At 63.7% G+C, this 51,171-nt stretch overlaps 1 protein-coding gene across 8 annotated transcripts; it reads left to right on the top strand.

Moving 5' to 3' along the window:
• The first annotated feature begins 7,395 nt into the window (after positions 1-7,395).
• MICALL2 (MICAL like 2) lies at positions 7,396-33,110 on the top strand. Of its 8 annotated transcripts, XM_074345509.1 has the most exons (21): positions 7,573-7,712; positions 8,368-8,493; positions 10,448-10,572; positions 10,661-10,815; positions 15,311-15,359; positions 18,227-18,368; positions 19,210-19,397; positions 20,085-20,200; positions 20,458-21,228; positions 21,752-21,805; positions 22,849-23,117; positions 24,023-24,116; positions 25,036-25,193; positions 25,645-25,800; positions 26,362-26,426; positions 26,515-26,638; positions 26,882-26,972; positions 27,083-27,156; positions 27,842-27,956; positions 28,772-28,818; positions 29,123-33,110. In XM_074345509.1, exons 6-21 carry the CDS (start codon positions 18,284-18,286, stop codon positions 29,215-29,217), a joined length of 2,502 nt encoding a protein of 833 aa, XP_074201610.1. In that variant the 5' UTR covers positions 7,573-7,712; positions 8,368-8,493; positions 10,448-10,572; positions 10,661-10,815; positions 15,311-15,359; positions 18,227-18,283; the 3' UTR covers positions 29,218-33,110. The 8 variants fall into 8 exon arrangements, with proteins under 8 accessions (XP_074201606.1, XP_074201607.1, XP_074201610.1 ...); XM_074345508.1 differs by lacking the exons at positions 7,573-7,712; positions 8,368-8,493; positions 10,448-10,572; positions 10,661-10,815 and adding exons at positions 8,995-9,046; positions 9,160-9,242; positions 9,444-9,539; XM_074345510.1 differs by lacking the exons at positions 7,573-7,712; positions 8,368-8,493 and adding an exon at positions 10,026-10,152.
• Positions 33,111-51,171: the final 18,061 nt, after the last annotated feature.

Genomic DNA, 51,171 nt, shown 5'->3' with positions numbered 1-51,171 from the left:
GCCCTGCAGCGTTACCTGGCCAGGGGTGCCAGCGGGACCCTCGGGTCGGCACGGGGGAGGGGGAGGGGTTTGGGGAGGTGGGCAGGGCAGTGCTCCTCTACGGTCCTGTCACTGTCAGCGCTGCCCGGCCGTCTCTGTGTTCCACACGAGGAACTGAGGCCTGAGGAGGGGGCTCCGGGCTCTGGGTGACCAGCTGGGATGGGAGCCTGGGGGCGCTGAGCAGGAGTCTGTGCCCCACCTCGTGTGGGGAGATGGGCTTGCGCCCAGCCCAAGGCCACGGGGAAAAGGGCCCGAGGTCCAGCTGATGCCGGGCGGGGGCGCGGCCTTGCGTGAGTGCGGGGTGAGTGTGAGGGCGTGTGCAGGCCGAGGGAGGACCCCCAGGGTCCCGATGCCTCACCTGGGTCTCACCCGGCCTGCTCCCGTCTACACGGTGTGAGCCGGGAGCCTGAGTCCCTGCTCTGCACCCTGTGCCCCAGCTCCAGACCCCAGTGGCTGCCTGCCTCTCAGGCCTGAACGCCCGACAGGGCGGGACGAGCCCCTGCTATCGAGAGGTAGAGGTCCGCAAGTACCACGCGCACGGCCAGTCAGAACCTCAGGGCCCCCACGCTTCTGCTCCAGCTCAGGTCCCTAGTTGTGTCCCTGCTGAAGCCCAGGCTTGCCACCTCCCCTCCCACCACGAGGCCTTTGCCCAGGTCTCTCTTCCTCTCACTGTCCACTGTGCCGGCTCCCACTCCATCCTCAGCTCTCAGCTCCTGTGGCACCTCCTCCGAGAAGCCTTCCCGCACACGGGGTCAGGTGCCTTCTTCCCCAGGGTCTGTATGTTCTGTTTGTCGCTCCAGCCAGGATGTGTAGCCTGGGGTGTGCAGAGCAGGTGAGGGGGTAAATGAAGTCCAGTCTCCTCCGAGAGCCCGAAGTCCCAGACCTGGGGCGGGAGCCAGGGCCGGGGAGGGCTGCGGCAAAGACTTGACGCCTGTGTGTCCCACCCAAGCCCCTAGCCCCGGGCTCTCGCCTGGCTCAGAGCAGCCCACAGCCCACCAAGTCCTGGGAGATTGACCACTCACGGGCCGGGTTTGGGGAACGGGGTCCTTGAGTGTCAGGAAGGTGGTGAGGTACACGGGGTGGGGCAGGGACCACTTGGGCTTCAGTCCTTGACACGTGACCCTGGGCTGCTGGACTGCCCTTGGGCCTCAGTTTACCTCCCATTAGGAGGGGCTGCCCTCACCCACCCGACAAGACAAGGGAGGTTATCGGAGCTGAGGTGTCCCACGGGAGTCCTGCCGAGCCCCTCAGTGCCCGGGGAGGGGCCTGCAGTGCCAGGTCTAGGCAAGATCAAAGGGCACCCAGGCCTCAGGCTTCCTTCACCAGGTGGGGCGGGGTGGGGCCAGGTGAGGTGTTCCCATGGTGACGAGCTCACCTGGCTCCCTATGGCCTCAGAACAAACGCCTCCTGGTTTCATTTTCAGTCCTGGGAAGGGGTAGACCTTGACCTTCAAACAGGCCAGACAGCCAGCGGCTGGCAGGGGACCAGAGAGGCGTGGGCAGCCGGGGCCCCAGGGCCCCTGAGTCCTCCCCACAAAGGCTGCGCAGAGCCAGTGCCCAGCGCTCAGCCTGGGAGGGCTGCCCAGGAGTCCTGGGCCAGGACCCCCCTCCGCTGGTTTCCTCCCTCAGAGCAACTTAAAACTGCCTTAGCAGGGCCGGGGCAGGCAGAGGTGGGGTCATTTCGGGTGTCTTGGCAGGGAAGAGCATGGGTGACACCCCCAGGACCTGCCGCACCATCCCTCCCTGGGGAAGTGGCGTGCTCAGAAGGCTCTAGGGAGGACAGGTGACAGTTCTCACCCAGGGTCCCCTCCCCGGTCCAGACCCCTGGCCCAGCGCCAGACCCAGGTGGGGCCCCAGGGGACCTGAGCTTAGATTCCCTGCGGGAGTTGGGAAGGGCTGTTCGGGGCAGGTGAGGTGTCAACTGGGTCTTGAAAGGGCGAGGAGGAGCGTTCCAGGTGTGGACTCGCAGCTCGGCAGTCTGCAGTCGGGCACAGGCTCGCATGTGGGTGGTGATCCCGCAGCCTGGTCTCCTGTTGGTGCCCTCCCCGCATAGAGTTAGGCCTGCAGGGGACTGTGGGGCTCGGTGGGGAGGGAACAAGGGGTGGGCCTGGCATGTAGTGGGGCTCAGCAGGCCTTTGTCCAGTGAGCGGTCACCGGCCATGCACAGGGGAACAGTAGGATTGGGGCTGGACTTCTGGCTGCAGTGCCCTGGGCCCCCCGCCCCTCCGAAGGAGGATCAGCTGCTGACCGTGGTGCCCTGCACACCTGGACAGCTGCCACCGCCCTCAGCCTCCAGGGGTCCTCCTGAGATGCTGAGTTGCAGTTGGGGTGCTGGGGTGGGCCGGCTGGGTCCCAAAGACCCCTCGGACACTTTCATCCCTGGTCAGCCTCACAGGAGCACCCAGGCAGAGTTCCAGCCAGGAGAGCCTTTGCGGTGGCAAAGCACAGGGCCCCCAGCCCCAGGCCAGCCACCCTAGGTCCCCCCGCCCCAGGCTGCCTCGCCCTGAACCTTCATCTGCCTTCCACCCACTGGAGGCCCCCAGCCCCGCTCCCCTGAAGGCGAGGGACAGCCTTGAATGACCTTTCACCTCGACCTGGGACAGCACGGAGAGATAGCCCAGGGCTGTAACGCCAGCCCAGCCGTCCCTGGCTGTGGCCTCGGGCAAGTCCTCCCCCTCTGAGGGCCTGTTTCCGCGTCTACAAAATGGGCATGAAAACAGCGCCTGAGTCTCAGGGTGCGGTGAGCACCGGCCGGCACAGAGGAAGTGCCCAGGGAAGGGTGTCTGTCACTGTGAGCTGCTTGATGAAGAGAGGTGCTGCGACATGGCCAAGGACACACAGCCATTGGAGGCAGGGCTGGGCTTCCGTCCACCCTGGCCCTGCTGCCTGGTGCCCCGCCAGCCCCTGCAAGGTGTTAACAGGGACGCGAGGGCCAGGCCCCATTACAAGGGGTTCCTATAAATGGCGTGAGGAGGATTAATAATGTATTTATAACACATCGTCACGGTAGCCGAAAATGATCTATAAATGTGCGGTAAATGTTTTATAATGTTTTTGTAACCCGTTATAAATGATAAATGGCAGACTATAGATGCCGGATCAAATATTTATAACGCATTGTGTGCGACGCTGGGCTGCTACAGTTCAGGAAAGCCATTAATAATAAAGTGGATGGAAATGTAAAAGTTACCGACGTGCCCAGCAAAGCCATTTGTAATGAAACGTGAAGTTCGGCTGTTGGAGGCAGCCCATGAGCCCTGCCGAAGCACCGGCCAGCCTCCCCAGGAGCCTGGGGAGGGAGCGGCTCGTGAATTATTTGCGAGGACTTCCGACGAGGATGTATACTATCCATAGCAGGCCGTATAAATATGCTATTAATATACCCCAGGCAGCATGCATTATTCACTGGGCCTAATTAATTAATGGTAGCCCCTTAAAATGGGGTGTCACAGCTTCCAGCTCTCTCCTGCCTGGGGCCTTGGCATCCTCAGCTGCCCGAGTGAGCAGTCGGCTGACCTGACCATGGCCTTGGGAGCGTGGGAAGGAGGGGACACCCCTTGGACAGTCTGCTGTGACGCCAGCATGACCCCCAACGTCATTCATCTGTGGTCGGTGAGGGGCTGGCGTCCATCCGGGGGGCTCTGCTCACTCCCCGCCCCCCTGAGCATCCATCTCCCACGATGGCCAGCACGGGCTGGGCACTTCCACAGGTCAGCCCTGGTGCAACTGGGACCAGGGCACCCATCTTACCATAAAGACGAGGAGGCTTGGAAGTTCGGAGCCTTGGACAGAGTGACAGGGCAAAGCCGAGCTGAGTGAGGATTCCAGCAGGGCTCCCAGATCTGTTCTGTGCGACACTCGCTTGGTAAGACCCTCCAGTAGCAGGGGTTCCGTGGGTACGTCACTTTGGGAACCCCTGTGGCAGCTCCCTTGGGAGGCAGGGTGCACGGCAGGGGATGAAGGCCCTGAGAAGTCCCGCGGGAAGGGCCGCATGGGCGGGTACTGCCCGGTCTTTTCTCTCACCTCCCCCCACCGCCACACACACACCACACACACTTTCCCTCTGCTGCGAGGGCTCAGGGCACCGCCAGCTCGGCTGTGTTTGAACAGGCGCCCCTGCTTCCGTTCCAGCTCAGTCCATCAGCACCGGTCAGATCTGTTGCTTGGGGTTAAAACCACCAGTTGAAGGGTCTACAGACCCCACCCCACCACTCCAAGATGTGATGCCGGATGCTCGCCACCATGAACCCTGGAGGGGTCCAGTCACCATCGCATCCTCCCAGGGCTGGCTTTGGGGGTGCATATTAGTGATGCCTCTGGCCGGGTCCTCCATGGTCCCCACCACTGTCCCTGCTGGCCTCCCAGGGAAGGGGCCCCCATCGTCACTGAGAGGGTCTGAACACACGCTGGAAGGAGGACCCTCCCCCATGCCAGGACCGGGGCTCCTCAGTCCCAGTTCTGCCTGGCAGATCTGGGTGCTTCCTTCTCCTCTGGGAACCTCATTTTCTTGAGCTGCAGAGTAGGTAGGGTCAGCCCTCTTTTAAAGGGTGGCTGTAAGTTTTCTGTGAGAAAACGGCTGTGAAGATGACAGAAGAGGCAGAGCAGGGGAGCCTGCCGGGCACTCCCCAACCCGCTCCCCAGCTGCGCCTGGCTCCCCTGCCCTGCGCCTTCACTCCTCGGATGCTTGTCTGTGACTTCCTTCCACTTCGGCGCCTTTGCATGTGCTCTCCTCCTGCCTGGGACATTCTCCCCTTTCCTCTGCGACAAGTCAATTCCCACTTATCCTCTAGGTCTCAGGCCGCAGTGTTCCCTCACCAGGGAAGCCATCTCTGGCCTTCTGGACCAAGACAGAGGCCCCTCTTTCACCATAACGGCACTGTGCGTCCCCTTGGAGCTCTGTCATGGGGCAATCTGGGGTTCATCTGGGTATGTGTATCAGTCAGGGTAAAAGCGTGGTAACAAACAGGTCCCAAAGTTTCAGCAACTGAACCCAGCCCACATTTATTTCTCAGTCACCCAGAGGCCAACACGGACGTCCCTGGTCAGCGGTGGCCTTCTGCCTGATGCTGCAGTGTCCCAGCTCCTCTATCTGGTGCCCGTCATTTGCATCCAGCCAGCAGGTCGGGGAAGATAGTGAGTCTAGAGGAGCACATATCACCTCCATTGGCCAGAACTTAGCCACACATCCCCACGTACCTGCAAGGGAGGCTGGAAACGTTGGGCCAGGCAGAGAAAATAGCGAGTGCAAAGGTCCTGGGGAAAGAACATGAGTACATCCAAGGGGCAGTTGTAGGAGGGGAGGTGGGAGAGGTAACGACTGGGGAAAGGTTGGATGGCCCATTTTAAGGACAGTACTTTCCTTGTGAGTGAGGTGGGGAGGGGCTGGAGGAGGGGTTTGAGAAGTGGGGGGAGGTTCTGGCTCCTGCCATCAAAGATTTTGAGTTGAGAATAGACTGTAGGTGGCAAAGCAGACACAGAGGCACAGTTAGAAGATTCCTGTAGAAATTTAGGCTCACACCAACTGGTGCCTGTGGAGGTGGTGACAGTGGTCAGCTTCTTGCTGGACTGGACGTGGGCAGTGAGAGGACAGCCAGCAAGGAGCCTGCCCAGGTTTGTGGCCCAGCAACTGGCAGGACCATGTGGGCCGGCTGTGGGTGGGGCTGGCTGAGGGGCTGAGAGGACCAGGAGTGGCTGAGGGCAGGGGACCAGCGGGCAGAGGCTCTGAGGCCGGAAGGAGCAGAGCAGGTGTGGGAGGGTGGGGCCGAGGAGCAGCAGATGTGCCAAGGGGCCCAGATTTCATTCAGAGTGCTGCAGAGGCCAAGCAGGGGAGGGCTTATCTGACTGGCTTTTAGAAAAATCCCTTGGCTGCTGGGCAAGGGTGGAGTATGGTGGCCAGAGGGCAGGAGGAAGCTGAGGGAAACTGGCCAGTGGTCAGGGGAGAATGACAATGGCCTGGATGGGAGGGGCAGCAGCGGGGCGAAGTGGCAGATGGGGGGTGTGCTGCTTTGGGGGCCCTGAAGAGGAGCAGGGCCGACAGAAGGACAAGCTGTGTGTGAATTGCTGATGGGAGGACCACCACAAATACAGCCTCCAAAGTCACTGTCCCCAGAGGTGGCCATGTGGACCAGTGGGGACAAGAGTGCAGCTTAAAAGAATCAGAGCTCCGACCACCTCCGCCTGTTCCTTCTGCAGGAAGTGGGTCCCCAGCCTCCTGCACCCCCACCCAGCCCTGCGACTTCCCCCCCGCCCCACCCTCTTGGCCATGGCCTTCCCCTACCTCACCAGCCTTTCCAGCGCTCGTAAACACTGCCTTGGGGGTCAGGAAAACCGGCTTGTTTCCTGGTTCTGGGACTAGCCACCAGCCCAACCGAACTGGCCATTTGTCCTCTTGCTGGGAAACCCCAGCAGGTCAGGGCAGCAGCCACAGCCAGCAAACAGTCCCAGGCCCCCAGGGCTCCCTGTCTAGCACCGGCTTGCCCCGGTGATGCGGAGCTCACCACCGCAGCGCCAGCTGCCAGAAAGAGCCGGAATGCCATGAGCTGGCTGTAGGCTAGAACACCCTTTCTGCTCCTTCAGGTGGGCCCAGAGAAGCCGCCCTGTCTCCCTGCCAGGGCCCTCTCTTCGAAACACTTTCCTTCCTGCCTGCAGCCGTGTCTGGACAAGCCCTGGGCCCCAGGGTTCGGGGGGGCGGGGTCACCTCTCGTTTCTGGAGCCCGTGTGTGTTTCTGGCTGGTTGTCCACATGCCCACGGACAGGGTTTTGCGAGAAGAACGTGGAAGGCAGCAGCCCCCTATCTGACATCCCCCAAGAGGTCCTTTTCCTTAATTACTTGTGTCACAGATGCTCAAAGTGGAAAACTGGGAAACAGACCAGGACTCCCCCCCAGGGGTCTCAGGCCCCAGGAGCAGCCCGGGAGCCTCCCGGTGGGCCTTGCCCCACCGGCCAGGCCACCGCGGCCACCACGCCCCTTCCCCGGCCTCCGCCGCCCCTTCCGTGAATCCGGGAGATTCACTCGCCCGCCTGCCAGAGAGCCGGGCTGGGAAAGCACCCTGACAGTCCGCGCTCGGGGTGGGGTGGGGGCTCCACCTCGGGCAGGCCGCCGCTCCCCCCTACCCCTCGTCTGCGAAGTAGCCAGGACCGCACTTCTCCGGGAGGGCGGCGGCGGCTGTTGAGAAGAAAGACCATCTGGAAGCCTCCCCGGGAGGCCGGGGAGGCAGGCGGGCGCCAGGGGGCGTGTCCACAGGGGGCGGGGCCTGTCCGCGGCCAGAGCCCGGCCCGGGCATGACGGGGCGTGGCCTCGTGGGGCGGGCGGGGTCTAGGGGGCGTGGTCTTGCCGGGGGCAGGGCTTGGCGGGCGGACTCCGGCCGCGCTCCCACCGGCTCCTCGTCCTGCCCGGGCTCCTCGGCCGCGGCAACTCGGCTTCCCGGCGCTCGGGGTCGGGCTCCTCGTCCTCCCCGGCTCCGGCCGGGCCGCGGCCCCCGGGAAGCGCTGTCGGAGCCCCGGCGCCGGCCGGGCGGACGCCGCTGCCCGCATGGCGGCCATCAAGGCGCTTCAGCAGTGGTGCCGGCAGCAGTGCGAGGGCTACCGGGACGTGAGCATCACCAACATGACCACGTCGTTCCGCGACGGCCTGGCCTTCTGCGCCATCCTGCACCGCCACCGGCCCGACCTCATGTGAGTGTCCCCCGCTGCCCGCGGGCACCGGCCTCCGACGGGGAAACTGAGGCCGGGCCGCTCCTGCCAGGGGCCGGGGGAGTGGGCCGCGGTCAGAAGTCCAGGCCTGCGGGCGCTGGCGGGACCCTCCGGGGCCAGCAAAGCCGGGTCCTGCAGGCCTGCCCGCCCGGTGGCCTCAGTTTGCCCAGCACCCAGTGGAGCTGGCCTGGAGCCAGGTCGTCCCACCGCCCCCGCTAGCTTAGTCAGTCATGACTCAGGCCAGCGTCCTGGGCTCTGGCTCCTGGTCAGTCTCCCTGGGAAAGGGTCGGCAGAGCTGTCCTTCTGGGCCCTCTGAGACCCCCACTGCCCTGGGACCTGCCCACCAGGTCAGGGGTGTGGGAGGTCACTCGGAGTGCCTGTGTGGTACTGCCCCTCCCCCAGCCTGTTCAGGCACCTTTAGGAATGCAGCCAGCCAGGGTCACTGTGAGGGAGGGGCCAACACAGAACAGGAAGCTTAGGAACCAACCCCCCCAACAAAGGTCCCATTGGCCAGGCCTCCATACCCTAGGGTGACAGAGCATGACATCGGAGCCTTGGGAGGTGGGCAGCGGAGGGGGTAGGTCGTCTCCCCCTAGAAGGGCCTTGGAGTTATGGCTAGGCCTTGCCTTGTTGCCAGATCTTGTCCCCTCCCTGGACCCGCTCCATCCGTTATTCATTCATCAAACGCCCTTTGGCTGTGACAGTGACCCGGCTTGCTGGGACAGAGCTCTGTGCGTCCAGGCCCTGGCCCCACCCTTGCTCGGTGAGATTCACAATGAGTAAAACTGCCGGGGAGGGTGCCTGGGCTGGGTGGATGAAGCTCAGGAAGGGTGTCCTCAGGAGGCACCTTCTGGAAAAAGCGTGCTGTTTAAAAGCGTTCTCCTGAGAAGTGGTGGCTGGAGCCAGGGTGGGTGGAGCGTGTTTGCCAGGGAGGTCTCGATGCTGCCGTCAGGCCGCTTGCTGTAGAGATGGGGACACTGAGGCCCAGAGAGGCGACATCCTTCTGCAGGTCACAGAGCACATCAGGCAGAACCAGGGCTGGAACTTGGGGCTCCTCCCCTGCACCCACCCACATGTTCCCTGTACCCCCAGGGACTGTCCCCAGGCACCACCCCCCACTGGGAAGCTGGTCATAAGAGCGAGGCCTTCATGTATTTCCTCCTCCTGCCTGGGGTTGTGAAATGCCTTCATGGGGCCCCGTGGGGAGTCCTCTCTGCTCCCTGCCCAGGGATGTGCGTTGGTCGCTCTCGGACGCAGAAGATATTGGGGCAGAATGTGCTTCCACACTGAACACTGAAGCTGACCTTTGATGCAGGGTGGGTCAGGGATGTGGGGACTGGGAGGGGGACTGGCAGTGGAGGTGGGCTGGCGGAATCCCACCCCGGTGCCTGCAGGGTCCCTAGTAAGGCTGGCTGGTGACTGACCCCAGGGGACAGCAGGAGAAGTCTGCCATTGGAGGGAAGGAGGGTGCCACCATCTGCCGGCCCGGCAGCCTCATGACGACGCATGGGTGTAAGTGGAGATTTGGGGCCTTTCTGAGCCCCAGGAGCTTCCATCTGTCCCCAGCTATGCTGGGGTTCAAGGTCCGGGTGTGTGTGTGTTCCTGTCCCAGAGTGCACTGCCTGCGGGAGAGCAGAGGCGTGCGTGGGTGGGCGTGTGCACAGGCTGGCACACGCTGGTGTCATTAGAGCAGTTCCTATAACCGTTATTTAGTGCCTGCTGTGTACTCAGCACTGCATACTGTGCCCGATGGCCTTGGCCCCTGCCTCAGGGAGTAATGTGTTCAGTATGGAGACAGACCACAGACAGGTAAATGAGTAAAAGCTCGAGGTAACTCCGAGAGCGGTGAGGGTGGGTGGGCGGCGGGGAGCTGGGCGGTGGTGGAGGAGGCCACCCACCCTCACGCACGGGTTAACTTATCTTACTTATTGCTGGCTTGGTAGTCGTCCATCTGCCCAAACTGGACTTTCAGCTGCAGAAGGGTGTGCTGCCTGGGGCCTAGCAGGTGCTCCTAGATAGCCACGCAGTGGGCGGCCCGCAGATAAGAGCGTGTGCGTGGGGCTCGGTAGATACGTAGTTGTTGCAAGGTCAGGGCTCTGTAGGGGCCTGGGTGCTGCAGGGTCGGGGAGAAGGCCCTGTGACCTGTGACCGCGGAAGGCCTGGAGCCACCCGAGGCTGGGAGGGGCAAGGAACAAGTCTCCCCTGGAGCCCCCAGAGGGGCTAGGCCCTGCCCACACCTTGATGTCAGACTCTGGCCTCCGGACTCTGAGGGAGGAAATTCCTGCTGTCCCGAGCCGCCCAGTGTGTGGACGTTTGTCACGGCCGCAGTTAGGGGGCTGGTAAAGCTTCCGTACGTGACGGGCCAGCCGGGCCCCATGGGTACTGGCTGATGGAGTTCATGAGTGCCACCGCGGGTGTGCACGTGAGTGTGGGCACCTGCGTGTCCTGTGCCTGTGCCTTAAACGCCCTTCCCCCACCTTTAATCCTGGCAGTGCCTCTGGGCAAGTTGGTGGCTGGGAGCGGGGGTGGTCTCACCATGAAGCCCTGAGCCACCTCGACAGCCCCCAGGGGTGCAGGAAGGGGAGGAAACACAGAGCGGCTGTCCTCTTGGGGGAGCCCCCTTAAGTCAAATTGGGTGAGACTTACCCCCATACTACCCATCCCGTGAAGACCCTCTGTCAGCAGGAAACTGGACATCCTGTCTCCGTGTCTCCTAGCTTTGCCACCAGGAAGTCCTTCCCTTTATCTCATCTCAGTCCTTCCTGCTGCCTGTGAGCCGGTTTCCTCCTGGCCCCGAGCGGAGGTGCGCAGCTGTGAAGGAGCCTGGCACTGAGCCCGCCAGGTGGGCTGCCTGTTCGTGGAGTCCTACTTCTGGCTCTGCCCGCCAAGACCTGGGAGTTCACCTGTAACCTGCGTCCGTTGCCCCACAGGACCCTGGCAGGTGTGCGGTCTCCACTGCGGGTCAGGAGACGGGCTCAACCTCCTGGGATGCAACCGGCCCTTCCCGGCCCCTCCTCTCTGTAGCTGTAGGTTTCGCAGTTGGGGGTCTGTTTCCCCAGTGACGCCACCTCTGCTGAGCAGCCAGGTGAGCGCAGGAACCGCCCAAAACAAACACACCTCTCCCACCTCCCGGAGGCAGGAAACCTGTGGACTAGGAGGGACCAAGGCCAGAGGGTGGGAGGAGGGCCGGAGGAGGGCCAGAGTAGAGCCGGAGGAGGGCCGGAGGAGGGCGGCAGGCGGGGCGCCAGTCCAGAGCTCTTCCAGAGGCAGGGCTGGGCTTCCTTCTCCGTGATGGTGATGGTTAAGGCGGGAGGGGCTGTAGGAGCTGTTAGGGGTGGGTGGTCATTGCAACCCTGCTGGGCTGACCTGACCTTTGGGCCCTGGCTCTGGGGCCCACATCAGGCTGGGCCAGAAGCAGAGGTGGCTCCCTGATCACTCTTGGAGACCTGCCTGTAGCTGGGAGTCGAGACTCACTCCCAGGGGCCCCCACCCAGAAGCTCCCTCCCTGGGCCAGAGCAGAGGGCACTGGGCCCGGGTACAGGCTGACCTCCCCTCCCACCCTGGCTTCGTGGTCAGCAGGAAGCTGACTGGGAACAGAGGCCTTCTGTTCTTGGCCTGAGGGCCTGCCGCCCAAGCCCTGCTGCCGCCTTCTGGCCAGACCCCCCAAGATGGTCACGTGCAGGGGCTGCCAGCCCATCTCCTGGGGGTGGCTGGGGCCCAATACCTCCGACCCCTACTCAGGCCACCGCAGGAGCCCCAGGCTGACCCCTCCTGGCTGCGCCCTGCTCCAGGCGGGGGTCAGGGGCTGCTCCAGCCTGGGGGAGGCCCGCAGCTGGGCGACAGGGAAGTGGGGGCCTTGGGCCCCTGCCCTGCACCTGAGGGGCCCTTCCTCCCTGCCTCGCCTTGGGTGTCTCCTCACATGCACCCTCTCCCTGGCCTCTTCCAGTGTGTCTGCCTTGGTGCCTCTGTCCCTGGACCCCCCCCCCCCCCACTTCTGCCCTGTGGTCTCTCCTGTCTCACCTCTGGGCTTTTTTGTACCCATGTCTCCCTCCGTCTGTGCCTCAGCCTGTCTGTCTGTCTGTCTGTCTCCCGCTCTCCCTCTCTGCTCCCCTTCCCCAGGGGATGAACTCCAGATGTGCTGGAAGTACCTGGAAGGACAGCTCGGCCTCCGTCAGCCCCCATCCCAGCCCCCATGCCCACCCCTCAAGCAGCTGCAATTTGTTCCAGGAAGTAAACTGTGAGGTCAGCTCTCCAGGAATTTGGAAGGGGGTACACATTCCCAAGAGCCCCCAAGGCGCTGGGGGCAGGAGCAGGTCAGCAGTCCTGGTCAGCCGTGGCCAGTGGGAGGCGGGCCGGGAGGGGCCGTGCGGCCGCGGGCTCTCAGCCGGGCCAGGCGCCAGCCCGGGCAGGACACAGGTTGGCAGACGGTGGACACACGGACTCCGTGAGTTCATTCATTCGGCCAGCTGAAAGCACGTGAATTTCACCCAAGTCCCCTCACTCCGCAAGCACTGGCTGAATTAACTCATCGACAGCATTTATAGAGCTCCGGCTGTGTGCCCGGCCCCAGGCAGGTACCTTGGAGCCACACCAGAACGTACCTGATTCTAAATTAGAGATTCACCGGAAAGCACGATCTACCAGGGAGGGTGCCCGGGCAACGGTGTGCCGGTTCTAACGACCCAGCGAGGGTGAAGCGGATGCAGTTTGGTCCCGCAAGGCCTTAAATGCAAGCCGGCCGCCTCCCGAGGGCCAGTCCACTAGGCCTGCGGAGCGCGGCCTGCGACGGCGGCTGAGACAGTAGAACTGAGCATCTCCCTGTCCAGCCGAGGAGCCCAGGTTGCAGGGCTGGCTCCTCCCGAGGCCTGGGGTTCGCAGGCGCCGTCTTCCCTCTGTGTGCGTCTCTGCCTCCAAGTTTCCCCTTCATGTGAGAACACCAGGCGTTTTGGATCAGGGCCCCCCATGACTCACTTTAACAAGATTCTCTCTGTAGAGTCCGTCCCTGTTTCCAAACAGAGCACATTCTGATGTCCTGCAGGTTAGGACTCTGACAGATCTCTTTTGGGGGATGGTTCAGCCCATCCCACCAGGGGTTCACCGCTGCCGGAAAGCTTGCCCTGTTGGACTTCCTGAGAGGGACTGGCGGGGTCTCCTTGGCCCTTTCTGAAGGGATTTGCAAGTCAGCTCTGTCTTTGGCGATTTCCGCCAGAGGTCTGGCCATGCGGCCCTCGGGGACCAAGGTGGGGCCGGCAGAACCCCTGCCGTGGGGGACGTGAGCTCCTGCCTCGTGAGGTGGGCAGGGGCACCTGGGTGCAGGGAGCAGCAAGAGCTAAGGCCCCGAGGCTGAGGAGCGGGGGTCTTAGAGGTGCTTGGTCTGGGAGGGGCGTGGTCACCATGGGACTGGCCAGGGTGGTCCGGCCCAGCCGTGGAGCCCTGGCGGCCCAGGGAGGCAGCTGGGACTTGGTGCTGAGGGTGGTGGTCCTTGCACTTGAGTGGAGGGCAGTTCTGCAACTTCTGGCCTGCATACCTCTGACCCTGCTCAGGGGGCTGGCACTGCTTTCGTGGGCGCCTGATCTACCCTGAGCTCTGAGGCCCTCACTCCAGGTTTGCAGGGAGAGAGGGCCCTACGGGCAGCTGGCTGCCCCGAATCACAGGATGGGGCCTCTGTAGCCCCAGGGGTGGACCGAGGCCAACGCAGGGGGCAGGGGCTTCCTTCTCTTGCTTGTTTGGAGACCAAACAGAACTTGTTATCCGGCCCTCCCGCACCGGGCATCCTCCTGAGGACTCGGCCGTTTCGGTCAGTGACCCCGGGCAGGTCTGGAGAAGAGATTGAGCTTTCAAAGCGGTGGTTGGAGGAGGGGCTCCTGAGCCCGTGGACGCTGAGGACAGGGGGACCAGCGTGCCTGACAGCCCCTGGGTGACGGACAGAGACCAGCCACTCCACGGGCCCGTGGACCCTGGTGGGTGTCAGGTGGCCATGCCCCCTCCCGCTCCTCTGGTCATTCGTTCCCCGCAGACAGGTCTGCCCCCTCCTGGTCTGGGCACAAAGCACCCTCTGTCCTCCTGGGGCGATCCCAGCATCTGGAACACGTTACCTGGGAGGTGGTCCAGGCGGAAACCGTTTCCCGAAGAGCCAGGCAGGCTGCGGAGCGGCCCTTGAGGCCCGCGGGGCCCCCGAGGCCCCCGAGGAGGGAGGTGGGCGACTGCAGCCCGAGTGTGGCCAGGGGCCGGCTGCTGTCTCGGGCCTCAGTTTCCTCATCTGTGTAATAGGCCTCCCAGGGGTGTAGGGGTCAGTGCCGGCTGGCCGAGGGGTCTCAGCTCCCCGCTCTGAGACCGGCCTGCTGTTGAGACAGCACCCTCAAAGCCACCACGGGGAGCAGCAGCCACCCGTTAGACAGGGACCCGAGGCCCCAGGGGGAGAGGGGGCTCGCCGAGGCCCCGGGGGAGAGGGGGCTCGCCCGGGGTCAGACGGCGCCGCCTGAATGAGTCGGGTCGCTCTTGCCTGCGCTCTCCTGGGTCCCATGAGGCTTCTGGAACAGTCTGGCTTGCCCTGAAGGGGCATGGCTGCCATCCAGCATGTGGACAGGCAGGCAAATGGGTATTTAACCAGCCCTCCTGGAGACGTGGGTCCTGGCCGCCCACAGGGTCCGGCTGTGCTGTGCTGGGTGCATGCGCGGGGTCCCGGGACCCGCCTGGGGCTGGCGCCAGCCTCTCCTCCTTTCTGAACAATCGCTTCGCTCCTGTCCTTTCCGGGAAGGCCTGCTGTCCCGGCCAGGCCTGAGGCCTCTGCCCCCAGGGGTGGGGCAGCGGGGGGCTCTCATATTCTCAGCTTTGAGGGTCTGCCCCCTTGGGAAGAGGCTGGGCACCTGGTGGGCATGTTTGAACCTCAGATGCCCAGACACTGGGGCCATGGCCTGGCTCTGACTCCTGTCTTCCTGCTGTGTGACCTCAGGCAAGTCACAGCCTCTCTGTGCCTCATGTCATCTGTGAGGGGTGGGCGTTGACAGCGTCTGCAGGTGCAGGTTGATACTTGTACAGAGCTGAGAGCAGCAGGGCTCATGGGCGGTGCCGGGTAAATAGAGTGAGTGACGGGACCTGGGGGTAGAGCGAGGGCCCTGCAGCGTGGGGCTCTGTCCGTGGGAACCTCTAACCCCCAGGACCTCCCACGGCCTCCCGTGACCCACCAGGCCCATGAGCTGCCCGGGGGGAGGCAGCCCCCCGAGCTGTGCCCTGGCCGGGCCGCCTGCATTGCCGCCCTGGGCCTGCTTCTGGCCACACCTAATGGGTGGTGGGGTCGGGCCCCCGCAGGGCGAGGGCTGCACGCTGTAGCTGCGAGGGCCTGCGTGGGCCGTGGGTGCCCGGGCACTGCAGGCGCTGGGCCACATCCCCGGGCCCGGGGCAGGGCCAGAGCCTGTGGCGCAGTGCCCGGCCCTGCTGGCCCTCGGTCGCCATGAGACCTCTTTCCTTCCCACCCCCAACTGGCCTCCATTTTCCCTTTTGGCAAGATGAGCTCTGGGCCCTCTGGCCCCTCCCTTCTTGGCCTCCGAGCTGCTTCTGACACGTGTGTTTTTACTTTCCAGAAACTTCGATGCTCTCAGGAAGGAAAACATATTCGAGAACAACCAGCTGGTGAGTTTGTCCCTTCCCAGCCCCGTCCCCCAGCCCACGTCCCAGGGGCTGCTCACCAGGCACCTGAGTGGGCACGATCTCCCCGGGGGTGGCCGCGGCATCACTGCCGTCTGCAGGTGGGCAGTGGAGGCCGGGCACTTGCCACTGGGCTCCACACCCTGTCCCGAGCCGCGTGACCCCAGGTCCCCAGAACAGCCCAAGGGTCTTGTAGCGAGGCCCTCCTGGTCCCCGCGTTTTCTTGGCGGGCAGGGGATGGGGTGGGGAGGACCGGACCCTCCTTCCCGCCCAAGGCTGAGCAGGGTTCAGGGGAGCTCTGGGACGGCAGGGCCCCTGGGTGGGTCCTGGGTTGGACCTGTGCTCAGGCTGGCTTGGGTTCCAGTCCTGTCCCCCGGCTGTCCCGTGGCAGGACTGCCCCCTGTGCCCGCCTCAGTTTCCCTGCTGCAAAATGACTCCATGATTCTGTTAGCGGATGGAGGGGCTCCTAAGTTAGGATGCCCACCAAGTGTGGGTCCTCGCCGTGGCTGTGGAAGAATTCGCACAGCAGAGGCAGAGGGACAAGGTGAACAGCTGCTCTGCGGCTCAGAAGGGGAAGAGGAAGGAAGGTGTCTGAGGGAGGAAGAGGGGCCCCAGGGGGCAGCCACCAGCCGGGACGGGTGGCAGGGATGGCTCCGCCTGGGCCGGGCCACCTGGGCTTTGGTGGGAGGCTTCTGCCATCGTGTCCTCCTTCCGGTGTGAGGGAGCCAGTCAGTCCTTGTTCGAGTTTGTCAGTCCCTGTAAGGGCTTTTCTGGTGGTTGTCATGGCAGTTGTCAACTGGCACGGCGCTGGGGGGGGGGTGTTACTTAAGTGATACCTTACAATGAGCTGTGATGAGGCTCTGGGTCCCTGGAAGTCAGACCCTCCGCCAGCTCGACATGGCGGGTTCTAGCTAGTTTTTGTTTGTTCTCTGCAGCTGCCTCCTAGGCTTGAGAAGAGTAACTGGTTTCTAGTCGAGGGAGGGGCAGGGGTATGACCCTGGGGGCAACAGCCTTGGTAACAAAAAGCCAGAGTTGCTTTTAACCAGAATGCCTACAATCCTGTGGACCCAGCATCTCCCCAAAAACCATCATCAAAGATTCTGTTCAGCCATGAAAGTCTTGGAGGGAAATTCATCGTTGAGACAGGCGGCCAGAGTCCTCACCCTCTCCCAGGCCTACAGCTTGTCCTCCTCCACTGCTGGAGCTGCTCTCCTGTGACTCAGGAAGCCTGGGGGACGGCAGCTTTGCTAGAAACAAGAGGCAGGGGTTGGGGAGCCCCCAGGGTCCAGCTCCCTTTCAATCCCATGGGGCTGAGGCACAGAAGGGCAGACTCCACCCCGGGCCGGCTGATGTTCACCACGCTCCTGCCGTGCGCTGGGTGCAGTTCTGGACAGGGTACATTGCGAGCAGGACACACGCCTGGCCCCCAGGAGCTGACACTTCGCAGGGCTGGGTCACATCTGCGTGTCCGGGGCTGCCCCACTCGGCGCGGACGATTTGAATTTAACATATCAGAGATGAAATAAATGAACACATTCGTTTCCTCAGCCACACCAGCCACATTTCCAGCACTCACTAGCCAGCAACGCGTGGACAGCTCACAGGAGGACAGCGTCCCCAAGACAGAGTTGTCCCACCACGCTGACCACGTAGCAGCATGTGGATGGGAACGGGGCTGGGGGTGTTGGGCGTGGTGCGCAGTTTTCATGAGGGGACGGGGGAGGTAAAGTCTCAGGGTGAGGGGGCTGCAGGGCACCGAGCTTGTAGGAGAAACAGCACCAGGGGACATAGCGGAACACAGCAGGGGGAGGCTGGCACAGAGGGAGAGGAGGCTGGAACGGGGTGTGAGGAGAGGCCAGGTTATGGGAAGGACTTGGCTTCGTCTCTGAAGGGTGCTCTGCTGGGAGCTGCTGCCGGTTCCACGGGGTCTGTGCAGGAAGCAGGGTGTGTGGGCGCAGTGGAAAGAGTCAGACTGCGGATGCGTTGTGAAGGAGATGAAGGTGATGAGAGGCTTTGTTCTGGGCATAGAGGGGCGCTTGCTGCCGGGAGGGCTGCAGGTCTGGGGCCCGGGAGCCTCATCTGGAACACACGACAGTGGAGGTGTTCTTGTCACTTCTCCATGTGGGGGTCGTGGTAGTTTAGGGGGCAGCTCGAGATGGACATTTGGGCAAAGTCAGGGGAGGGGTGGAGTTTAAAGGCCTGGCTGGGCCAGCCAGGGTTGGTGCGGGGAGAGGAGGGAGGAGCCCCACGCCCACGCGCAGAGCAGTGGGGGCAGAACCAGAGGCCGCCGTCCTGGGCAGGGAGCACACATGTCAGGGCCCGGGGGGCCCAGCCCCGCCTGTGTCGCTGTCTCAGCCCCCAAGTCCACTCCCCTTCCCCCGGGCTTCGGCTCCTAGGACACAGGTGTCCTCTGTTGGCTGGAGAAAGCTGCCCCCGACCACGTGTATAAGGTTGGTGTCAAGCAGGGATGTGCAGATTCGAGAGTGCGGGGGTGGTTGAAGGGGTCTCAGCAGTGGCGTGGGGCTGATGTCCCTGGAACGAGTAGCCTGAGATGGGCTGGGGCCCTTCTGGCCGTGGGCACAGCCTCGGCTGCTGCACCGGGACTGGCTCCCCGCCTCCTTCAGTCCTGTGGTCGGGTGTGATCCCCACTGGACAGACAGGAAAACTGAGGCCAGGAGGCCAAGCAGAGCATGAACCTCAAGTGGGTCTCTTGAGGGCTCCTTCTGGGCTCCAAGTGTGTCTCTTGCCTTGGGCCCCTCCCACCGTCCCTCCAGAAGGAGCTGGTGGCCTGGCCCAGGAGGATGGGGGAAGAGGTCTCCTGGCCCACCCCTGCTGACCACTGCCCTCCGCAGGCCTTCCGTGTGGCCGAGGAGCAGCTGGGTATCCCGGCCCTGCTGGACGCCGAGGACATGGTGGCCCTGAAGGTGCCCGACCGTCTGAGCATCCTGACCTACGTGTCGCAGTACTACAACTACTTCCACGGCCGCTCCCCCAGTGAGTCGGGGCCACCTCAGGGCCAGCGCCTGGCCACGCCACACGTCTGCCCGCCTGTGTGCACACGCCCCTCCCTCTCGGGTCCATGCTCAGCCCCCCGGCCCCCAGCTCTGCGTGTGGCGCATGGGGTGGGCCTCGGGCCTCGGTGGTGCACGTGTGTGTGGCACCCAGCGCTGCCGTCTTCTCTGAGGGGGACAGGGTCCCCCGTCCTGCTACAAGTGACAGGCGGGGTCCCGGCCCCAGGTCCTCCCATGGCCCCCGCTGGAGCAGGCTCCAGCGTCCCCACTCAAGGTCCGCTGGACAGATGCACCCAGCTCCCCCTTCCCCTCCCTGTGCCCCAGGGGTCTGTGCCCACGTCTGTCCCCTCGGGTGGCCTGGCTCCAGATGCCCTGGTTTGGTGCTGATGGTCAGCTGCCCTGGCAGGGTGCGGCCCCAGGCTGGCTGGGCAGGGGAGGGGCGGCCCGGGGACTGTATTCCAGCTGCTCTGTGTACCCAGGGGCTCGGCCCACCCCTCCCCCGCAGGCCTCACCCAGGCTCAGAAATCCCCGGAACCGCTCTGGGCACCGGGCCAGGCTGCCTTAGAGTCCCACTTTGCAGAGAGACAGAAAGTCCCTTTTCCCTGATCTGGGATCAGGGCCCTCGGGTTGGGGAGGAGCATGGGGGAGGCTAGGCCCCTGCTGGGAATGGGCACTTGCGGGAGGGGGGCACCCATCCCCGCCCCCAGCTCCAGCTCCAGGCCCTGTGCTGGGCGGCCGCACTGCCAGGAACCCCAGACCGGGAAAGCCCCTGTCAGAGCAGCTGTGCGGGGCTGGGCCCCTGACCCTGCTGTGTCTCGTGCTAGTTGGAGGCATGGCTGGAGTGAAGAGGCGCCCGTCAGACTCCAGTGAGGACCCATCTGGGAAGAAGGCCTGGTCCCCGCCGGCCAGGCCCACGCCCACCCCGACCCGGGGGCAGCCGCTGTCTCCAGTCAGCACAAACCCCACTGTCCCACAGAAGGATGGGGGCACAGAGGGACCCCCGCTAAAGGCTGTAAGCACCCCAGCCCATCTCTCTCTGGTTCTTGGGTTTTCCACTGGCTTCCACTGAGTGTCCCCTAAACCACAGCGCCCAGGGTGGGACAGGGTCCCCTTGAGTCCTGGGCACGGCCGCACCTGCCCCCTGGACTGGCTCCCCAAGCTCCTTCAATCCTGCAGGCGTACAGACGGCTAAACTGAGGCCAGGGAGGCCACACTGGCCGAGCCCAGACCTTTCTGGGTTCCAAGCAAGTCTCTTGCCTCTGGCCCCTCCCTCCCAGGTGGGGCCAAGGGACAGCGTGGGCGTGTCCTTTACCCCCCCGGCCAGCTGTGAACAGGGAGGGAGGGTCGCCCCACTTTTCAGAGGTGGAGGCTGAGGATGGGGTGATGATGTCCCCCAGGCCTTCCAGGGGTGCTGGGGATTTGGTTGGATTTCTGTACCTTTGGACGGGAACGGGAGACGCCGCAATGTGTCTCCTGGCCCCCTGAGACCCTCAAGTCAGCCCCCAGTTCCCTCCCTTTGGGCCAGGCTAGAGGCCCTGAACTTGGAGTCCAGCCCTCCTGGGCGTAAGCCTCCTCTGGGAGCCTCTGGCCTCCGGTCTGTAAGGTGGGCTCTTCCCGCCCGCTGACGGCGGCTGTCAGGAGGGAGGCGGGGCGGACGCAGGGCGGCTCAGACACGTCACCGGCACCCCCCCACCCCAAGGGCCAGGCCTCAGCGGTCAGCTCCGTGAGCAGCGCCTGCGGGGTCTGCGGCCGGCACGTGCACCTGGTGCAGCGGCACCTGGCAGACGGGCGGCTCTACCACCGGGGCTGCTTCAGGTGGGTCCCGCGTGCGAGTGTGTGCGCACGCGCGCATGTGCCTGCTGGCCAGTACGAGCACTTCCCGGGTGTCCGCACCCCTAGCGAGGGCCATGGGGGAGGCTGCGACTGAAGGATTAACAGCTGGGAGAGGAGGTGTTTGTTGAGTGAATCACCAACCACCTGAGGGGCTGTAGGATCCAGGGTGTGTGCTCTGGGGAAGCCAGAATGAGCTAGCACGCGGCTGGAGCGCCTCTGGTCTCCCCGCCCGCCCCCAGGTGTAAGCAGTGCTCCAACACGCTGCACTCAGGGGCCTACAGGGCCACGGGGGAGCCCGGCGTCTTCATCTGCACCAGCCACCACCCTGAAGCCGCCTCTGCCAGCCCTGCATTGCCGGGCCTGGCCCCTGGGCAGCCCAGGGCCATCCCCATGGACTCCAAGCCCCCTGGCGCCCCAAGGAAGACCCAGGAGGCGAGCAGGCAGAGAGATGCAGGGCCAAAGGCCAGGCCGGCTGCCTGGGAGCCCAAGGTGGGCAACTCCACTGCCAAAGGGTTCCTTCCAGCTGCAGCTGACCCTCCGGCCTCCTCTCCCCAAGCTCACACAGAGAGCCCAGCTGGGCCCAGCTTCTCGGCGGCCCCTGTGGGTGGCAAAGCCAGCACTCCTGTGACCAAGAGCTCCCCGACAGGGTGGTCATCACCGGCAGGCAGCCCCCGTCCTGCCACAACCCCGAGTGCCCTGGACCCTCGCCCGGCCACACCTCCGGGCCGGGCAGCCCCTCAAGCGGCAGCCCTCCAGACCAAGGTCGGGTCAAGACCAGCGTCTCCAGCCCCTGCGAACTCCCCGGCCTGGACCCCGTCGTCCTCCAGGACGCAGCAGGCCCGGGAGAGGTTCTTCCAGAAGCCTGGAGCCTCCCCCAGCCCTGGCCCGGCCGGCAGGGTCCCAGCTGCAGCGAATACACCTTCCAGGGACGGCAGCAGGGAGCAGGCACTGAGCATCCTCCGGAAAGCCCTTCCAGAGCGCAGGGAGGCCGGCACTCATGCACCTGGCAGGTGGGTGGGAGAGGTGGGACTGGGGTGCAGCCCCCACCCGCCCAGCAGCTTCCAGGGCCCCAGGAGGCCAGAGGGGTTGGGGTGGCTGGGGAGGGGTTCTGGCCGCTGCCCCTGCCTGGCTGTGTGACGGCTGGGCTGCACTCTCCCTGCCTCAGTTTCCTAGTCTGGGAAATATGGAGAATGAGCCTGGGGGTCCGGAGTGCCCGGGGGCCAGCGGGAGGGGACGAGGCTGTCACTGTATCACTGACGCTGCCGCCCAGGGGCGCCGTGTGTCACACGCTGAGTCCTACACGTGGACACCCCCCTCCCAGATGGGGAAACGGAGGCTGTGAGTGGAGGAGTGTTGGCTTGTCTGACTCGAACGGGGTCTGAGCCTTCCCTGCCCACGGATGTGCCTTCTGCCCACTGGACGGGGAGCAGACAGTGTGCCGGGATGGAGGAGGGTCACCGTGTTAGTGTCCCGGGGCTGCTGGACAAGCACCGCGGGTCGGGTGGCTAAAACGAGACCTCTGTCCCTTTGCAGTTGTGGAGGCCAGAAGGCTGAGCTCCGAGTGTGGGCAGGGCCGTCCCCTCGAAGGTGCTCAGGGGGCTGCCTCCCGCCTCCTCCAGCTCCCGGGGCTCCTGTGTCCTTGGCTCCGTCTCTGCTCTGTCTTCACGGCCTCCGCCCTGTGTCTGTCCTCTACTTTTCTCTCTTACAAGGACTCTTGTCACTGGACTGAGGGCCTCCCTCATCCAGGACCACCTCATCCTAACTTGATTATACCTGCAAAGAGCCTGCTTCCAAATGTCCCGCTCTGAGCTTCCGGGTGGGTGTGGATTTGGGGGGGGACACCATTCACTCCCCAACAGCCAGTAGGGAGGTTCCACACCAGTCTGGCCACCAAGGCTGCACCCACTTGCTTGGGGGTGTCCCCAGCTGACAGCTGCCTGACCCCCGCCCCATCACCCAGGGCTCCCAGGGTGGGCTCAGGGCTGGGGAGAGCCGGCCCACCTGGCCATTCCAGCACTAGGGGGTGTCCAAGGTTCTTGGGGGCCGAGACCGTATGAGGACTCTCAGGGGAGCACTCCCTGAGGACACGTCTGGCGGGGGTGGGGACCAGCTCCTCCGGGGAGCCAGCCTGGAGTAGGGGACGAGCAGGGGGTGGAGAACTTGGCTGCAGGAGGGGCGGGGGCACACAGAGGACCCGGCCTGGCTTGGGGCGGTGCCCTGGGCCCCGCTGGGCCCGCGCCTGAGGGGGTGTAGGCTGGCGCGTGTGCTGGCTTCGCGCATGTCTCAGGGTGGAGTGCAATCTCCACTGTGAAGTCCCCGCTGCTTCCGAGTGGGTGGGCGCAGGATGGGGTGACTAGGGCTGTGGCCCCCACCCACACACCCCACGCCTGGTGGGTTTTGGGGGCGTTTTAATGTCAGCTGACCCTGGAGTTAAACAGGAGGGTAAGAGCAGGTGCTGCTGTGCCCGTGTGAGCGGTGGATGCCCACAGCCCACCTCGTTCCTCAGAGGGGTGGTCTCCCTCCCTCAGGAGGGTGGGCATTGGGAACCAGCTGCTGGGGGGCACTGAGGGGCTTCTACCTGGGGGTCAAGGTGATCCACCCACTCCTGATGCCTGCTTTCTCCTGCACAGGCCCTCCCTGGCCACCTCTCCTGCTCCGAACTCCCTTCCCAGAACTGAAGGGCAAGGAGTGAGTCCAGCCGCCAAGCTGTCACAGTCAGTATCTCCCCAGGCCCTCAGCTCCGCTGCGAGGACTGAGCCACCAGCCCCCCTGGGTGTCAGTAGCCCCTCCCGGGCATCCCCGCCACCCCAGGTGGGCAAGAAGAGCCTGGCTGTGTCCTCAGGGGCTGTCAGGGCAGGTGCTGGCTCCAGGCCGAAGCCGGAGGCCCCGCCGGCTAAGGGTAAGAGCCCCTAAAATGGTAGCATTGGCGGGGGGGCGGTGCCAGGGTCTGCTGCTCCATGGTGTTGCCGCACCCAGGCTCTTGCTGGGTGTCGTGGCCACTCTGCTTTTGGCCTGCAGTTCTGTGATTTGCTGTCTCACAGTCTGGCTCCCGGGGTCCCACTCTGGGAATCTGTCCTCCTCTGTCACCATCGTCCCACCCACCAGCCCCCGCCACGCCGCTGTTCCCCGCTGACAGCACCAGGCGGGCGAGCCCTCTTTGCCCTGCTCTGCAGGTTCTCCCCCTCTCCCATGGGGTTTGCAGCCACTGTCCCTGCGGGTCTGTCATGACTGCCCTGTCCTGACGACGGTGGCCTGAGCTCCAGAGGCCTCGATGCCTCCCTGCCCCACCCCGGAGTCCCCGGTTGCACTGGCCTTGAGCTTCCAGGACTGTTCTGTACACTTTTCTGCAGAACTACACAGCCGGCTTTTTCTGGGCGCCGGGCTGTCTCTCAGGGGCACCCGCGACATCCTTGAGCTGGCTCAGAGACACCTTGTAAAGCATTCTTCCCACCCTCATTCCCTCAGCTGAGCCCCCACCCTGAAAGCCACTCTGCCCTGAGCCCAGGAGGCCTGCAGGTGGCCCCCGGTCAACCCACACACACAAGACAGTCAGTGCCCCTAGGGCTCAGCCTGTCACACCCTCGCCTGTTTGTCAGCAGGGGCAGTTGAGGCCCAGAGAGGGGCAGTGAATCCCCCAGGCACACACAGCACAGGGGCCGGCTGGAGCTCCCGTCCCTGACTCAACCAGGGCTGCTTCCCGGGGGCCCGACTGGCTGTGGGGCTACGTGAGGGGGGATGGTGACAGGACCTAGGGATGGGCGAGGTGCTGCCTTCCCCAGCTTCTCCCACCTCACCCCCACCCAGGCTCGAGCACCAGCTCCCAGGGTGGCCAGGAGGACGGGCCGGCAGGATGGAGGGCCCGCCTGAAGCCTGTGGAGAAAAAGAGCCCCACTGAGAGGTGAGGGGCAGGGCGAGGGCTCCTGAGGGTACTGGCCCTACACCTGGGCTGTGGGTTTGCGCTCGCAGGAGCCTGTGTCCAGGGCAAGCACAGGGCCCGGCACACAGTAGGCGTTTAACAAATGCTTGCAGGTGAATAACAGCGCCCGCTCTGACCCGCTGGCGCCCACAGCAGGGATGTGTGCGTGTCTCCCGTACGTGTCAGCTGTAGAAGCAAGAGCTAGCTCATGCCGGTCTAAGTGACAGGGGACAGCTCACGCCGGCCTGCGAGACGCGGGGCCATGTGTCCCCGTAACTGTACTGGGGAGGCCAGGTAGTGCAGGGAGGGTCCAGCAGGCCCCCCGGGATCCTCCCTCTGACCCAGTCTGGAGGCCCAGGAGTGAGCACACCTGCTGGCGGGCGCCCACCCGGCCTGATCCTGGAGCCCGCTGGGACCCCCGCCTGCTGGTAGGCCTGGCGGTGGGGCAGGGGCAGCCTCCACAGAAAGCTCAGTCGGGACAAGGAGGGGGAGGGCCCCTGCGGCCTTCCGTGGACGAGGCTGCCCCGGCCAGGGTCAGGTGGGCGCTCGAGCCCACCCTGCGGGCTGGGTGTGTTGGTCTGGGGCCACCTGTGCGGGCGGCCACCCTGGGTCCCCGCCGCGGTCTGGCACATGTGGGCAGGTTGCGAGTTGCGGGTCTGCACACTCGGGGGCCTGGCGGTGGGGAGGGCTCCGTGGCCGTGTGGGCATCAGCTGTGGGCACCTGAGCCCAAGCTCACACCCACGTCGGCATGCCCCTGTGCTGCAGAGTGAGCCACTCAGGGACATGAGCCCAAGGGCGCCTAGCTCCTTTCTCCGGGCTGGCACACGTCCCTCCGGCTTGTCTGTGCCGGGGTGCGGGGAGGCCTGTCCACCCTCCACTGACCTCCCACCTTCCATCCAGGGCCCTGGAGCAGAAGGAGCCACAGGTCCTGGGAGAGCCCTGGGCGAGTGACACGACCCAGGTCTCCCGGAGCTCCGAGGGGGGTGTCTGCATCACCCTGACCCCAGTGCAGGTGAACAGGACACCGGGCCGGGCTGGCACCGGGGCCAGCCTCTCAGGTAAGGCTGGACAGAAGCCCCTAGCCGGGCAGCCTGCGTCTGGGGGTCCTCTTCTCGGGGGCAGTGGCCCTGCTCAGCCAGAGGAGCTGGTGGTCCCGGGTGGGTGTATGTGTGTAACGTGTGTGCGTATGTGCACCTGTACATGGGCACGCATGAGTGTGCATGTCTGTCCCCAGCACTCTCAGTCGCCCCTGGATGTCCTGCCCCCATGTTCCTTCCTTGTGACGTTGAGCAGGTCACCAACCCAGTGGGCTCGTTGCCTGGGCCATTGAGGGTCAGGATTCTGCCCCTGTACCCCCCCAACCCGAGTGGGCAGAATGTGGGTACAGGCTGTGTGGGCCGATCCCCGTGATGAGGTCCCTCTGGGGTGGGCCAGGCTCAGGGAGGCACTGAGGAGAGGGCACCGGGCCTGCTGGCCTGACACGCAGCTCTGTCTCCCACCCGCGGGCAGCCGCGTCCCCCTCCCCCTCCCCCTCCCGCCGCAGGAAGCTGACAGTCCCTGCCAGCCTGGACGTTTCTGGCAACTGGCTTCGGCCGGAGCCCTTGGAGCAAGAAGGCCCTGCCCAGAGATGGAAGGAGGAGAGTGCCCCTCCCCAGGGCAGACCAGGTCAGCCCGGGATGCTGCTGCAGGCGGAGGGGCTCCTCGAGGAGGGCATGCCCAGGTGGGGTTTGGAGGGTGAATAGGAGCTCACGGAGCCTAGACTGGAGGGAAGGCAGGATGCAGTGAGCGGACAGTTTCTTGCACATCTGGAGGTGACCTAGCTCCCCGTATCTGAGGAGGGGCGGGAGGCCTGGAGGATCTGGGTCCGCGCCCGGCCTTTCCAATGTGTAGGGATGGAGAGCTGGACAGAGGGCCCTACCTGCCTCCCAGTGCCTGAGTCACACACCTGGCGATGATAAGCGTTTGCTCCTGGTAGCTCGTGGGATGGGGGCCAGGGTGCTGGCGGGGTGTCCGGTGCTGCCGACCTGGAGGAGGGCAGGGGCCAGCGTGGATGTGGGGACCCCATGGGGATGCGGCCTGGATCTGTCTGCTGGGCGGGGCAAGGGAGCCGGGGGTGCAGGGGGCATCCTGGGGAGGCAGGGCTGGGTGGGCCCAGCTGTGTGTGTGACCACGTCTGGGTCACGGTGGGCCTGGTACCTGAAGAGACGTGTCCTGCCCCTTCTCCAGGGAGGCCCTTGGGCCTGGCTGGTGCCCCCACTTCACCTGGAACGTCAGTAACCTCCCCCGTCAGGGTGAGTAGGCCGGGGTACAGGTGGATGAGGGGTTCAGACCCCTGGGGCCAGTGCCTCCCGTCAACCCTCACCACTCCTTCCTCCCCAGCTGCACCCCGACTACGTGCCCCAGGAGGAGATCCAGAGGCAGGTGCAGGACATCGAGAGGCAGCTGGACGTCCTGGAGCTCAGGGGCGTGGAGCTGGAGAAGCGCCTGCGAGCGGCCGAGGGGGGTGAGCCGTGCCCCCCCCCACGGGCTGCTCCCAACGGGCCACCCCCGCCCCATTTCCCCCACCCATGACTCCCCCACCCACACCACCCTGACAACAGGCTGCACCCCCCTGCCACCCACGCCATCCCCCCCACAGGCCCCCCCCCAACCACGGGCTCCCCCACACCACCTGCCCACCCGACTGCAGGCCACCCCTGGGTTGGGCCCTCACCACGCTCAGTGCCCTGACCTGGCCTCCCCCCAGATGACTCGGAGGATGCCCTCATGGTGGACTGGTTCCGGCTCATCCACGAGAAGCAGCTTCTGCTGAGGCTGGAGTCAGAGCTGATGTACAAGTGAGAGGTCCAGCCTGCGGGCCCCCAGGAGCCCCTCCTCCCTGCACGCTGGGCTGGGGCTGGGGAGTCCAGCGGATGGGCCGGACCTCACGCCTGTGTCACCCCGGCAGGGCCAGGGACCAGCGCCTGGAGGAGCAGCAGCTGGACATCGAGGGGGAGCTCCGCCAGCTGATGGCCAAGCCAGGTGCGTCCGACCCGCCCACGAAGGATCCCAGGCCGGCCAGGGGGTGGAGGCTGTGGGGGCGGGGCTCAGCCCCAGGCGGTGGGCATGGGTGCCTGCTTTCCAAGGCCTCTCAGGGCTGCCTGCCTGGGGTCGGTGGTCATGGCTCTCCCTCTCTGGAGCTGGGGTGGCATCTCAGCTCCTCCGTTTCCTGGCTGTGTGTGCTTGGCCACGTCACTCAACCTCTCCGTGCCCGGGTTTCATCCTTGCAAAGTGGGGACAATTCTAGCACCCACCTCCTTCCACTGTTGTGAGGATTAAGTGAGTTAATGTGTGCAGGGTAGAGGTGTGGGTGTGACTGTTGGGGCTGTGGGTTCCCATGGTCGAGCGCCCTGGCAGCCCCCCGCCTTCTCCTGCTGTGGGAGTCGGGCAGCCGTGCCCTGAGCCTGTTTCCACATCTCCACGAGGGGCAGGTTTTGTGAGGATGGCCGAGATGACCCGGGGAAGGGCTGGCCACACCCAGTCTCTGATACGTTGTTCATTCACTCACTTATTCATTCATTCAGCCAGTGGTGCCCAGAGGCCCCAGATGGCCAAGGCACTACCCTTCTCCTCCAGTGAAGGAGCCTGACCCTTGAGGGGTGGGGACACCGTGTCCTGAGGAGGGTGGGGACAGCGGGGCCCTGGCTGATGGCAGCTGTCCCTGCAGAGTGTCTGAAGTCCCCCCAGGACCGGCAGCGGGAGCAGGATCTGCTGAACCAGTATGTGAACACAGTCAACGACCGCAGCAACATCGTCGACTTCCTGGATGAGGACCGGCTCAGGTGAGGGGCCCAGGTGAGGGGGCACCAGGTGAGGGGGAACCAGGTGAGGGGCCCAGGTGAGGGATGCCAGGTGAGGGGTCACGAGGTGAGGGGCCCAGGTGAGGGACGCCAGGTGAGGGGGCACCAGGTGAGGGTGGAGCCCAGGGCAGGGGGGCCCAGGTTGCCTCAGATCAGAACCTTCCCCTTGTGGGAGAAGGCCCACCGTGTGCACTTTGCAGGTGGAGCCCGGGGCGGAGGGCGGGTCCTGCCATGCAGCCTGCCTTCCAGGTCCCCCACCAAGGAGGCCCCCTGTGCACCATGTTCCCTGACCCTCAGGGTCAGCACGGGCTGGTGGCCCTCTGCAGTGACGGAGGTGTCCTGTGATGGTGGTGCCACACGGCAGCCACGGGTCACGCATGGCTATTAGGTACTTGCACCACGGCCGGTGCAACCGAGGTCCAGGATTTGACCTTTATTTTCATCTTAAACACACGTAGCATGTGTGTCTCCTGGTGCTGCACTGGGCCGCCAGCTTTGTAACTGTCCCCACAGAACTTTCCTGTCCCTGTGTCTAGACGAGGGACCTGTCCAGGCCACCCAGGGTCAGTGGCCCATGTCAAGACTCAAGCATGTCACTCTATCAGCTTGAGGGGGCCTGGGCCCAGGTCCTCCCAGGCCCTCCTGTCCCCAGTCACTGCTGAGAGGGCAGGGACCTGCCCAGGGAGGGGGAGGGCGGTGCCAGGGTGTGGCTTGTGGGCAGGTGAGAGGGCAGGTGACTCTGGTGCCAGGTGGCCCTGGGCTCGGGGTGCGGCCCTCACAGCCCTGCTCTGTCCCAGGGAGCAGGAGGAGGACGAGGTGCTGCACAACATGATCCAGAAGCTGGGTAACATGCCAGTGCCGGCGTGGGGTCGGGGCCGGCGGGCTCAGGGTGGGAGTGGGTGCCGGGACCCACGGTGTGGCAGGAGCAGTGCGAGGACAGGCAGGCTCACTGTAAGGGACTGAGTTCCCTGTCGCTCTGGGGATCCAAGAAGCACCTGGTGACCACGTGGTCCAGGAGGGGTACCCAGTCTGGGTGATGCTCTCGAGGCAGGCGTGGTGGACCCCCCTGGGAGGGCGGAGGCTTGGGGGAAGGGTGTGGGGCACTGGCCAAGACGTGGGTGAGCGTGGCCTCGGCATCTGTCCCCCAGACCTGCAGCGGAGGGGCAGCGACCAGAGGAAGAAGCCCAGGTTCCGCTTGTCCAGCATCTGGTCCCCAAAGAGCAGGAGCAGGACCCCCGAGTAGCTGCCTGGCGGGGGTGCAGGACCCTGGCCTGCAGGTGGGGGTGGGAGTGCGGGTCTCCTCTGGGGGGTCTGGGTGGCCTCAATAAAGAAACTGACCACGTGGCCTGGGCTCCCTCTCCCGTGTGCCCACGTGCCGCTGGGCAGCCTAGACATCTCAGCCGTGTCTCGCTTGCGCACCGTCGTGCACGTGCCTGTGGCCTTGAGCTGGCGCCGACCCTCTGGGCCTGGCCAGGGCCTCTGAGACGCGCATTCTAGGCCTGGCCTGGCTGCGTGGACAGGCTGGACGTGAACCTTACAGGGGCCAGGATGGGGTGGGTCTTGCAAACTGCACGTGGTGTTGGCCTCACCTGGGGATCTCAGTCAAGATCTGTGACCTTGACCTCTTGGACGGAGGCTGGCTGGGCTCTTGGCCCTTATGGGCTGAGCCCCTGGTGTCCAGCAAGGAAGCAGGGCCGGCCGCACTTCCCAACTTCTGACGAGTGGGACGCGGTCGTGCAGGGAAGGACCGAGGCGAGCAGAGCCTCCTCGCAGCCCAGACTCGAGTCCTGGCGCAGCGCTCCCCGCCCGCTGCCAGGAGACCCAGGCTCACCTCCCCTCTGGGCCCCAGCCCCACTGCGTGAGGGGGGCCCGTAGCTGTAACTCCTGGTGCTGTCTCAGCCACTGTGGGGCCCATCAGGTTGATCCCGGGGGACCCCCGGCGACGGCAAAGCACCAACACTCCCCCACCTGGTGTCCGGTGGAGCCAAGACCCCCTGAGTTAGGGACAGAGCCGGGAGATCCTGGCTGAGTGCATTGAGCTCTCACTGTGTCCTGCTGCCTTCACGGGGTGTTGGAGGGTCTCAGCTGGAGATTCCTGGGACAGAAAGGGTGGCTGCCTGGTGCAGAGGTGGGTTCACAGTCGAGGCTCTGCTGTTCAGCTGTGTGGCCTTGGGCCAGGGCCCTGCCCTCTCTGAGCCTTTAGTGGCTGATGGGTTGCAGGTTGCCTTGAGGCTTGATAGGGTCACGTGGTTGTCTCTGGCCCAGCAACGATGGTGGAGGAGCTCAGAGGCCTCCTGCTTGCCCTCCCCTCACAGCGAGACCCCCACTGGCAGGGCTGGAGGGCGGGGTCACGGACAGAGGGGGATGGGCAGCTCCCAGCTGTCAGTGGGGCCTGGGCCGCGCAGGGCGTTGGCCAGGTGGAACAGCTTGGCCAGTTCCTCGGGCGCTGGGCGCCATGGGCGGTCTGAGCAGAGGCCCCAGGTGGGACCTGCGTGTTAGGAGGAGGGCCATGGAGGGCGGCCTGGACTGGTTTGCTGACCCTCTGGCCGAGAACCCCCCAACCCAGGCCATCCTCCCAGGCTTATGTGCTGGGGACCCACCGCAGTGTGGCCTCTTCACCACCAGGGGGCGGCGGAGGGCCATTCAGCGAGGTAGCTCTGTTGTACTGATAAGACAACTGAAGCTCAGAGAGGGGAGGTGATCCCCTGAAGTCACACAGCAAGTTAGATGTGGCCTGAGATTGCACCCCGGGGCCCGCCTCCAGCACTCCCAGGGCTGCGCCCGCCACGTGACCTGGGAGCCCTTGGTGTTTGGGGTGTATGTGGGGTCCTTGAGACACAGCAGGGAAGATTCCAGAGTGGGTGCATTGTCCAGCTGGTTACAGCCGTGGGCAACAGACTGCTCCTGCTGGGGACCCGCACCTCAGAGGCGTCGCCACTGGGCGAGGGAGCTCCCTCCACGGCTGCTCCCTGGGGGTGCTGGGGGGCGCGGGGTAACAGACCTAGTGGTCAAGCCCCTGGGCCCTGAGCCGCTGACAGCGTGTCCTTGCTGTTGGCCAGGGGCCCAAGCCTGCAGGCCCTGTACGCCCCCGTCACGGCAGAACTCGCAAGGTGTCCTCGGGGGCACGGGAGCTTCCAGGTGGTGCAATGTCCCTTCAGTCAGCGGGCAGAGCAGGAGGGGCCGTGGGAACCCGGGGTGGCCCCTTGGTACAGGTGGGGCCTGGCTTCACTGCTGCCCCCCAACTTGGAGGAGAATCAGCCTGGTTCTCACCCACCCCAGGGGACCCCCAACAGCCCTGAAGGGGGCCCACACCCTAGATGGGAGCTGGGCATAGCACTAAGGGAGAGGCCCGGCCGGACACCAGCCCATCTCTGCTCGTTGGCCCCCGGGGCTTCAAGATCCCGGCTGTGCATACAGGAGGCGCTTGATATGTGTCAGGGCCTTTCTTTCCCCAGATGTGGTCTAGAAGAACCAGTGTCCCCATCAGCGGACGTGGGGGGCACACGTTATGGGAGGGCCAGTCCCTGGATGGCACCCCTCATGCCCTCACCCTCACTTGGCCCACCAGGGTCTGGGGCCTGCGGCCTGAACTGAAGCACATTCAGGGCAGAAGCAGCCCTCAGACAGGCCTGGCCACAGAGACGGTCTGGAGTTTTGAGGGGAACCCAAGGTGGGGGAGTGGGCTGGTGTGGCTGCAGCAGGAGGGAGGGGGGATTGACCTGGCTGGGCCCGGGGGAGCAGGGGCTTCCGCCTGCCCTTCCACTCCCAAGGAGGCTGGCCTCCTTCCATTGCTGCCTCTGCTGCATGTCCTGGCCTCTGGGCCGACACACCGCAGGGCCTTTGCACTTGCAGCCCCTCCACACGGAGCCCCGTCCTCCCCAAGGCTGGCTCCTCCAACAGGTCTCTGCTGACTGAACCGAGCCCTCCTGGGGAGGCTCCCATGAGCCCCTGACTCTGCCCGTCACCCGGCTCATTTTCAACACCTGGAGGTCACCTTTGGAATCTAAGTCCCTGGGTCAAGGAGCTGGTCTGTCTCTTGCACCACTGTGTCCCCAGCACCCAGAACAGCACCTGGCACGTGGTTTGTTGGGTGCGTGATCAAAGCCAGCATCCAGCTGGGACATTGGACCTCTTGGTCGGCCTTTCAGAGCCTCAGTTTTTTTGTCTGGGAAGTGGGAGAGCGAGTTGCTTGGTGTCCCCCGGCCTACAGAGAAGGAGCAACCTGAGCCCGAGCTGGCACTGACCTGCAGCGGGTCGGGCCCCGGAGCTCCTGAGCTCCAGCGGGCAGAGCACCCGCGGGGGCCACACAGACGGCCCCTGCCACCAGCCTGGTACCTGAGACTAGGAGGGCCGCAGCCGGGGGTTCAAGGCCTCAGGGGGTTTGGGTGCATCACAGAGCCGGTGGCTCTGCCTCCCAGGCCCAGAGGCAGCAAAGTCTGTGCGACACTGGGACCCTGCCCCAGCCTCGGCTCCCACCTGCCTTCATGCCTGCACCTCTGCAAGGTCTTCGGGGTCCCGGCCGTGCACCAGGGATGGGGAGGCCTGCGAGTGTCAGAGAGGGGCTCCTCTGGCCACCCCCGTCCGACAGCCCCTGAGCAGGTGTGGGGGATTAGTGTGTGAGTGAGGCCCCCAGCGGCTGTAAATAATTGTGAGGCCGCAGGGGTGGGGCCCCACCTGCCTCCTCCACTCCTACGAAGTGTGAGCTGCAGACCCCGCCTTCCTCTGAGGCTGCTGCGGCCCCCACGCACCTCCGAGTCTGGAGCTCTGTCTCCTGGGGCCCTCGCACCCTGGGCCGCCCCCTCAGCAGAGGCCTGTGTCCAGGTGGCTGTGTCTGGTCCCGAGAGCCGGGCTGCTGGCCACCTAGGTGTCCCCCCGGTCCTGCCGTCCCAGGCTGGTTCTGCACTAAGCAGGTCTCCCAGGTGGGCCAGAGACGCTGATGAAGACGGACGGCGTGGGCGCCGGCCCATCACATTGTTAATAAAGAACACGGCGCGCGCACTGTCCCCGGCAGCCGCCGACACGTCCCAGCGCGCGCGAGGCTGTGACCCCGCTGCAACGCCGTCTCGAGGACGTCTCACCTCAAGTGGAAATGACCTCATAGTCCTCTTTCCTTGAATTAAAAAGCCGAAACCTTTCCATTGGTTCTCACACGGTTGTGTAAAACTTAATCAGTGGTTTTAACATTGTATTTCCATATGGGTCATCTGGATTCATTTATTTATGAGGAGAACTTTCTGGAAAGAGGTGATTGGATGGGTGAGAGGAGGCCTCAGGCCCTGGTGCAGGGTGCCCGGCACTGGGCCCACCCCTCCGTGTGCACGGAGCACTGGGGTCAGGACCTGAGGCACCTTGTGGGATGGAGGTGGTTTTGCTGTCAAATGCTGTATTTCGGGCAGAGGAGAAAATGCAGGAATTGGTGGCACCAGGATCGACAAGCCGAAAGGCCAGCGGGGCACAGGGAGGCAGGCGGAGCTGGCCCTACAGGGCCGGCCCACTGGGCATCCAGCAGGTGTGACCTGGAGGACCCACACCTGGTCCGCTGGGCTTCCTGGGCACAAAGCATTTTCTGCTGCAGCTTTTGAGATACGACCAAGCTCCTCCCTGTCAGTCCGCCGAAGGGGGCCGTTCAGGTGCCCTGATGGACAGGGGACAACGTGCACAACACGGGTGGCTCTCAGGCGCCTGCGGTGTGGCCAGTCCCAAGTAAGATGCACCCACAGAGACCGAGACACGTGGGATTTCCAAACCTGAGCCCACGGAAAGGGAACGGCGGCTGGATTTTGTGCCGATCACCTTGAAATGGAGAGATCTCATGTGCACTGGACTCAGTACGATGCTATTAACACTAACTGCGTAGGTTTCTCCTTTTTTGTTTTTGCGCCTTTGAGCGGGGCAGTCAGGCTTGTTTACTCACTTGCCTTGGAGGACGCGCCAGGGGCCGCACCCAGGACCCGTGCGCGCTAAGCGTGCGCTCTGCCAGCCAGGCTTCGTCCCCGTCCCCGGTGCCCGTTCTCCTCAGCGCGACTGCTAGAAAGCTCAGAATCACGCACACAGCCCTTGCAGCTGCGACTTGTCGTCTCCCCGTCAGCCGGGGCTGCTGACCGTTCAAGTGCTTCATCGCCGTCCTGCTTGCCAGTCTTGGGGAGTCCAGCTGTGCCGGCTCTGCTGTCCTTCTGCCCCTGACCGCCACTGGGGGGACCACACTGCTGTCGTCCACTGTCTCTCAAAATGTGTCTGAATCTGAGTTTCCCTCCATCCCGCAGCTCCGCCCCTGATCCAGGCCACCTGGGCGTCTCCCCCCACCCAGGTGTCTCCCCACGACCCTGCGGGACCCCCCCAGCTCCGTGGGGGAAACTTCTCATTGGGGAGGTTCTGTGTGCGGTTGGTCCTGTTACGTCTTGTCCGTCCATCCAGCAAGGGGTCAGGGCGCCCAAACCAGAGCCCAGCTCCCGCCTGGGGGGCTGCGGGCGGCAAGTACTGGGAGCTGCAGTCCCGGGCAGGGGCTCCGTGGGAGAGGACGGCCCAGAGGGGCCAGCAGGGTGAGTGGGTCAGCCAGACGTGGATGGGGCGGGGCGGGCGGGGGCGGCAGCTGTGCAGGCCCTGGGGCTGGAGGGAGATTCTGGCTGCAGCAGAGAGAGGCTCGGGGGAGCCCTGCGATGAGGCCGCTCTGGCCATGGTGTGAACTGGGAGGGGGAAGCGCGTGCGTGGAGGAGGCTCTGATCACCCCCAGCCCACGCAGGGCCCCTCGGTGTGGCCTGCTCGCTACTCAGAATCATGTGGAGCAGCCACACCGAGCTGCCACGGTTCTGGGGCGCGGCGTCCACACCGGGCCTCTGCAGAGGCCGCTGCAGCCCGGGTCCTGCGGGAACCGATACTGGGGACGCTGCGGGTCCCGGGGCCGCCGTAACAAAGCATCCCAGACTGGGCGAGGAAACAACAGTTTTCTCCTCTCCCGGTTCCGGGGGCCCGAAGGCCAGAGTCAAGGTGCCGGCAGGGCCACCTCCCTCCGAGGGCTTCGGGGCGGGGGGTCCTTCCTGCCTCCCCGGCTCCACGTGCCCCTCTGTCCTCACGCGGCCGCCTCCTCCCTGTGCATCTGGGTCCAAGCCCCCCTCTACTCAGAAGGGCATGGGGCGCTGGGCGGCAGCCCACGCTCACCGGGGCGAGCTCACAGCCACCCGCACCCGCGAAGCCCGATTCCAGGCACGTGCACGCCCACAGGCTTGGGGTTAGGACTTCAGGGTGTCTTTCTGGGGGACACAACTTAGCCCACGGCGGGCAGTCAGCAGGCTTGCAGCCAGATCGCCCTGCCCCACCGGCTCCGGCACCTTCAGGAGGTTGTGGGCCCACCCGGATCCTGAAGTGAGCCCGAGATGCCCCGGTGACAGGGCGGGTCCCTCGGACAGGTGTGGGTGACGGCGCTGGGAGCCCAGAGGCCACACGCTCAGGCGGCAAGGGTGACCAGAACCCAAGGCCGGCTCAGAATAGGCGCTGCGTGCAGGGCTGAGGGTCTGCTGCCCAGCCACCCACGGGGGACCTGCTTCTACCCTCTGCCCCCTCCACAGTCTCCACAACAGAGTCCCTTCCTGCCTGGTTGTTGCAATCCCTGCTGCCACTCGCTGGCGGGGCCCTGGGTGCCTTCAAGGCAGGCACTGCTGGCCTTCCCTATTTCGCTTAGATGTCCCCCTCTACGCCCTCCTGTGGTCTCAGGGAAGATGGCCCCCACAAGCCAATCATGGCCATTCTCACCTTCTATAAAGGAGGCACTGGGACGGCACGCCCTCTGTTTTGCTGGATGATATCAGACCTGCTTGGATGCATGGTGCTGTAGCAGCCGTTTTGTGACCATGAGGGCAGATATTGCTGATATGTTGAGGATTGAAGACACCTGGATCTTTCATGACATCATTGACCCACTGACTGAACCAGTCCTAGAACCTCCTTACCTCTGGACTCCATGTCTCACGGCGTGTGTATTTCCTAGGGTTGCTGGAACAGCACGCCACAAACTTGGTAGCTTAAAAAAACAGAAATTAACTTTCTCACTGTTCTGGAGGCTAGAAGTATAAAGTCAAGGTGTCAGTGGGGTTGGCTCTGTCCAAGGCTGTGGGGAGAGTCTGTCCAGGCCTCTCCTGGCTTCTGGTGGCCGCCCGTGCTCCTCGCGTTCCTTGGCTCACGGCTGCATCCCTGCCACCTCCTCCCACGGCCGTCTCCCTGCATGCGGGTCTGTGTCTGTGTCCAGATGCTTCCTTTTGAGAAGGACACCTGTCACATTGGATGAGGACCCACCCTAATGACCCCATTTCCAAATGAGGCCCCACGTTGAGGTTCTGGGTGGGTGTGAAGGTTTGGAGGGCAACACCCAACACGTTACATATGGGGCAATAATTCCCTTTCAGTTTACACTTTTACTCAGGTTTTCTCATATTAGTTGACGACATAGAATTTATGTCCGGGAGTAGGGGCACAACCACTAACAGGCCCTCCAGTGCGGACTTGCCCGAGGGAGGGCGGGGCACTGGGCAGTGAGGCCCCGCGCCCCGGGTGGGAGGCTGGTGGTCATTAGGATGAACTCACGTAAAATCAGACACAGCTGTGACCTGTGGGGCCGTGGCTCCCAGACCACAAATATATCAAGGCTGGGAAAATCGTAGGGAGATATTCAGAATATCAGTATTAACTGACTGCTTCTTGTGGCTTTTGGTAAATCTTAATGAGCGAGAGGGGTGAGTTTGAGTGGAAGGTAGCCAGCCTGAAAGCTGGGGGAAGCTTTCACATTTGCTAAAAGAGCACTTTTGTCTAAGGCCAGACCTAAACAGACGAGGCGCTCCACCAAGGAGCTTGTGGCTAGAAAGCCAGTTCTCATGGTCTGAGCTGAGGCTCTTGCCAATGGCAGAAATGAAGCAGGAGAAAAGCTCGGCTCCCCACGTTTCCCTGCAGACCTCCAACTAAGACAGCAGTGTGATCGTGAGACCCCACCCCCATCTTTGCCAGACGCCACCTGGGATGTGGGGTGCCGTGGCGGGACTTAGGACTCACAGTGCCACAGCAGCCAGCTTGGGACCATGAGGCAAAGTATGGCCACCAAGCAGAGACTGGCAGGGCAGAAACAGGGAAGGCTCCCGGGTCTTTGTTGACATGCTGTGGCTGTCACTGAGCCCTGAATTAGCCAAGCTAGAACCTTCTTACGTGTAGACTTCTTATTCTGAGGGATAATAAGGCAAGATGGTTGGAGCCCCTGACTTGCGTGTTCTGATCGCCAAGTAGAGCTCCCTAATGGGTGCCTGGCGACGCAGTGCAGGCCCTTCCCTTTGCCTGTGTGCGCCCAACCAGACTGCGAGCCCATGGAGGTGAGGACCTGGCCCTGACCTGGTAATCACGCCCTCCCTCAGGGCCTGCGCGGGAGCAGAGTTGCTGTCCCAACTGGGGCCAGGACGGCGTGGCCCTGGGCTGGGCGCCCATCCTCCCGTGAGGCCTGCATCGGGTCTGCTGTGTAGCCTCGAGCAGGGCTCTGGCTTCCACGTCAGGAGAGTGGGGACACCAGTGACAGTGATACACCCCATGCTGTGCTCTGTGCAGGCGGCTTTGTAAGTGGAAGGTGCTGTCAGTCGGCTAGTCCCACGGGGTGTGGCCCGTGGGGCAGGCGGTGGGGGGAGCGGCTCACCTTCTCCCCTTCCCCCGGATGTCGGGTCTACCTGCCACCAGGGGGCCGGCTGCAGGGGGCCTTGGAAGGGCAGGCTAACGGGGGTGCTAGTCGGAGCCCTTCTCAAGCCCATCCGCGTCTCGATGTCAAGGGTCTCGAGCACAGACCCACCCGTCCTCTCCCGCTCCTGCCCACAGTCTCCCGTCGCTCTCTGCCATGTGGGATAACCCATGCTGCGCCCCCGCCGGCCGGGAAGTCCTACCTCCTATCTGACCACTGCAGGAGGGGTGCTCCAGGGCCGCTTCACCGCTTGGGCTTCAGTGCGGGGCTCAGAGGGGTCCCCCCCTCTGGTTTGCTCCACTGGCCTCCGAGTGACCCCGGGCCCAGCTCTCAGGCAGGGGCTCCGTGTCAGTGTGGGGGGTGGCTGTTACCTCGGGCAGGAGGGGGAGGACCAGCCAGCAGCACTTGGCGGGGCTCCAGGCAGCAGCCAGGTAGCCGGCTGGCTGGCTGTGTGCCTCCCTCCCCTGGAAGTGGGGGCCCCCCAGGGGACCCCCATCACATGACCCATCAGCTGACAAAACAGGATGACTCAGCCGGCAGCTGTCGGCCCCTGAAATAATGACAAAAACAATTAGCAATCCAAGCAGTAGCCTTTCCTTAATTATCTCCTCCGAGTTTAATTAACTAGCTAAATTATCAGCAGTAATGTAGGCATTAATTATGTCAAATTACAGTGTAAAACTCACAAAGTGTGGAAAATGTCAATTCAGCTTGGCTCACCTGCCAAGCTGGGGTGGCGGCGTGTGCACGTACCTGGGCTCCGACCTGCAGGGGCCTCAGGCCTCCTGGGGCCCCCGGAGTGGGCGGGCAGGGGCGGGGGCGGCGGCCACTGGGCTGGACGCAGGCAGGCGTGGGGACCGGACAGGCCAGGCCCCAGGGGCACCCACGTCGCGGTGGGGACACTTTGGCTGGGACCAGGGAGGGAAGGGAGCCTGCTCCCGGACCAGATGGCCAGGACGCTGAATTATTAAATTATGAATATTAATACAAATCAGACACAAAAGAGGTAATAATTTTGCTGCCCTACAGAAATAATTAACATAATTTTGATAAATTACATGATAAGAGAATCTCAAAATTGAGGTAGATTTATCTTAATTAATATCTTGGACCGGCTCTGAAAGGTAAATTGTTCCTTGGGGGCTGTGGCAGGGCGAGCCCAGGGTGGGAGGTAGCCCCCGGGCCAGGCTTCTGTTTGTGCGAGGCTGGGGAAACAGGGCAGGGAGATGGGGGATTGTCTGACCCAGCTGCACTGGAGCACCTTAGGGGGGGCAGGCCACTCCAGGTCTCGGTTCCCTTTCTTGAAGCCCAGTTGGTGGGCCCAGCCGGCCGCACAGGGCCTTAGGCTCTGACTGGTGCTCTGGCCAAGTTCCTCCACCGAGACATGCTGCTGTGCCCAGGGACAGCCACCCACAGGTAAGCCGCACACACACACATACACACACAACCACACACACACACACACTCACCTACCTACCTACCTGCACGCACCCGGCCAGGGAGGCAGGACCCGAGCGCCTGCTCGGAGCTCCTGAGGGGTCTGAGCTGGGTCTGGCGCCTCAGTTTCCCTTTGGTGCAATGGGGGTTGGGCTGCTTAGACTGAAGATTGTTGGCTGGCCGTCCTGTCCCTCTCGCTGACCCCCATTTCCCTGCCAGTCCTGTGGGGGGGGTGGGGGGGGACAATGGCCAAACCAGAGGAACCACTGAAGATGACAACCTGGAGTACCTGGTGCCAGGACAAACAGGGCAGGAGAGCTCCTGCCACAGGGCCTTTGCACCTGCTATTGCTTGCCTGGAATCTTTCCTGGAATAGTTGCTTGGCTGCCTCACCTCCCTGAGGTCTAGGTTTTCAGGGGGGCCTCTCCCTCTTCCCATCCTCCACACACAGCCTCCTCCAGCCAGTACACGCCATGCTTGCTTGTTTAGTATCAGCCTCCCGCATGGAAGAGAAGCCCCACGAGGGGGGGACTTGACCTGCCACCCCACACGTTACTGCTGTATCCCCAGGGCTTGGCACATAGGAGGCGGTCGGTACAATGTTGCTGAATTCATCAGTCGATGAATTGAGTGATCACTCTGGTGTCCTTCACCCGAGGATGGGGAGCTGCCAGGGCCCAGCTCCCAAGGGCCTGACAGTTTCTCCCACCCGGGCTGGGCAGTAGTCTGGATTTATGGCCCCTGTGCTGTTTCACAGGTGGAAACCGGGCTGGGAGGGCAGCGAGATGGAGAAGGCTGGCCCAGGAGACAGACTCTGGACTCCAGCCCGCACCCGTCTATTTACTGCGCAGCCTGGGCTTCCCATCTGTGAAATGGGAGAATGACACCTGCCTGCCATTCTCCCCAGGTGGCCCCCAGCCTCCAGCCTGGGGGTGGGGAGACCTTCCTGAGCCACAACCAGTGACGTCCAGTGAGGTGACCCCCACGAGGGGGCTGGGACCTGTGACCCTGCCCTGCCAAGGCTGAAGCTGCCAGAGTTGCAGACTGGGAGCCTGGTCCAGGGCCCAAAACAGGGCAGAAGGGAAGGCACCAGGCCTCGTGTGAAGTTAGGGGGCCGGATGCTGGGATTGGCCAGGCCTTGTATGATGTTGGAGGGCAGAGCCCTAGGGATTGGCTGGGCTCTGCCATGACGTCAGGGGCAGAACAGCGGGCAGGAGGGTCCTAGTCCATCTTAGGGGCGGGGTTAAGAATTTTGGACTTAATCCTAAGGGCCCCAGGGAGCCTTTGAGGGTGTCAGGCTGGGGTGACATATTAGATCTGGGTTTGTTTTTGTCTGAAATGTTTAATTATGAGACATTCCAAACACAGAAAACAACGTAACAGACACCCACTGAGCTGCCACCAGGGTCAGATGACTAGATGGGACGTTTCACTCTACTTGGATCGGTCCCTCGTCTCGCCCTCTCTCGTCTCAATCTTTGTTTTACCGTAGTTTAGATTTACGGAGACGCAGCAGCGACAGCGCGCAGGGCTCCCGCACACGCCGTTCCCCTAGGTCAACACCTTCCGCCTCTCACTGGGTGTCCCCGCTGAGACACCAGCGCTGCTCCAGCCTGGCAGTTACCCCTCACGTCACTCAGATGCCCTCACTTCCCCTCCCCCCATCCAGGATCCCACGTGACATTTCGTCCCGTGTCTCCTTGGCCTCCTTTGTTTTCTGAATGTCCTTGCTTTGGTGACCTGGGCAGTGTCGAGGAGCACTGGTCAGGTATCTTGCAGAGCGCCTCTCCATGCGGCTTTGTCAGAGGGTTTCTCGTGGTTGGATGGCGTCTGGGTTCCGGGAGGAAGATCCCCATTCAGATCTAGGCGTTGAGACTATAAGTCTGGCTTCCCAGGGAGGTGGGGGAGGGGCAGCAGGAGGCCAGTGGTGGGGGTGGCAGCCACATCTGGGCACTTCAGGCAGGGGTGGATGGGACTCGGGTGCAGAAGGGGGACGGGAGGGAGATGGGGCAGCCAGAGGACAGTGAGGGGAGGAGCAGGTGGGCAGGTCAGGTTTGGAACTCATGCAACTGAGTCTGGAACAGTTGGGGAGTGGGGCCAGGAGGACCCCCATTTCTGGCCTGGGTGCTTGTGTGGGCTGCTGACAGAGCCGGGGGCGGGAGAGGGGCCTGGGGACACCCCAGCTCCCTGGAACGTGTCTCCCACATGCAGGCTCAGGGCCACCACTCCACACCCAGTGGGGAGGACCAAAAGCGGGGGGTCTGGTGTCCTCGTAATTAATTCATCAGACACCATGCTGGGGTGTCTGATGATGCACAAGTGTTTAATTACAAACTCATGTAACGATGTGCTGTCAGCCCCTTGGACGGGCAGAATTCCTGGCCTTCATCCCGCCACACCCGCTTCTGAGCCCTTCGGGTCAGGCTGGGGTGGTGAGGGGGCTCTAGAGAGCTGGCTGGGGCAGGTAGGTCCCCAGGCCACTGAGGCCTAATGTGTAGGCCCCAGGGAGGAGACAGACCCCCTGGACAGGACTGCAGGAGGCGCAGGGGCGGGTGCCCATCTGGGTCTCCCGAGGGTCTCCAGGGTGTGAGCCCATTTTCCAGATGTGGCTGTGCTGCTGACACCACCCGGGCCACCCAGGCCAGGCAGGGGCCTCCCTGAGGACTGGGTCCTGGGCTTCACTGAGCTCGCTGTGTGACCCTGCACCAGTCACTGCCTACCTTCTACCTCTGTTTCCTCATCTGTAAAATGGGCTCACAGCAGGCCTTAGCGTAACCTGTCTCCACTAGGAAACAATGGGTGTGAGCAGAGCACTTGGTCTTAGTTTCAGTTTCTCTACTCGTCCACCCATCCCCTCACCACCCACCATCCACCTACCACCTGTCCATCCCCATCCACCTATCCACCCACCATCCATAACCATCCACCCACCATCTGTCCATCGGTCTGTCCCTACCCCCCATCTATCCTTGCATCCATCCAACAACGGCAGTAGACATTTGTAGAGTTATCTTGGCTGCCCAGCATCTGAACACACAGAAGCGGGTAGCTGACTTAGCTCAGCCTAGCAGGCACACCTGTGGTGGGCGGGCGGGCAGGTGTGAGCCTGGGCGCACCTGTGTGCGTGTGTGTGTGCACGTGTGGGTGTAGGGGCTCAGCCTGGAGGGACATCAGTTCCGAGCCCCTCGGGCTCAGGCTCTCTTGCCCTGAGCAGGCTGAAGTTGAACTGTGCGGGGTCTGACACCCCCTCCCCACCCAAGGATGGGGGAGAGCAGGTCCCTGACCTGTGACTGTGGTGAAGTAAAAGGGGCCGCATGTGCCGTGCTGGGTAGTAGTGGGTCCAGGTGGCTGTCCCACCTACGTGTGCCCAGCCTGCTGTGGTAGTCAGAGGCACGCATGCTTCAGGCTCTGCCCCCAGCTCTGCCTCAGCCTCGGGCTGCCCGTCCGTAAAATGGGTTGCAGGGCTCAGCGGCGCCACTCTCTCAGAGGAGGGGCCAAATTCCCAGCATCTGTGAACCGTGTGGACATCCTTCCTCCAGGGATCCCAGCCCGAGCCAGGCCAGACAAGAGACTGGGGCATCCCTGGGCCTGAGGATGGGGTGCAGTGATCCACTTCGACCCCTGCTTCCTTGGGAAAGTCACACTGCCTGAGCCTCCATTTTCCTGTCTGTAAAATGGGGCCGAAGAAGGCATTCTGGCCCGGTTCCCGGGCCGGTTGTGAGGATGGAGTGAAACAGCAGTGTCACGCGTCCGACACTGCGCCAGCACACAATGGGGCTGCCGAGACCTGCTGTGGTCTGGCCTGGGGCAGGTCTGCCCTCCTCTGTTCCAGGCTCTGCTTCTGGCTCCATGCCTGGACCAGAGGCAGCCCAGGGTGTGAGCCCATTTTCCAGATGAGGCTATTAGGCTCGGAGAAGTGAAGCAACTTGCCCGGGGCCACACAGCCAGTCAGTGGCACAGCTGGGATGTGAATGGAGCTGTGTGTGACTGGGCCCCCGATGGACATGGGAGCTGGTAGGCAGTTCGGACAGCAGGAACCTGAGGGCTGGGCGGAGGGACGTGCCCAAGGTCAGGCTTGTCAGGGACACTACTGAGCCAGGCCTGCTGCTGCCCCTCCCCACCCCCACTGCAGGGTCCCCGCAGCGTGCCCTCCCCGCCCCCCAGGTGCAGGCCTGCTGTGCACTTGGCAGAGGCTTTCCACAGCACAGGCTCCCCCCCGCACCCCCACAATTCCCGCTGGGCTGGCACCGGGGTGGACACCGTCTGCCCCTGGCAGCCCCTTACACTCCAAGATGCGCCCCCCAGAGCGGGATGGTGAAGGTGGGGGCCTCAGGCAGTGGCAGAGAGGGGCTCAGACAGCCCTGGGGGCCAGGAGGGACCCCATGGGGGGCCGGGCAGGGCGATAGGCCTGGAATCCCCAGTCTGCACCAGCTCAGTCCTTCAGGGACTCCTTGTATCCTGCACAGTCCGGGGGGGTGTGTGCGGGGGCCAGCAGGGACAGAACCTATTCTAGCCCACTTCCCCCACACTGTACAGCTGGGGAAGCCAAGGCCTCCAGGGGGGTCAAGCCCTACTGACTTTGCTCTGAAATCCTGACACTCCCGGCCCCCACCCCTAATTCCCGCCCACATCAGGTACAGGCGACAGTCAGAAAGGGGGCGCTGACTCTGGCCCCGCCACTTGCAGATGCAGGCAGGTCTCTGTACCTGACTCGCGTGAAGCGGCGTCAGGGCTATGGGTTCATGCTCGTGAAGAACTATTAATTAATAGCCAACGAATACACCTCAGTTCACCGGTCCTGGATGAGTGCACTCTGTGCCCCCGGGCTGCCAGCCTTAAAGCCCGCTTGGCCTCGTTGTCTCCGTGGGACCTTGGCAGGTGAGGTTTTCCGCATCTGTAAAATGGGGCCACAGGAGGGCAGCTCGCTTACTGTGCTCCTGGTGCGCGGTTAATCCTTGCAGTTGTCCCCACTTCAGTCCGGACCTCCAAAACCCAGACGGGATGCCGGCCTCGCGGAGGCACCAGAGGGTCCGGGTTCCAGACGGAGGGGCAGGGCCCCGGGAGGCGAGCGGAGCCTGGAGGTGGGCGGGGCCTCACACGATGGGCGGGGCCTCGCCGCCTCGCGCCCCGCCCCGCGCCGTCCGTGCCGGCAGATGGCGCTGCGGCGTTTCCCAAGGCGCGCACAGGCAGACGCGACACTGATTCCGTGTGCACCCGACTGCATGCACACGTGGGCCGCCTGCCTGCGCATTTATTACACACATGCACACAACGGGCGCAGACCTGCGCAGCGCACAGTCCCACTGGTTCGCTTACTGGAACTCCTCCTGCACGTGGAATCCCCGGTTCAGGCAGTTTGCAGGCCCTTGTACTCCCGCGACCCCCGCCTCGCAGGCCCCCTCCACCTGCAGCCCGGCATCCTGGAGCCTTTCCTCACCTGGCCTGCTGTAGACCTGGCCTGTTTTTCTCTATTCGGGACACTCAAAGTCCGGGTCCCCTCTCCAACCCACAGAGGGGGAGGCGGAAGCCCAGAGCAGGTCCCCCCAACCTGGAGGAACCTCTGCAGCCCCCGGGTGCCGGCTCCGGGCTAGGCTGACGGGCAGGGCTCGCTGCTGTCGGGCGCACATCAACTCTGCCTCCCAGGGGAGTGGCTGAAGTCGGAGTTGGCGTGTGCTTGCCAGGCTCACCCGTCTGTGGGGCCAGGACCCCAGTCTGGGGATCCCAAAGCTGCCCTCAACCTGAAGGACGCTGACTTTTAGCCTCCAGGATGGGGGCTGCAGGGCCAGGGGGAGCCCGGCCCTACCACCAGCCCGCTGTGTGTCGTGCACAAGCCCTTGACCTCTCTGGGCCTCAGTTTCCCTGTCTGTCCAGGAGGGGTGATGGTTTTCACCTGGGCCCACCCTGGAGGACGGACTGTGTCCCCCTACCTGATGGGGGCCGAGCCCAGGTCCAGTGCTCCCAGACGTGGGTTTATCTGGTACCGGGGGCGGCCCAGAGTCAGCCTGGGCTCCTGCTGGGCCACATGCGTCCTCACAGGCCTGGACTTCCCCATCTGAGCTGCAGGACCTTATGTCCACCTGACAGAGCGCAGAGCTATTAAGGGAGACGCAGACCCAGCAGGGAGAGGCCCGTGGAGACAGGAGTCGCTCAGAGAGGGAGGCCTAGCTCCCGTGTGCGTGTGCGCATGTACACGTGTGTGCACACGTGCGTATACACAGAAGTACACACTGAAAACCGCTGCTGTGATAAACACCCCCCGGTGAAGATGCCCCTGCCCCCCCCCACCCGGGGCCCCCGCAGGCCGCGAGGCGGGCGCCCCCGCAGAAAAGAGCAGCCGCGCCCGCCGCCCCCAAGTTCCCCACGAGCAGTTTACCTTGCAGGTCAACAGTTTGCATTGTCTGCTCCGCGGGATTGTTCGAACACCCCGGATACGCAGAGAACACGCCGTAATTAGATTCCGCAGAACCCTGACACACAAACAAAAGATATTAATACCGCGCGCCGCGGCTTCAGTCACAGTTTACACAGATCAGAGAGCGTCTCGGGTGCAAAGAGGTGGTGTGTGTGACAGGCTGTTACTGTGAAAGTTGGGGACGTGGGCGCCTGACAGGCCTGCCGGGTGGGGGAGGGGAGGGAGGGGACCGGGAGGGGCCGGGAGGGGCCGGCGAGCAGCGCCAGGGCAGGGCGGCCTCAGAGAGAGGCCTGGCGATTCAGGGAGGGACGGGGACAGGGATGGGGACGCAGGCCAGGGCTGTGGAGATCGCCGCTGGTGTTCTCGAAAACGTCATTCCAGTGATGATTGCGGAGCCAGGGGTGGCGGGGCCTCCCCCAGAGAGAGTCGTGTCTGCTTGTGAGGTGACCCCAGACCCATTCAGGCTCAACGGTCCTGCCATGCATGGATTTCTTCTCTCCCTTTTTATATTTCATTGCTTAAAACTTTCCAGAAGACATCACAGCTTTATTGAGATAAAATCCACATATGCTGTGGGGTGAACTAGGCCCCCCGCCCCCTACAGATGTGCTGAAGCCCTAACCTCCAGTGCCTGGAACTGACCAGACCTGGCCATGAGCTCTTTGCAGAGGTAACCCACCCAAGGTGAGCTCTTTCCGTGGGCCCTGATCCAGGTGGCTGGTGTCCTCACAAGAGGAGGAGAAGCCACGGGGAAAAAGAGGCAGAGTCCGAAGCCCTGTGGCCACCGGGTGGGGGCCCCCACGGGTGGCCAGCGCCCCGGGAGCTGGTCTGGGAACTCAGGATCCGCCCCTGGGGTGTTGGAGGGAGGCCGGCCCTGCTGACAACTTGAGCTCCAACTTCTGGCCTCCAGGACCAGGAGGCTCTGCTTTTCTGCCATTTCAGGTCACCTAGTCTGCGGGGCTTTGTCACAGCAGCCTGGGAAACGCATACACCACACAGGACGGCTCTCTTTCTGAAGGTGCAGGTCAGTGTCTTTGGTGCATTCGCAGAGCCGAGCCACCATCACCACCTCCGAACTCCAGAACACTGTCATCCCTCCCAGAACAAGCCCGGTGCCTGTTAGCGGTCACCCCACACCCTCCCAGCCCCCGGCCCTCTCTGGGTCTGTAGACTTGCCTATTCTGGACATTTCTTACAAGAGAGATGCGTGTCCTTCTGTGTCTGGCTTCTCGAGGTTCACCTGCGTCGTGTGGGTCTCAGTGTGTCCTTCCTGTCTAAGGCTGCGTTGTATCCCATGGTGTGAAGGGACCACATCTGTTCATCCGCTCACCCTGTGATGGGTGTTTGGGTTGTTTCCACTTTCTGGCTATCCTGAGTCACACTGCTGTGAATACCCCGGACAGATTTTTGCATGGGCCAATGTTTTCACTTTTCTTGGGGATGTACCTACAAGTGCTGGAAACGTCTTTAAAAAGAAAGTAACACAGGTACATGGTGAAAAAACAATCTCAGGCAGCACAAGAGGATGGGCTGAAAAGTCAGTTGGCCTCTCCCCGCAGGTCCCAGGCTGCGAGGTCCGGGAGTGCGGCTGCTGGCTGTCTCTTGTGCACCCGGAGGCACTCTGTCCTGTGCGAGGACGAGTCCACCTCCCCCTTTCCCCTCAGTGACAGCGTCCTGTGTCCTGCTGGCTTGACCCTCCTGCCCGGGCCGTCCCACTGTGGGGGAGCCGAGCATCCCATCCCTTTTACTGGCTGAGTAATATTCCACACAGGATTCTGTCTGCATGCTACCCACCAGCCCCCCTGTTTGTCGGTTTTAGGCTTTTATCACCAAACAGGACATGCGGGGATCAGCTGGGGCACATCTTGGCCCCCGTGTAACGAAGCATCACCGTCTTAGTGACCTACCACGGCATCCATTGCAGTCCAGATAGGGAGACAGGCCTGAGGGGCAGGGCCTTGTCCAAGTCCACCTAGAGAACACTGGCTTTGCACTTCTGTGCCACAGATGCGGCCTCATGGAGCCCTGACACGGACCAGCATGGCCTGCGTCCACCCACATCCCACCCGCTGGCCAGCACCCTCCTCTCTCCCCACGGCCCAGCCCCAGCCCCAGCCCCAGCCCCAGGAGGCTGAGGTCACCCTACGCTGGTCTTCACCTGGCCCTGCCCAGTTCCCTGCGTGACCTCGAGCAAGTGGCTTTGTCCTAGGGCCTCCGTGTCTGCGCCTGGGGAAGCCTCCCCGCCCGGCCTGTTGGAGGAGTCAGTGGCTGGCATCCCTTTGATTCCATTGTGTTTGCTGTTTTCTTATTTTCTGTATGCTCTGATGTCTGGGGCCTGCTGAGTCTGGGGTCACAGCCTCCCCAGGGCTGGCCAAGTCCTAGAGACAGGAAAGCAAGCGTGTAGCCAGTGCAGAGCCCACCCCACCCCCCCTCCTCCAGGGGCTCCCACACCCAGGCCACTGTCCACCACCCTCATCTCTGGGCAGGTTCCAGATGAGCGGGGACAGCCTCCTGCCCGACCCTGGAGCTCCCTCGCGTGGCCCTGTTTCTGGGGCACTGTGACCACACAGAATCTTCCTCCTTCATGACAGCTCCACATCGGTGCGTCCCCACCCCTGATTAAAACAGAGTGCGGGACCAGGCACCCGTGCTGCGGGCTGGGCGGCTGGGCACCCGTGCTGCGGGCTGGGCGGCTGGAGACCGAGTCCTCCAAGCTGGACGCTCCCTACAGGCATCACACTGAGGACATCAGCTCTTTCAAACCTCACGCCAGCCCTCTGAGGCGGAGGCTGAAACAGACCAGAAAATGGAGGCTCAGAGAGGGCAGGCAACTAGCTCAAGGTCACACAGCGAGCCCTGGTGCCGCAGGGTTGGACCTCACAGTGGTCGGGTTTCAGAGCCCCCTGTCCCCAGTGGGTGAGGTGCTCTGGGTGGTCTGCAGGCCTCCCTCCCCCCCAGGGCCAGAAAGTTCTCCCTTGGGGACACAGAGGTAAGTTTTGAGGAGAGGGTGTCAGCTGGTTTGTTGTTGGGAAAGGGAGACCATGACTGTTTCAAAGAAACTGCCTCCGATGGATTCAGTTATACGTAATTTATATAATGGCGGCTGGAGTTTCCAGCCAAAAAAAAATAATAATAATCACATGACTTTCCTGCCAGGGCCCCAGAGACGAATTAAAATAACGGCAAAGTGAGTTTCTAATCGGCACGGGCTGCGGGAGCCCGGGCGGCCTCCAGGTGCGTGTCTGACACGGCGGGCCAGGCTCCCCGAGGCCCGTGGCCCTCTCGCGCGCACCTGTCTGCGCGTGCGCGGCCTGTGCCCGCCAGCACCTGGGCGATGCACCGGGCTCTCCCCATCCACAGAAGCCTGCGGCCCACTCGCCCGGGTCGGAGGATGGAGACCAAGGGGTGCGCCTTCCAGCCACCGGACTGGCCACTGTGTCCAGGGCTGGCTGCCCCTTCTCCATCCGCGCTGGCCCGCAGCTCCACCCACCCTGCTGTCCCCACCCCTGGGGGCTCTGGGACTCACTCCTGCTCAGGGAGAGGAAGGCTCATCGGAACACTTGTGCCAGCAAAACAATCCTTTCTTCCTGTGGGAAATCCAGTCCTGTAACCACAGCCAGGGTGACCGCCGGGCATGGGGCGAGACACACAGAGGGCCCCTGGCGCCCAGCCTCATTCTCCCCACCTGTAAAACAGAGAGTCCCCAGCCTGGGAACTGGGACCTGTGGGGGCCACACACTGACCCCAGGTGGGCACGGCCCCTCCCACCCTCGTCAGTGCTGTGTGACGTCCCAGCAGGGGACCTGTGGCCTGGGTGGCCACAGGTCTCTTCTGGTCCCGAAGACCCTGAGCCTTTCTGTTCCTTGACAGCACGGCTGGGATCCCCCCATTTTGTAGGTTTGAAAGTGGAGGCCAACGGGGTAAAGGCTGGCTCTGGCACTGGGGGTGGGGCTGGGAGCTGACAGCCACCGGCCACCTCCCTGCTGGTTCCACTGCCAGGGCGGCTCTGGACACGCCAGGGGCCACACGTCTTAGGGCCCCGGCAGCCCCCCACGGCTCTCAGGCAGCCCCTTGCTCTCCTGCCACTTGAAGTCCAGGGCCCCAATCCTCCCAACTAATCCACACCCTGTACCCTCCAAAGCCACCTCCCGGGGACTCTGCCTGCGGCACGCAGGGTCCCCAGGGCCCTGTGCTCCCCCAGGAGCACATAGGTCAGGGGCGCAGCACAGGAGCTCAGCGAGGGCAGGGAGGGGCACAGTCCCTTTGCCACCATGAGGAGCACAGCTTGTGGCCAGTGGGTTAATGGGACGGCATCCCTTTGCTTCCAGTTTGGGGCGAGGATGGAAATGGATACATTTAAAATGACTCAGTAAGTTGAAAAAGTGGACACGTGAATGTAGGCATGAGCGGGAGACACGCAGGAGCTGAAGAGGGATGGGAAGGACAGGGCTGGAGAGAGAGGAGGCGGGGCTGCTGCAGTGGGAAAGCGTGGCTTGTAGCCTGTTGGGGTTGTCAACGCTGCCTGTCCCCGGCCCCCAGCTGGGGGCCTCCTGGGGCCCTGGCCCTGCCCTGCTCTGGGGAGAGCCATTCTCCACCTGGGGGAGGGGCTACACTGGCCTGGGGGCCAATCAATCAGCTCCTTCCTTCCCCCCGAATCGACTGCCCAGATCAGAAATGAACAGAAAGCATCCCTGGCTGAGGAGAATGAAGCATCCCCCAAAAGGCAGGAGGAGGGGAGGCGGGCAGGGGGCCTGTGCCCACAGGGGCAGGCGCTCCAGCCCCTGTCTGCTGGCCCCGGCCCTGTCCAGCTCCGGGCCTGCTCCCATCACCTGGCCCTGCGTCCTGGGCCCTCTAGGCTGACGGTGTCCCCATTTCATAGGCGGGCCTGGGGGGTCACAGGTCTCCCAGAGACGGTGTGGCCTGGGCCTTGGGATCCGGGTCTACACACACAGGGGGCGGGGTGTCCTCAGAGAGGCTGCTGGGGGTGGCCCTTCCACCGCTCGCTCCCGCACCGCCTCTGGTCACGCCCCTCCTCCCCTGCACCTGCCTGGCACCCTCCCCGCCCGGCCTCGCCCTCCATCTGGCCTCACTGTGTCCCTGTCTCCCACCCCCCACCCCTGTCCCCAAGGCTCCACTTCTGTCCTCACCCTTCTCCCATCTCCAGCTGCAATTACAGCTAATCAGATACCTGAGCCCTTGTGAAGCTATTAGCAGCCCTCCCGCCCAGTGGGAAATCAGCCGGGCTGGACAATTAGCTTCTTAGTTGCAACTCAGATTCTGATGCAAGCAATAAACAACTCAGTGCTCTGGGCTGCTGCCTCCGCGGCCGCTCCTCCTCCTCCTCCTCCTCCTCCTCCTCCTCCTCCTCCTCCTCCTCCTCCTCCCCCTCCCCCTCCTCCCCCTCCCCCTCCCCCCTCCTCCTCCTCCTCCATCACAGCCCCTCCTCCACCTCGGCCAACCCCCCACCAGGCAGATGCCCAGGGCACTGGGGGACCGCTCCAGCTGTCCCTTCTCCCGGCCCGGCCTGGTCCAGCCGCCTGACACCGGCCACAGCGCGCAGCTCCTGCACTGGAATGGCCGAGCCTCCCAGACCGTGAGGGGTGGCAGGGTGACGGTGGCCTGTGCTCCTGGGGGGCTGCGCGGCCCCC

Source organism: Camelus bactrianus, chromosome 18, assembly GCF_048773025.1.
Source record: "Camelus bactrianus isolate YW-2024 breed Bactrian camel chromosome 18, ASM4877302v1, whole genome shotgun sequence".
Classification (NCBI taxonomy): domain Eukaryota; kingdom Metazoa; phylum Chordata; class Mammalia; order Artiodactyla; family Camelidae; genus Camelus; species Camelus bactrianus.
The sequence above is the reverse complement of the archived record's forward strand: the minus strand, read 5'-3'. Positions and strand labels throughout refer to the sequence as shown.

What these genes read in the sequence shown, in the direction of transcription:
- MICALL2 (XM_074345505.1), top strand. Translation starts at nt 7,570, where the DNA reads ATGGCGGCCATCAAGGCGCTTCAGCAGTGGTGCCGGCAGCAGTGCGAG. An exon ending in CAGTAACCTCCCCCGTCAGG is followed by an intron (nt 26,427 to 26,514) that starts GTGAGTAGGCCG and finishes CTTCCTCCCCAG; the next exon opens with CTGCACCCCGACTACGTGCC. An exon ending in CTGGATGAGGACCGGCTCAG is followed by an intron (nt 27,957 to 28,771) that starts GTGAGGGGCCCA and finishes GCTCTGTCCCAG; the next exon opens with GGAGCAGGAGGAGGACGAGG.